Source organism: Pelophylax lessonae (assembly GCF_965119305.1).
Source record: "Pelophylax lessonae genome assembly, chromosome: 3".
NCBI classification, from domain to species: Eukaryota; Metazoa; Chordata; class Amphibia; order Anura; family Ranidae; genus Pelophylax; species Pelophylax lessonae.
The window spans coordinates 494,925,345-494,997,433 of NC_138770.1; positions in this window are offsets into that span (position 1 = coordinate 494,925,345).

Here is a 72,089-nt window from a genome sequence, read left to right on the forward strand (position 1 = left end):
CCCTGGTGAGCAAGTGGATCGCAGTTTGAACCCACCCCGTGTGAAAGGGACCGAAGTCCACAGCTTCCTCACAATGAATTAGTGCCATGTGCAGGCTGATTGGTAATGCAGAAGAGTGTAGAAATATTCAGATGGAATACTTGTACAGTTTAAGATAAAAAAAAAATCAAGTTTAGGGTTTACCACCACTTTAAACTCCTAGACTCTTCATCCTTAGTGTTGTAAGGGCAACTAAACTGTACTTGTGCAAAATTCTAATCTAATAGTTAGCCTCAACACTTTTTTGAATTTATTAGACTTTCAGGTACTCCGTAAGTGAATTAGAATGTATTTCATATAGTATAACTCACAGATGCAAATAGTTTTCAGGGGTGCAGTATCAGTAAGATAAGGGCTATAATGTCTCAGCCTGTGTAGTGGTACACAAAAATAAAACCATCTCTTGGGTGCAAAAACCTATGGGGAATTAGGAAAAGGTCAACATTCTGTACGCTTATTAAGATATGCTGATATGCTTGTGTAATAGAATAGTAAAGACAGCCAAATTCATGCTATATTTTTTAAATTCTTCAAAAATACATATGTAAATATTTGAATTCCAGTGTTTAACACAAAAGCATTTAAACTATTACCATTCATCATTTAAAAATTACAAATGTAGCACCCTACAAGTAGGTGCTAGGTAAATGTATAGTGGGACTTGTCTGCCTAACAGCAGGGCCATGATTGTTTTTTTTTGGTTAGGGTGTCATGGCTTCCAGGTGTGTCTGCTGAGAGGGGAGTCTCCACACTGGCTCTGAGAGACGCTTCTCATAGGGCAGAGGAGGAAACCCAATCAGGGACACATTCAGGCTTGTAACTACCCCAGAAGGCAGATTCTGCTGCAAGGGATTCTGGGAGTGGGTATAAGTCTGAGGGGAGTGCGTGACTCAGCGTCTTTGGCGGGAAGCAGAGTCCCGGGAGGGAGAGAATGGCTGTCTCTCCTCCTGTCTAAGGAAGTGGATGTCTCGGGGTGCTGTCTGAGAATCCAGAGGACGCTGAGTTGAGCTGCGGGGATCCGGTGTGCTGAGAACAAGCAGAGAGAAAGAGGGGTCCAGTCCAAGGAAAGCCTACACAGGTCGTGAGTACTGCAGATTGCCCCTGGGGGTCTGCCCAGTGTCAGAGGGGACCACTCCGGAGAAGGTTCTGGGGATCCAAGTGTCAGCTAGCTGTAAAGGGGGTGCCTGGTCAGAGGACCATGAAGTGTTAGAGGGGGTACCTAGGTTGAAGACCCTGAAGTGTAAAGGGGGCACCTGCAGTTTGGGCGCTGAAGAGTCAGTGTACAGTGTGGAGTGTACAGTTAAGAGTTGCATCAGCACAGGAATTTACAAAGAGCTACCTCAAGCCAGCGCAGGGCTGGAGGGAGCTGTTCAGTGAGCTAAAGCTAAAGCAGTGTCAGGAGTCAAGTATTCTAAAGTTCTGGATCTTCTGAGTAAAAGTCGAGTTTCCAGCACAGCTTTCAGTGTTACAGTATCCTCAAGCGTCAGGAAGCGCTGGCTGGCATTCAGCCGGCGTCAAGACAGCGCTAACGGGTATCTTTCTACAAGAGTCCCAAAATCGTACCTAGATGAGCCAGAGGAGTATCCCACTCATTCCCTTCTCCCATCCCCTAAAAAATACAATAAAACAACCAAACAAAGATGCCGGAGTTGTCAATATCTCAGTTATCACACCCAGGGTCGCAGTTCACACGGGCTGTAGAGGTAACTGGTAACAATGGCAGACCCACCTCAGGCCCAATGCCTGAAAAACCTGCTACACAAAGAATATAACAGAATATGTAAAAAGAAAATCAAGGCCGCAAAAAAAGTAAATGACAGGTTGCAAAAGAAAGTAGGACAAAACCCCAAAAAATCCGTCAAATATATGAATAGTAAAAAGGTCAGGTATGAGCATTTAGGTCTTTTACAAAATAATTCTGAGTTATTTACTGGGGGCAAATTTATTAAAACCTTCCTTCACTGGTTTTAGAGTTGTCCAAAATTAAACGGCAGGATGTAATAGATGTGATAAACTCTGCTTATAACACTGTGATAATTCCAGATCCCGTTCTAAGCCTATTACGGTATAGAAATCCCAACATTCTGGAAAATTATCAGGTACTGGCTGTTATAAGATCACTTTTTATGGCCTTTAAGTTATTAGGTTCTCGTTGGGTCTCACCCAGCCCTCCTACCCTGGGGGAATGGATCCAGGAAATGGATAAACATGTTATGTTTGAAAAATACACCTATGTTCAACTAAACGCATCATTGAAATTCGAAAAAATATGGAAAACATTAATAGATGCTCAATGCTCCAGCCTAAACCCATTTTAAGGAGAGGTAATGTTTGAAGAGCAGATTGGCCTGTTTTATTTAACTTTTTACACAGTGTATGGGTTGCCCTGAAATATTTCTGGAATTTATGGTATACTCTATAATGAAATAAATGTGTTGTTGTTATATCAGCTTAACTGATCAGTAAGGAAAGGAGAGAAGAAGGCTTTTTTTGGCAGTTTTTTGGCCATTGTAAAATGGAAAAAAAAATTGAAAAATAAAATCTGATTTAAAAAATCCCTTTGGGGCTTGGCTGCACGGGCATGTGAGCAGTCGCATCTCACTGAGCTCCCGCTGCTGATCCGGTAATCCACTTACTGCCCCGGCCGGCTATCTCTACCAGACCAACGGATTCCGCTTCCTGAGTCTCCCCTGCTCACAGAGATACCTTGCATGTGGCGATCCGGAGCCGCCATGACCAGGGGGAGCAAGCAGAAAGAAGGCAGTGGGACTGTCCCTGCCAGCTAAGATGGTGCCGGCCCTGGGACACCGCAGCATGCGTCCCGCAGGCTGGAGAAGAATAAAGACACTGGCACCAAACCTAAATCAACTCGCCCTGGGGGCAAGGACTGTACAGGGGACATACTTCTGTATATCAAGCGGCTCTGCGACATTCCGGGAACCGGCGCTGCTGATTCTGCACACCCTGCTGACACACAGGTGCCTGGGGACATGACATGCGGACTTAGGGACGCAGGGATCCCTGAGCAGCCTGCTCTGGATTTGGAGTCAGAGGGGGATACATATATGGATGATCAGCCCACCCTAGGCCAAATCTTACAAGCTGTGCATAGATGTACTGCCTCAGTGAATAGTGAGAGACAGGCTGGGGGGTCTCACTGAGGAGGTTGCTCTCCTCAGACCGGACTTACAAAAAATCCGCGAGCGCACCACGGCCGCAGAGAGTCGCATTTGCGACCTGGAGGACCAAGTCCCTGCGCTGATTACGGAATCCAGAGCTACAGCAAGGCAAGCACAAGCAAATAAGGGTAAAACGGATGACATTGAGAATCGCCTGCAGCGTAATAATGTCCGCATAGTGGGGCTACCAAAGAAAGTGGAGGGACGAGACCCCACTGACTTGGCTGTGCGAGACTTTTGGGTGGGACTCCTTCTCCCCCTTGTTCGCGGTGGAGAGGGCACACTGGGTCCCTACAAGGGCCCTGCCTGGCAATGCCCCCTGGCCAATGCTTGCAAAAATATTACACTATCGGGATAGGGAGAACATTTTTCGGCTGGCCAGAGAAAAGGCTGAAATTAGATTCAACGGAGCCAGAGTGTCCTTTTATGAGAAAAATAGAGAAAGGAAACAGATAGGCTGTAACCTAAGGTATGGTTGCAAAAAGGGGATGCTCATACCTGATGAATTCAAAATATTAATCTTTATTGTAGAAAAACGGTACAAAATATACACATGGTGCACCTCCCAAATATTGGAGGATCAGACACATAAAAAACTGTTGGAAATGACAGTAAAAATACACAAAAACAAACAAACACACGCTACAGGCCACACCACCACGGTCAGAACCATATTATATAGGGCTTCATTTCAGCGTTTAACAGTATATAGTCCTAACAGACCATGTAATACTGCCACAAACGTGGAAATGTTGCCGGCATGCCACAGCAAGCTGCAACTCAGGGAGTGGGCACCATGTTGCAGAGTACCCACATCATGTAAGCAAAATCACATATGTGATATAATGTTATCACATCAATTCATATCAGAACTTTGACCTTGTGGGTAATAGCGCACAACACTCTAATATTGATTGGTACCAGGCTAATGTAGATTCACTGCAATTTGTCACCAATGCACATCAGAACAAGTCCCTTATTGGGTGAAAATGCATATATCACATATCACAAATAGCCCACATCATGTGAAGAAAAATCGCATATATAGTGATATCACATCAATTCATATCAAATCTTGACCTCTAAAGTTAATGCATACAGCACTCTTAAATTAATTGGTACCAAACTAATGTGGATTAACTGCAGTTTTTCCCCATGCACATCAAGACAAGTCCCTTGTAGGATAATAGAAACAGCCAAAGTACTCAGTCACTTGGATGGTGGAGCTAATCTGAAGCTGAAACTGATGTCTCATAAACAATCATGGCAATGTAATATGTGGATATTTAGGAAGAACATCCTGTGCTTGTGAACCGCATTGAGTGCGGAAGGGAGAGGAACAAATAGCTCTGTAGGAACTCCTGATCACTGGGGGTCTTTAATGACACTATTCAAGTTGCTGGAGTATCACCACTAATGACCAGTCAAGTCCATCCATAAACCCAGACTGGGCTATACAGGAAAATAGGCTATGTGAGCCAATGTAATATCAAGTGGATCAACCTCATATAGACTCGGTTAAGAGAGCGGGGAGAGACGCTGCATGCCGTGGCAGCGGGGGCTCTCACCAGGTGAGTACCCTGCGGTATATAGCATACTAGGCCGCACTCAAGTAAGGTAGATGTAGTGAATTCAGGCACTGTGCTTACCGCATTGTCAGGGTAATACATCACAGATAGAAACCTGGTGGTCACGACCCAAATTCTCTATCCCCTTGGCTTTCCAGAAAAACCTCCTCCGGTAGTGTTACCTCGAGGTCTTTGGCATATGAAGTTTATTTCCCCCTCAGCGTGTCCGCTACGTCAAAGAGCCTCGACTTGAATAGGTCAACACCGTGCTATGCTTCCGCTTCCGTGTAGCGGACAGCGTCAGCCTGAGGTCATCAGACAAGCATCAGACAGGCACAAGTGTATGGAGGGTTCCCCGTGGTGGGTGGGCGGCAGCGCGTGACCTCAATGCGTTTCGCATGCGTGACGCACGCTTCTTCAGGACGTCATTGTGTGGGCGGAGGATTCTTTTAAAGGTATTCCCTGATTAGTAATTGAATACTGCTGGTATAAAAATGTGAATAACCCAAACCGCTCCTGACAGAGCGCCATCTAGTGTATGTCTTGAAACATTTAAAAAACATATATCTTGCATGCCACTTATCTATCACTATAAAAATATATAAAAAGAGAAGTGATTGTTAAACATATAAAGCATAAACCCTCTATTAAAGTCAGAATACATATACAGGCTATAGTAATAGACAACAGTCAAAGGACTATATATAAACCAAGTGCTGCATTCCGGGAAACTCCCAGGGAGGCATTATCAATTCAATAAGGACAGCTACATTGAAATAGAGGCATATCAACAGACTGGATAAAGGATTAGTGATTGCTTTAATCACATACTACCCATACCATCAATAAAAAATATATATATATATATATATATGTTATTTCTCTGCTTGTCCATATAGAGAGAACCCACACAATAAGGGAGAGATCCTGAAAAAACTGAACTCTACTACCACAGTATCACCAGATGTTAATAGTTATATATCAATATCAACTAAGGATAAAAATCCCAGATATATTGTACCGGTGTAGACTGCCTTTTTAATAATATTTCCCTGGACGCGCCACCCTGGGGACTCAAGAGGGTCCCAGAGGTAGCGAATCCTGGGGTAAACCGTGATATGATTCTCAAGATAGACTTGTAACCCGGTCCAGGAGGAAAGAAGGTCCAGTCAGACACTCCATTACACCCTTAGGGTGATACCTTTAGGAATAAGTTAATTCCGTCTAGTTCTATCAACGAATTGAATTACAGAGAGTGATCATAAGATTTACTACTAAGATATATTAAGGGGTCTCACATACAGATCCAAAAGGGATGACTAAATTGTGGAAAGGATTTTAGGGCTTGAGGAACACTTTTAGACTCATTTCCGTATTGAGGCCTTGGGGTGTCAATGTCTGTAAACGGAAGATCAATGCTTTTTCTTCCATAAGTAGTACTTTGTCATAATCTCCCCTCCTTGCTGATATATTTAGGGCCCAAAAACCCTTGACCTTAAGCCCTCTTGGATCTCCCTGATGCTTCTCTGCAAAAAGTGTCCTTTTACCCTGACTTTTCGGCTGAGGTCCAGAAGCAAAGAGCAAAATTTATTGATGTCAAACAACGTCTTCGCCGCCTTGGCCTGATATATGCCATGTTGTACCCCGCTCGCTTGTGTGTCTTGGCTGAAGGAAGGGCACAATTTTTTGACACGGCCACGGATGCGGCAAATTGGCTAGATATTCACGAGCCCTCTCTCCGCCGCAGGCACCAAGAAGACCCTGTAGAGTGAGGGGGAGCGACGGAACAACCGGTACTTATTGTTTCCAGGCTTACTACCCTATGGATGTGATCCCAAGTGGGGGTTAATATTGGCCCGGCCAGGGACGTTTACAGTTGTGCGTTTGGACAGCAAAGCTCCAATCATCATGTGTATAACTGGGCTTTAAAGGGGTTTCATCATACCTCTGATGTGGTTCACCATACTTTCTATGCACAGTTGTGCTTTCTTTGGCGGGCGGCCACTACTGAACTGTTCGGCCATTGCCGGGTTCACCGGGACTGGGCTGCCCGCTCGCTTTCAGGTTTGTGACAGGGCGCCGTTGTGCCTTGTTCTGTTGAGAATTAGCACCTTTGTTCACATATTTGCTTTTGAGAGAAATCCACCCACGTTCAACTTCTTGGACTACCTACTTGACCTTGCCTCACCACTATTCCTCTCCTTTATATGTACCTGTTTCTGCTCTGGTGCCCGCGGTTGGAGCCAAAGGGCTGGAGCCACTCAATTTTTATCTCCCTTGCCATGGCTGGAGTGCTAGTAGTTTTATGGAACGTCCGAGGCCTCGGGTGCCCATTGAAGCGAGCCATGGTTGCAAAACAACTGAAGAGATACCATCCAGCCGTCATAGGCCTACAAGAGACACACCTGCAGAGGGACACTGTGGGTTGTTTGAGGTATTCTTGGGTGGGCTGGCGGTACCACTCCACCCACTGAACATATTCCAGGGGAGTCAGTGTTCTGATTCACAGGTCGTTGGCTTTTCAGGATTTGGGAGTGAAGGTCGATCCAGAGGGGAGGTTTGTCTTTTTGCACTGTATGCTGTTTCAGGTTACTTGTATACTGGCGGTGGTCTACATTCCACCCCGTTCTCTTCTGCAGTTCTAAGAGAATTACTGAAATTTACGATGGACAAAATAGGTATCCCGTTGTTTGTTATTGGAGACTTTAATGGTATACTGGACCCTGCCAGGGATAGGCATCCACCCTCCCCCTCCTCCGTTGCTGCAAGGGGCACGGCCCTCTCTCACTTCTTGGAGGAGGTGGACTGGTCTGAGGTTTGGCGCCTGAAACACCCTGACTTGGTTCAGTTTTCATGCTTCTCGAAGACATATCTCTCCCTGTCTCGAATTGACCTCTGTGTGTGTAATAGGGCTGCCCTCCCCATTATGGAGGAGACAGACTATGCCTTACGAGGAATCTCGGATCATCCCCATTAGTGGTCAGGCTTGCGGTGAGCCCCCAGGTGGTCTTAAATAAGGCCCCATGGAGGTTAAACGCATTTTGTCTTAAATTATTCCCGCAGAATAATGGTATATCTGCGGCCATTGCAGAATTTTTTGAGATGCACGACCGCTCCGGGGATGTGTAATCGGGAGGTGGGACGCTTTCAAATGCTTTCTTTGGGGGGTATTGATAGCTAATATCAGGAAGGTCCAAATGAGCTCTAAACAATTTGAGGAACACCTGGCACGCAGTGCACAGAGGTTGGAGGAAGAATATATAGTTGATCCTAATGATGATAAGAGGGCTGCCTGGCTGTCTGCACAATCGGTGTGGGTGGGGGAAGTCCGTTCCAAGGCAGACAAGAAAAGGTTCTTTACAAAGACCACGTTTTATGAAGAGGGGGAGCGGACGGGTCGCCTACTGTCATGCTTAGTGGGGGCGCGCCCTTCGGTTCCCCCCATCGGGGCCCTCAAGTTGCCAACCGACCGCTTGGTAAATAAGCTTGTCAGATTTTACCCTGACCTTTATTCCTCGAGGGCCACGTATAACCAGAGGGAATTGCAGGAGTACTTGAGTGCCATCTCTCTTCCAAAACTCACGGACGAACAGAGGGACGGGCTGGAGGCTCCCCTCACTGAGGAGGAGCTGCTGGAGGCACTGACTCTCTTTCCGGGAGCTAAAGCACCCGGGGATGATGGTCTCCCCACTGAAGTCTACCAACACTTCTCGGGGCTGCTAATGCCGAAGTTGCTGGAGGTGTTTCGGACTGCTAGGGAGGCTGGCACTCTACCAGAATACATGTCCAGGGTGAGCATTGTGCTCTTGCTTAAGCCAGAGAAACCACCTACGGACCCGAGATCATACAGACCCATCTCACTGCTCCAGGCGGATGTCAAACTCCTGCCTAAAGTTTTGGCACGGCGGGTGAATTTGGTAAAAATTCACATTATCCATGAGGACCAGGCGGGATTTATGCCCAATCGTTCCACAGCCCTTAATCTTTGTCGACTATTTGTCGCAATTCAAACGCCTTCTGATAACATGGGAGAGAGAGCGTTACTGGTTGCTGGACACCAATAAAGCGTTCGACAGCGTGGAATGGGGTTATTTCTGGGCGGTGATGGAGGCCTTCGGATTTGGTCCAGTATTTATGTCCTGGGTGCGGTTGTTGTACCATCAGCCACGGGCATCTATACGGGAGGGGGGTAGGATCTCCGCTAGTTTCAGCCTTGGTAGAGGAACGCGGCAGGGATGCCCGCTTTCGCCGCTCCTGTTCGCCATTGCCATCGAACCCCTTGCGACGCGTATCAGAGACCGGAATTCAATTGTGGGTTTCAGGTATGGGCCCCTTCAGGACAAAATCCTACTCTACGCAGATGACATGCTTCTGACGCTGGGAGACACGGGTGACTCCCTGCGGGAGGTCATGTCTGAGATTACCGAGTTCGGGAGGTTTTCGGGTCTCACCATCAACTGGTTCAAATCGGCACTGTTACAATTGGATAAGGACGCCACCCAGTCCTTGGGTCCCCTCTGCCCGGTCCCTGTAGTCACTAAATTCAAATATCTAGGGGTGGTGGTTTCAGCGGACCCGACCCAATACAGTGTACTCAATATTAGTCTCCTCCTAACGAGATTTCGTGATAAAATCAGGATATGGAACAAACTTTGGCTTTCCCTGGCGGGGAGGGTGAATCTTTTTAAAATTATTTTAATGCCGCAACTGTTATACTTCCTACATAATTCCCCAATTGTCATTACATTGCAAACCTTTAGAATCGTGAATACCCTATTTCGGTCCCTGCTGTGGAAGGGAAAGGCGGCTAGGATCCACTTGGAACAACTGCAGAAGCCCAGGGAAGGGGGGGGCCTTGCCCTCCCTAACCCGTGGTTGTACTATCTGGCCTCCCAACTGCAACACTTAGTGGGCGCGGTTTCGGGGACACGGGTCGGCACAGCGATGGTGGTTATGCAGGGATTTACGGGCGCAATCTGGATACCAGAGGGATTGGAGGCTCAGATGTTCACCAAACCCAACAGGCTATACCCGACGTATCGTGTCCTTCAAAAAGTGTGGGACAAGACCAAACAATTGCAACAGGTGACGGGATATACCAAATTTAGCCCGATCTGGGGCAATTGCACCTACCCAGAATTGTGTAAGTTAACGCAGGCTAGTAGATGGCGCTCGTTGGGGGTAACTCATCTGACGCATATCTTGCGCGGAGGAGTCTTACTACCTTTTGAGCTGCTACAGGACCGTTTTTCCTTACCTAACACTATGAAGTTTTATTACTTCCAACTACAGCATGCGGTGCAGGCTCAGACTGCCACAGGGCAGCTGCACCTGTCACCTGCTCCTATTTTCTCCCTTATGCAACAGTTCACTGACACTAAAGGGTTCATATCCAGTTGCTATACCTCCCTATTGAGCACATTTTTAGAAAAATACCCTGGCAGGGCTTGCGACCAGTGGAGCACTGATGTGGGGGAGATCCCGGGCGAGCAGTGGGAGGAGGCCTTGGAGTCGGTCCGTAGATGCTTCTTGAATGTATTGCATCAAGATTCTCAATTTTACATCCTACTTAGAGTCCGCCATACTCCTCTGAAACTACATTCCATGGGCCCCCGGGATGACGACCTCTGTGGTCGGTGCCGGAGGGAGGTAGGGGACTTGATTCACCTGATGTGGCGCTGCCCGAAGCTGCATAGATACTGGTCCGTGGTGCGCTCTTCTATTAATAGAGCCCTGGGGGTGGACATCCCTGGGGACCCTAAACACTGCATTTTGAGCATACTAGACCAAATAGTGGAAGACAGATTCCTAAGAGAGGCTGCCTCTCACGCTCTGTTCCAGGCCCGCCTACTTATCCTGCGACACTAGATAGCACCAGACCCTCCTACTTACAGGATGTGGCTGGAGCAGATGGGGGGCACTCTCCGTATGGAAAAGGTTATATACCAACACAGGGGCTCACCACAAAAGTTTTCTAAAATATGGGGTGTCTGGCTGAATTGCCCGGTAATGGCCCCTAATGACCTCATTATGGATCTTTTGCTATCTTAATTCTATGTAGTTCGTGTGGGGTTGTTGCAGTTTTGCTACCCAACGGAGATTTCTCTACATATATGGTATTGTTGGTGCTGTGCGAATTGAATTACGAAGGTATCTGTTGAACTTGATACGAACAATGCTTTGTGTGGGGTTGGGGAATGGTGATTCATTTCTTTGTCATGCCACTTGTAAAATGTTTCAATGTTTATTGTGGTGGTGTGTGATTCTCTCAATAAAACTTTTTTCTGATTTAAAAAAAAAAAAACAAAAAAACCCTTTCTTCAACTCAACAAGTTCTGGTTCATTTATGTTGTGCAACAGTCATCCCACCACAGGTATCACTGTGGCTGAATTTTCATGTGGTAGACTTGCAGAGCTCTTGCTGTGGAATCGCCACTGCAACTTTGCTCTTGCTAGAGACTTTGCCATGCAAATTTGCTACAAATTGGAGGTGTCAACTAGAACTTATGCTTCAACTGTTCTGAAAGTGTACAATTTGCCAGTGAAAATGTACAGCAAGTTAACAGACTTACAATTCAACACTGCCACAAATTTCTGGCAAGTTATTCTTGCTATCTGGGAAGGGAGCTCAAGCCCATAAAGTAGAACTTTACCTAAAAAGGGAAGTTCCACTGCCCCCTCCTCTACCACTATTGGATGTTTAATTTTTTTTTTTTTTTCCTGAACAGGTACCTTTTTCTGGCAGGTTCCCCCTCCAATTTTGCTCAGCTCACCTAGGTAAGCTGAGTAGAAGTTTGCCCCCTTTCCTGCCTGTCCATAACCTCCTAGGACCGTGATGGCGGACCTTGGCACCCCATATGTTTTGGAACTACATTTCCCATGATGCTTCACTACACTTCAGAGTACATGGGCATCATGGGAAATGTAGTTCCAAAACATCTGGGGTGCCAAGGTTCCCCACCACTGTCCTAGGACATGTTACAGGTCTTAGGAGACTGTGGGCCCATAGAAAAAAGTGCATGCGCAATGGGAAGTCAGCAGTGAGGCACAGGACACAGCCTGCTTCCCACATCCAGGATGGCAGCAACGGGGACTAGAAGATCAGCGCATAACCGGCCCGAGTGAGGACAGCACTGGATCCCTCGACAGTTAAGAGCATGTTTATTAACAGTCAGCAGCTACAGTATTTGTAGCTGCTGAGTTAAATTTTTTTCCAGAGTGAAGTTTCTCTTTACTGGGGATATATTGAAATGGCCCAATATGACCCACAATGGGTTAAAAACAGATATGGTCCAGAAACACTTAGACAAAAGAAAGGTGAATAAGGCATCTGGGCCAGATGGCTTAAACCCACATGTCCTAAAAGAGTTGAGCTCTGTTATTTCTAAGACATCGGAGTCAATTCGCTAAGAGTTAAATAACAGCAAATAAAATGTGGCAAAATAGCTTTTGCGTTAAATCAGTTTTGAAAGTGCAATTCACTAAGAATTATGCCGTAAAGAACTACTGCAGTAAAGTTTTGATAATGAGGTAATTACCGCATATCTTCATGCAGTAATTTATCGCATTGAACTGGTTCCTAAAGAGCTGGCCGAGAAGCCGGCTGATGTGTCCCCTTCCCAAAGCATAATAGGCCCTTCAGGTCAGGTATGGATTTTAAGGGAACCCCACACCAAAATTAAAAAAACAAAAACTAAATCTATACCAGATCCTTATCTGAGCATGCAGGTCAGAAAAGGGAGGGGACGACCGAGCACCCCCCCCCCCCTCCTGAACCATGCCAGGCTACATGCCCTCAACATGGGGGGTGCTTTTGGGCAGGGGGTTCTGCCATCCATCCCAAAGCACCTTGTCCCTGTGTTGATGGGGACAAGGGCCTCTTCCCCACAACCCTGGGCTTTGGTTGGGAGGGCCTGTGGGCTGGGGGTTTATAGGAATCTGGAAGCCCCTTTTAACAAGGGGGGCCCAAAATCCCAGCCCCCCCCATGTGAATGAGTATGGGGTTCCTTGTACCCCTACTCATTCGCCAAAAAGTGGAAGTAGATCCAACATTTAGGACAGCCGCCGAACCGCAGGACCCGAAAAAGAAGAGAAAAAAAACCCTCCAGCCCCAACAAAGACTACTGACGACTGCCTGCTCCTGTCTGACCGTTCTTAAATAGCTAAGGCCTGGGAGGCCTCGCCCACTTGTGACATCACAAACCAGGAGCATGTTGGGGCGGTGACATCACAAGGGGTGGGGCCACCCACGGATGTCACCAGGTGACTCCTCCCTTTAGCTATTTAAGAACAAGCAGTCGGCGGGAGCTTTTATCGGGCCATAGGTTTTATTTTATTTTGTTCTTTTGAGGGTCCAGTGGTGTGGCAAGCATCGTGATTGACGTTGGATCTACTTTGGGGGAATCTTTTTTTTTTTTTTTACAGGAATTGTTAAATGGGGCTTCCATAAGTCCCCTGCCTGCAGATCCCCACAACCACAGCCCAGGGCTATTGGGCAGAGCCCTTGTCCCCTTTAATTTAGGGACTAGGTGCTTTGGGGTGGGGGCACTCGCTCATCCCCACCCTTTCCTGACCATACGATAATTTATGCAAATGAGTCACATGAACGTGTTATTGCATGCGGTAAACGATAGTGAATTGACCCCATTGTTTCTAACTTTTAGAGACTCTTTAACCACTTCCCACCAATCGATGTACCTGTACTTCGGCTCAGAGAAGTGGTTGTACTGGGATGATGCCTGCAGCCGCAGGCATCATCCCAGTACCGTTCTTTAGAGCCAGCGGTCGGCTTTCAGAAGATCACAGCCGAAGCGGCTCGAGAGCTGCTCGCCCGTTATCCCAGCAAGTGGAAGGGGACGTTCTCCCCCTTCCGCCGCCTTCCGCGACTCTGCCCGGGTCCCCTGTCCCACTGGGAGACCCGAGCAACCAGCACGCACTTCCGCCGGCTTGTTAGAATCCCAAACAAAGCTGGATATGGCTTTGTTCGGGTCTCCGATATATTAACCCAGAAGCAGCGTCATGACGCCACTTCCGGTTTACTCAGTGGCTCACGGTGCCGAGTTTATAAAACTGAAGTGCAGTGGAGGCGTCTGGGGTCTTTTAGACTTTTTTTTTTTTTTTTTAGAAACAGTGCTAAAAATTAAAAATAAAATAAAATAAAATAAATCGGAAAAAATAAAAAAAAATTTAAAGCGCCTAAATGCATGTGTAGGTCGCACCCGCAAATAAAATAAAAAAAGTGTTCAAACCACACATGTGAGGTATTGCCGTGATCGCTAGAGCGAGAGCAATAATTAAAAAAAAAGACCTTCACTGTAACTCTAAACTGGTAAAAAATATTAAAGCGTGGCCTATGGACATTTTTAAGTACCGTAGTTTGTCGCCATTCCACGAGTGTGTGCAATTTTAAACCATAACATGTTAGTTACAGTATCTAGTTTCTCGGCGTGACATCATCTTTTACAATATACAAAAAATTTGGGCTAACTTTACTGTTTAGTTTTTTTTTAAACGCAGTGAAATTTATTTTTCTAAAAGATGGCGTTTGAAAGACCGCTGCCCAGATATCGCGTGAAAAAAAATATTGCAATGACCGCCATTTTTTTCTCCAGAGTCTTTGCTAATAAAATAAATATTATGTTTGGGGGTTCTAAGTAATTTTCTAGCTAAAAATACTGATTTTTAACTTGTAAACAACATGTGTCAGAAATAGGCTTGGTACTTAAAGCAGAGTTCAACCCAAAAGTGGAACTTCCCCTCTTTTGCTTCATCCCCCCTTCCGGCACCGTGCCACATTTGGCCCCTTTCAGGGGGGAGGGGGGAACAGGTACCTGTCTATGACAGGTAACCCTCCCCACTTCCGGGATACGGTGCAGCGGCGCACTTCCTCGGAAGTTTGGCCCCCTCCTCCTTCCCCTGCCGCCGAGCCAATAGAAATGTGCAGCGGGCTTCACGCATGCGCAGTAGGGACCCGCCCGTAAAGCTGCAAAGCTTCACTGCTGGGTTCCCTTACCGGCAATGGCGGCGGCAGCACCCGACAGCCGATGGAAACATTGGCTGCGGTGCCGACATTGCTGGACTCTAGGACAGGTAAGTGTCCTAATATTAAAAGTCAGCAGCTACAGTATGTGTAGCTGCTGACTTTTAATTTTTGGGGGAGTTGGAGGGGAAAGCAGAACTTCACTTTACGTGGTTAAAGTGATTGTAAAGTCTCTTTTATTTTCCTAAAAAAAACAACAAAAAGACAAACATGTTATTCTTACCTGCTCTATTGCAGTAGTTTTGCACAGAGCAGCCAGATCTTCCTCTTCTCGGGTCCCTCTTCTGTGATCCTAGCCCCTCCTTCCTGTTGAGTCCCCCCACAGCATGCAGCTTGCTATGGGGGCACCTGAGCTGAGTCAAAGCTCCCTGTGTCCATTCAGACAAAGAGCTCGAACTCAGCCCTGCCCCTTCTCGCCCCTGATTGGCTAGATTACTTTGATTGGCAACAGCCAATGGCTGTGTCTCAGCCAATCAGAAGGGAGAATCTCGGATGGCTGAGACAGTTGTGGACATTGCTGGACAGAGAGGGACCTCAGGTAAGTGTTAGGAGGGCTAAGGGGGCTGCTGCACACAGAAGGCTTTTTATCCTAATGCATAGAAAGCCTTAAGATAAAAAAACATTCTGCCTTTACAACTCCTTTAATAGCTGGCATAGTAAAAATGGATGCCTATTAGGAATGGGCTGTATGTTCGAGTCGAACGTACGTTCGCTTCGAACATCGGGTGTTCGTGTGTTCACTGAACACACAAACACCCAGGGCGCTCGGCGGGAAGTTCCCTCGCCAAAGAGCGCCCCATAATGCACTCCGTAGTCAGGTTGAAAGAAGACACAAGTCCATCTGGCTCAACCAATAAAAAACAAAAAAAATACTTTAAAGAAAATCCAACCATACAATCCCATATACACAATCCTAAACCCGCAGTTGATCCAGAAGGAAGGCAAAACAAAGTAGTGAGTGTACAGCTTGTATAACAGTGTAATTGCTGTCCCCTCAAAATAACTCAACAGACGGCCATTAATGTCTAAATCACTGGCAACAAAAGTGAGTACACGCCTAAGTGAAAATGTCCAAATTGGGCCTAAAGTGTAATTTTTTTGTGTTCTCTTGCACTCCTCCATAACGACATCACAGGGCTGGTGCGTGTTAGAGGCCATGCGCTCCTTGACCTTCCATTTGAGGATGCCCCACAGATGCTCAATAGGGTTTAGGTCTGGAGACATGCTTGGCTAGTCCATCACCTTTACTCTCAGCTTCTTTAGCAAGGCAGTAGTCGTCTAGGAGGTGTGTTAGAGGTCGTTATCATGTTGGAATACGGCCCTGCGGCCCAATCTCTGAAGGTAGGGGATCATGCTCTGCTTCAGTATGTCGAAGTACATGCTGGCATTCATGGTTCTCTCAATGAACTGTAGCTCCCCAGTGCCGGCAGCACTCATGCAGTCCCACCACCATGCTTGACTGTAGGCAACTTGGTTACCGCGACACACGCTTGACACCATCTGAACCAAAAAATTTTATCTTGGTCCCATCATTCCACCGGATAAGGTTTCAGTAATCCATGTCCTTAGTCTGCTTGTCTTCAGCAAACTGTTTTGTGGCTTTCTTGGGCATCATCTTTAGAAGAGGCTTCCTTCTGGGACGATAGCCATGTAGACCAATTTGATGCAGTGTGCGGCGTATTGTCTGAGCACTGACAGGCTGACCCCCCACCCCTACAACCTCTACAGCAATGCTGGCAGTACTCATACGTCTATTTCCCAACGACAACCTCTGGATATGACGCTGAGCACTTGCACTCAACTTCTTTGGTCGACCATGGCGAGGCCTGTTCTGAGTAGAACCTGTCCTGTTAAACCACTGTATGGTCTTGGCCACCATGCTGCAGCTCAGTTTCAGGGTCTTGGCAATCTTCTTATAGCCTAGGCCATCTTTATGTAGAGCAACAATTCTTTTTTTCAGATCCTCAGAGAGTTTTTCGCCATGAGGTGCCACGTTGAACTTCCAGTGACCAGTATGAGAGTGTGAGAGTGATTAACACCAAATTTAACACACCTGTTCTCCATTCACACCTGAGACCTTGTAACATTAATGAGTCACATGACACTGGGGAGGAAAAATGGCTAATTGGCCCCAGTTTGGACTATTTTCACTTAGGGGTGTACATTCTTTTGTTGCTAGTAGTTTAGACATGAATGGCTGTGTTTAGTTATTTTGATGGGACAGCATATTGACACTGTTATACAAGCTGTACACTAACTACTTCATTGTAGCAAAGTGTAATTTCTTCAGTGTTGTCACATGAAAAGATATAATAAAATATTTACAAAAATGTGAGGGGTGTACTCACTTTTGTGACTGCCCTGTGTCAGTAAACCTGTTCATATCCAATCCGGGGACAAAACCGGGGACAGACTTGGTCCAGGGACAGTGTCCCCAACCCAGGGACTGTCCCCGGAAACCGGGGATGTCTGGTCACCCTTAAGTTAGTGGATAGTGTGTTCAGTCAGCTTAGTGCAGTCAGTGTAGTGTACAGGCATACTCCACTTTTAAATAGTTCCCCAAGTTTGGTGTCCCTGTCACTTATGGTTCATGAACAGTGCCTTATTTACCATAGACGCCAATGTTAAAGATGAGGAGCAGTGCCATGTCAAGCACCTTGTCCCCATGTTGATGAGGACAAGGGCCTCTTTCCAACAACCCTGGGCTGTGGTTGCGGGGGTCTGCGAGTGGGGGGCTTATCGGTATCTGGAAGCTCCCTTTAACAAGGGGGCCCCCAGATCCCGCCCCCCCACTATGTGAATGGGTATCGGGTACATCGTACACATACCCATTTACCAAAAAAGTGTAAAAAAAATAAAAACCACAGAACACAGTCTTTGACAAGTCCTTTATTAAAAAGAGAAAAAATAGTGTCCCTCGATCTAAATCCATCTTCAATCGCGATGCCCGTCGGACCTGAAAAATTAAAATAAATAAAAAAAAGTTTCGCCTCTTAAAAAGGCTACCCGCTGTATGCCCGTTCTTTGGCTTTGACCGTTCTTATATAGGCAAGGGACGAGGCCACCCCCTTACATCACCCGGTGGCACTTCCCCCCTCTGATGTCACATGACATCATGTGACATCAGAAGGGGGAAGTGCCACCAGGTGACATAGCCAGGTGGCCCTGCCCCTTGCCTATAAATTACTGTCAAAGCTGAAGACTGGGCATACAGCGGGTAGCCTCTTAAGAGGCAAAGCGGTTTTTAATTTTTTCTATTTTTCATGTCCGGCAGGCATCGTGATTGACGATGGATTTACATCGAGGGACACTATTTTTTTTCTTTTTAATAAAGGACTTGTCAAAAGCTGTGTTCTGTTGTTTTTTTCTTTTCCTACACTTTTTTGGTGAAGGGGTAGGGGTATGATGTACCCGATACCCATTCACATAGGGGGGGGCACTAGGATCTGGGGGCCCTCTTGTTAATGGAGGCTTTCAGATTCTGATAAGCCCCCCACCCGCAGACCCCGTCAACCATAGCCCAGGGTTGTCAGGAAGAGGCCCTTGTCCCCATCAACATGGGGACAAGGGGCTTTGGGGTGGGGGGGCAGAGCCCCCTGCCCCAAAGAACAAACCCCCCATGTTAAGGGCATGTGGCCTGGTATGTTTTTTTAATTTTGGTGTGGAGTTCCCCTTAAAATCTACTTAAAATCTTTTTTTTTTTCTTTTTTTTATCTGTATTGTCGGGAGGCAGCAATATATTTCAGCCACGAGCAAGTTTAAATTACATTTTTTCCTTTAGAAATGTCAGTATTGCTACAGCAAGTACAGATGCGCCACTTTACAGCCACATTAAGGGGACCCCGAGGCACGGTATTTAAAGAATTTTTGATTTTTATTGTTTCAGATCCTCAGAGTTCATCATTAATAATCAATGCTCCTTTAAAAACTATTGTTTTAAAAAAAAATGTTTTGCATTGATACATGTCCCCAAGGGTAGTACCCTTATGGCAATAACTTGCATACACGCCTTTAAAATGAGGACTTTCGATTTTTCATGTTTTTGTCCTATAGACTTTATGTTCGCTAGAACTTTTCCCCTGTTACGTAGTTTGTGAGGTCGAAAAAAGACACCAGTCCATCCAGTTCAACCTATGATGTGTGTGTGTGTGTTTGCTGTTAACCATACATTGTATACCCCTGTATGTTGTGGTCTTTAAGGTGCCCATCTAATAGTTTTTTGAAACTATCAATGCTCCCTGCTGATACGACTGCTTGTGGAAGAGAATTCCACATCCTTACTGCTCTGACAGTGAAGAAACCCCCTACGTATTTTAAGGTTAAACTGTTTTTACTCAAGTTTTAGTGAGTGGCCACGTGTCTTATTGTATTGCCTTTCTCTGAATAGTTTGTTCCTTATGCTAGGGTCGCCAGTACAGTATTTGTACATTGATATCATATCCCCTCTCAATCTTCTCTTCTCCAGAGAGAATAAGTTCAGTGCTTGTAGTCTTTCCTCATAGCTGATGTCCTCCATTCCCCTAATTATTTTTGTTTCCCTTCTCTGGACTATCTCCAGTTCCAGCAAATCCTTCCTGAGGACCGGTGCCCAGAACTGGACAACATACTCCAGATGTGGCCAGACCAGAGTCTCGTAGAGTGGGAGAATAATCTCTTTATTTCTGGAGTGAATCCCCTTTTTTTATACATGCCAGTATTCTGTTGGCTTTGCTTGCAGCGGCTTGGCATTGCATGCCACTGCCAAGCCTGTTGTCTACCAGTACCCCCAAGTCTTTTTCCATCCTAGATTCACCCAGAGGTTTCCCCCCCAGTGAGTAGCTTGCTTTCGTATTTCTGACTCCCAAGTGCATTACTTTACATTTTTCAACATTAAACCTCATCTGCTATGTAGTTGCCCACCCCATTATTTTGTTCAGATCCGCGTGTAGGGTTTCCACATCCTGAATAGAAGATATTGGCATGCTTAGTTAAGTATCATCCACAAATACTGAGATTGTACTCGATATCCCCTCCTCTAGATAATTTATGAATAAATTAAACAGGATTGGCCCCAGGACAGAACCTTGGGGGACCCCACTTTCCACACCCGCCCAATCCGAGTACTCCCCATTAATCACCACCCTCTGTACTCTCCCCTGGAGCCAGTTCTCTATCCAGGTACTCCCCCTATGGTCCATACCTACCTTCCTTAGTTTGTACAGTAAGCGTTTGTGGGGAACAGTGTCAAAGGCCTTTGCAAAGTCCAGATACACCACATCCACAGGCTTACCTTTATCTAGGTGGCAGCTCACTTCATCGTAGAAGATTAATAGATTGGTTTGGCTAGAACGATTTTTGCATGAATCCATGCTGATTACTACTAATAATACCGTTTTTATTACTAAAGTCTTGTATGTGGTCCCTTAACATCCCCTCCAAAATCTTGCAGACTACTGATGTTAGGCTGACCGGACTATAGTTACCTGGGATATATCTCGGCCCTTTTTTAAATATTGGTACCAGGTTGGCTTTTTTCCAATCAGCTGGCACCATACACGTCTGTAGACTATCCTTAAAGATCAAGAATAATGGTCTGGCAATCACCTGGCTGAGCTCTTTAAGAACCCTCGGGTGCAAGTCATCCGGTCCCAGTGATTTATTTATGTTAAGTTTCTCTAGTTTAGTTCTAAGTCTATCTTCTGTTAGCGATGGCTGTACTTCCTGAGGTGTATTATTTAGTTTAGCCTTACAAGCTGGGTTAGTGTAGCCCCCCGATTCTTTTGTGAAGCGCCTTTTCGCTGTCCTCTGTGGCCATATTTCCTTTGTCGTCTTTTATGGGGCCAATGTGTTCTGGCCTCGCTTTCTTACTGTTTATATACTTAAAGAATTTCTTGGGGTTCTTTTTACTCTCTACCGCTATATGTCTCTTGTGTTCTATTTTAGCCGCCTTGATTTCGTCTTTACATTTCTTATTACACGCTTTGTAATGCTTGAATGCTGCCAATGACCCCTCAGTCTTGTATTTTTTGAAGGCCTTTTCTTTAGTCTTAATATGCATTTTTATGTTGGAGTTTAGCCACCCAGTGTTTAGTTTTGCTCTTTTAAATGTATTGCCCTTTGGAATGCACTGGCCAATACCTTTGTTTAGGTTGCTCTTGAAGCACTCCCATTTTTCCTCCGTGTTCCTTGTTTCCAGGGTTCTATCCAATTTGATATTTTCTAGCAGAGAGCGCAGTTTTGGGAAATTGGCTCTTTTAAAATTCAGTGTCCTTATATTACCCTTGTGTTTCCTATTACTATGATTAATACTGAAACAAATTGACCTATGGTCACTGTTTCCTAAATTGCCCCATATTTCTATATTTGTGATCAGGTCTGTATTGTTGGTAATCAGTAGGTCAAGCACTGCATTGTTTCTTGTCGGTGCGTTCACCATCTGACCTATAAAATTGTCCTGCAAAACATTTAGGAACTGCCGAGCCTTGGCTGAATGCGCGGTTCCTTCTGCCCAGTCTATATCTGGATAATTAAAGTCCCCCATTATAATGACATTTCCCATCCTTGTTGCCAATCCTATCTGTAAAAGGAGGTCCGCCTCCCCCTCCTCCCTCTGGTTGGGGGGCCTATAGCATACGCCCAATATTACCTTCCCTATAGTGCCTTCCCTTTTAAGTTCTACCCATAGGGATTCTGCCTCGTTTATAGCTCCATTATTAATATCATCCCTCATATTTACTTGTACACTGTTCTTAATATACAGACATACCCCTGGTGTTCTGGTGCGAACCGAACAGGGGGGTGTTCAGCCCATCCCTAGTGCCTATATTCAAAAAGGGTTTAAAATCTTTATTTTATTTTAACTTTATGGTCTGGAAGATACTTAAGAGTTTATTAAATAAAAGAGTTTTTGCTGGAAAATATTATTTTATGCAATAATCAGCATAGATTCACAAAAGGCAAAAGTTGTCAAACAAATCTGATTTCTTTTTATGATTAGATAAGCAAAAACGTAGTATACTTGGATTTTGCAAAAGCATTTGACTCAGTTTCCCACAGCGTTACCAAATACAAAACAAATTTTTTTTTTTTTTATTAAAGTGTTATACTTACCGTCCTGAACCTCCTCTTTTGGAGTTGCCCGCCGGCACTTCTCTTTTGTGTCTGCTGCCATAGCAATGGGGGCAAACAAGCTGGTCTAAATATCATGAATAGTGTAGCTCCATACCTTTTAACATTTATCATAATCTATGGTTCAAAAAATACAAACAATACATAAATGGAGGTTTAATCACATCTATATCAGTGTCCATAAAACTAAATTCATAAATATGTCAATCCGCAAATGATCTCCACAAATCTGTATGTGTGCCATACCAACATCTATTTCACTCTAGCCTCTCACCTTGCTGATATGACACCTGTGCTACCAGCAGGTCAAATCACGTTGTGTTTCCCTTTAAGGGAACTTGGTCTGTGGATCTCAGCTTCAGTGTCCCCTATATCGCGTACCAGCCTCCAAAACTCATAGTCAGAATAAGTAAAAGAACAGAACACAGAATCTAGTGCTCTCTGTATAGATTATATTTATTTAAAACAAGTGATTGCACTTACATTGATGGCACTTCAGCAATGCTAGCTATCGCTACATAAAAACACATGTATCGGTTTGCTGACATGCAAAGAGAGAGATCGCCATGGGTGATGTTATGCTCCAGGCTCCAGGAAAAACATGCTGGCTCGCTCCCGAGCCTGACTGTGTGTGTCCATTGATACACACAGCTCAGCCCCCCCCCCCCCTTCTGCTCACAGGATTTGACTGACAGAGGCAGGAGCCAATGGCTCCTGCTGTTTTCGGGCAAGCCTGTGAGAGAGAGGAAAGAAGTCCCGCAGATAAGCACAGCACTGGGTCAATACCAGACCTTAACCACTTCCCGCAAACTGACGTACCTATACGTCAGCTTGAAGAAGTGGTTGTAACGGGGTGATGCCTGCAGCTATAGGCATCAGCCCAGTACCATTTTTTAGAGCTGGTAGTCAGCTTTCTGGTGATAACAACCGACTTGGCCTTTATCACAGCAAGAGGGAGGGGACAACCCCTGCCTCCCTCCTCCTTCCGTTGCTCTGCCTGGGCTGGTTAGAGTTATAAAAGAACGAAGCTGGATTCGGCTTCGATTGGGTCTCCGATCAAGTAACCCAGAAGCGCTGTCACTTTCCGGTTTACTTGGCTGCTAATGGCGCCGATTTAAAAAAACGGACAGTATTCAAAAATTAGGATTTTGGAGTTTTGAATACTTTAAAGTGCATTGGAGGGATTTGGGATCTTTTGGACCCCAGATCCCTCCATAATGAGTACCTGTCACTGCCTATTACTGTCACAAAGGATGTTTACATTCCTTGTGACAGTAATAAAAGTGATCAGATTTTTTTTTTTTGTAAGGAACATAAAAATAAAAAATAAAATAGGTAGGAAAAAAAATGTCAAAGCACCCCCGTTCTCGTGAGCTCGCGCACCAAAGAAAATGCATACCTAAGTCGCACCCGCAAATGTAAACGGTGTTCAAATTATACATGTGAGGTATCGCCACGATCATCAGAGTGAGAGCAACAATTCTAGCAAAAGACCTCCTCTGTAACTCTAAACTAGTAACCGGTAAAACATTTTTGAGAGCGTCGCCTATGGAGATTTTAAGTACTGTAGTTTGTCGCCATTCCATGAGTGTGCGCAATTTTAAACAGTGACACATGTTGGGTATCTATTTATTCGGCTTAACATCATCTTTCACAATATACATAAAAATTGGGCTAACATTACTGTTTAGTTTGTTTTTAAAATTCAGTGAAGTGTACTTGCATGCAATGCCAAGCTGCTACAAGCAAAGCCATCAAATTATTTGCATGCATTAAAAAGGGGATTCACTCCAGAGATAAAATGATAATTCTCCTACTCTACAAGACTCTAGTCCAGCCGCATCTTCAGTATGCCATCCAATTCTGGGCACCAGTCCTCAAGAAGGATGTGCTTGCACTTGACAGAGTCCAGAGGGGGGCAGAGGACTAGAGGATCTCAGCTATGAGGAAAGGCTACAAGCATTGAACCTATTCTCTCTGGAGAGGAGACATTTGAGAGGGGATATGATGGCGATGTACAAATACTGTACTGGAGACCGTAGCGTAGGAAAAAAATTTTCCTCACAGACTTCCATGGCAGCATACGTTTGGGTAGCCCTTCCTTTGCTCCTACCCCATAAGGCCCCACTCCCATCATTTTTCAGGCTGAGCCAGAGGCCGCATTCCTGAGCCAGAGGCCGCATTCCTGGGGTCTCACGTGGGACAGCAGTGCGGATATTGGGAGCATCCTGTGGTGTCCAGAAGTTCCAGGATAGCTCCAGTAGTCACCACATGCCTGGCCTTGTCTGCTCTATGCAGGTCATAGCTGGAGGGAAGCAGTGTCTTCCTTACTGATACTGTTCCTGAATTGTCAGCCCTTCTGCGGGCCTCCTAAAGCTAGTATATGGAAAGCTATCTAATGGACACTTGCTATTAAGTGTCTCCAGATTTACATGTATTATGCACACCATAAACTGGGCCTTTGCTGCTCATGCCTTGGCTGGTAAAACCCTGTATGAATTTCCTGCCTTCTTTAGGCATGAGGTTGTCATGGGTAGTCAACAGGGCCGGTACAAGGGGGGGGCGAGGGAGAACGCGCCCTAGGCGCAGTGTTGAGGGGGGTGGGTTGGGAGTGTCAACTCTTCTTTTATTCCAGTGACAGGATTAAAGCGTTCCACCTGTGTCCCCGCCGGCCGGCGTGCCCACTACCTGTAAGGATTCTGTATGTACGTACGAGTCTAGCCCCGGCATTTTCCACATCTTCTGTCAGCGTCTGTGCCCGCCTCCCGGCCTGCCCACCTCGTGTAAGGCTTTAGTATTGATCTGCCCGTGTCTTGTCCAGGGATTTCCCTCGGCTTCTGTCCCCGCCGGCTGACCCGCCCACTCATTAGCTGGCCCGCTCACCCAGCACCTGTGACACTTTTCTAGCCTTTGTTCTACAGGTCTGATAGGAGATGGGCGGGCTGGGAGGCGGGGACAAAAGCAGATAGAAGATGCAGAAAATGCCGGGGCTAGAATCGTGCATATCTAAAAGTGCTGAATCCTTACAGGTGGTGGATGGGCTGGCCTGAGGGAACAGAATCTGACTGAAAATACCTTGCCTAAACCCAGAAAACATAGAGCAGTACAGGTACAGTGTCATTATGTACTGCTGTTTTCCACTAAGCACCATGTTTCCTGTAGCCAACTATTAGGGCTCGTTTACACATGCGGTTGGGGGCAGTAAAACATGCAGCTGAGTATCATTTTTATCCCCCCCCCGTTGCTCCTCTTTAAAGGAGAAGGTTAGCCAAGGCTATTTCAGCTATACTTCTCCTGGGGATCACAGGAGTGCATTTAGTCAGGCACTCCTGTGACCCATTTTCAGGCGACAGTGGGTTAAAGACGTATCGCATGACAGGAGAGGGAAAGACGTAACAGCCGCCTTCATTCCCAGTGGGTGCCACTCTGAGACTGAGGTGTGAACTGTACACATGGGGGTGGGGGGGGGATTGAGGGCGCAGTTTGCCATCTTTGTTGGGTGACCTTGTCCTGGCACTGCGCATTATGCACCTACATCTTGGGGGGGGGGCGCAGTTTGGCGTCTTCGCCCTTGGCGCTAGATGGCCTTGTCCCGGCACTGGTAGTCAAGACACTCTAAAGGAGTCTGTTACAACTCTCCCTGTGCAAGGATTCTCTACTCTGACAATGTCAAACTTTTCCTTGCTGGACCAGTCAACTGACCAATTTAACCATATTTAACTACTTGCTGACCGGGCCATGGCCGAATGACGACTACAGTGGGATCGGCTTATTCTGGGAGGGCGTACAATGACGTCCTCCCAGAATCGCGCTTCCCCCTGGGGCATGCACACGGAAGTGTCTGCGCATCACGGGTTGTGGTAGGGCCCTTTACCACATGGTAGGGCCCATTATGGAACGTGGTAGGGCCCTTTACCATGACAGCAGCTCTTTACCACGTGATCGTGCCATCCAATGATGGAGCGATCAGCTGGCAACAAACCGGCGTATGTCCGGTTCAGTTCTCTCCTTTCCTTGCACGCTGTACACAGCGATTGGTACAGCATGTGAGGAAAGGGGAGAGAGAATGCAGCTGCATTCATTCCCTGCCTGCTCCATGCCTCAGTTATGCCCATCTGTGCCACGTCCATGCCTCATCCATGCCCATCTATGTAAAGGAGGAAGGAAGTGATTGGCGCTGCCTGGTGGGGTGTTATGGGAATGTATACGTAGGGTACTATGCTTCTAGTAGGATATCCTATAGAAGCCTGTGTAATAATTTAATATTGGAATCTGTGTATAATCAACTAAAATCTGATAAATGACAGACCTGTAGATTGATAAATGACAGACCTAAGCGCGGAACCACACACACCCTTATACATGCCCATCTATGGCTCACCCATGCCACATCCATGCCACATCAGTGCTCATCCATGCCACATCCATGCCACGTCAGTGCTTATCCGTGCCACATCAATGCCCTGTCAGTGCTCATCCGTGCCACATCCATGCCACGTCAGTGCGCATCTGTGCCACATCCATGCCACGTCGGTGCACATCCGTGCCTCACCCATGCCACGTCAGTGCTCATCCGTGCCACATCTGTGCGACGTCAGGGCTCATCTGTGCAACATCACGGCTCAACAGTGCCTCGTCAATGCCAAGTCAGTGCTCACCCGTGCCACATCCATGCCACATCAGTGCTCAGCCATGCCACATCAGTGCTCATCCGTGCCATGTCCATGCCATGGTTCTCGGTACCTCAGATTCAATACACAAAAGGTAAAAGTAACAGCATATTTTATTTATACAAAAGAAATAAACAGCATTTCTGAACAAATCAGAAATACACAGACAACTTTAAAATACAAAAAAAAAAAAAACTATCAAAAGTTGATTTAGCAGTACAATGGTTCCACTAATACTTAATACACTCCAATAGGGAGGTCACAGGTAAAGTGTATCCTCACTGGACACATGCTCCTCTACATGCTTTGCGGTTGAAAACCGCTTATTCAGGGGGGACACCTTAAAATGGTATCTGGAATACAGTAACAAATTACAAATAGTATACAAGAAACAATATACAAAAAATCATATACAAATGTGAATATGTGACAATAACTATACGGGGGGAGGGGCACTGGTGCTTACCATGCATGACCAACGCACTTGATAAAAATAGTGGCTCCACCAATGCTCCCCCCAGCGGATGTGGGGGACTATTATGGGTGGGTGCATATAAGCTGCGTAGCAACTATAATTGGATAGATGAATATACCATAGGTTTGTATCTGCATAAAGATGTGTATATATATATATATATATATATATATATATACAAAGAAAAAGATGAAAGACGGAAGAGAAAGGGGGGGGAGGAAGGAGAGGAAGGGAAAGGAGAGAGAAGGAAGAGGGGTAGGGAGGGAATGGGGGGAAAAGGGAGAGGGAGGGAAAGGGGGAAGGAAGTAGAGGGGAGGATGGAAAAAGAGGGAAAAGATAACAGAATCGCACTCTCTTAAATGTTAATGTAGAACAAACCTGGGTACACGTAGCAATTCACCAACAGCCAGGGGGGTAAAGAAAAATATATATATGTGCAAAATTTTCCAGAGGTGCAGAGGGGAAATTACAATATCCCCATAGGTTAATGAACCAATAAAGTGTTGATCACAGGCGATTCATGATGATAAAGTATGTGCTCTTGCTCTAGAAGACCGAAAAAGTGGTAAAGCCCTGTCAGGCTTGTATAGATCCTGATAGACTATATGAACATAAAATTTATCTAGTCCAATATTAGCAGTACAAGTGAGGGAGAGCCATGAATCTCAGCTAAGTAATAGTAGAACTATCGTACTGCGAGACCAACTTTTGATAGTTTTCTTTTTTTTTTGTATTTTAAAGTTGTCTGTGTTTTTCTGATTTGTTCAGACATGCTTTTTTTTTATTTCTTTTGTATAAATAAAATATGTTGTTTCTTTTACCTTTGTGTATTGAGTCTGAGGTACAGAGAAAGTCCAATTTCCCTTTTTCCCCAAAAAAAAGTGCCTAATGTATAAACTGTCATAATCAAACCCACTGTTTGACACAATATAAAAAAATATACACAATACAATCGCTATGCAATCTACTGTAGAAATAATAATACGTACACAAGTGCACATAAACAATACAATTGCTGCGCATCCCAATGTAGAAATAATAATATTGAGCCCCCGTTCACATTAGGTCGCTCCGACTTCGGGGGCGACCTGTGAAGTCGCATCCAGCGCGACTTCGGCGCGACTTGCACTGACTTCACATAATGGAAGTCAATGCAAGTCGCCTCCAGGTCGCCCTGAAGTAGTACAGGACCCTTTTTCTAAGTCGGAGTGACTTGTGTCGCTCCTATTAGAGCGGCTCCTGTACTGCACAGTGGGAGCGACGGTGCACGACTTGTCAGGGTGACCAAGTCGCCTGACAAATCGTGCCAGTGTGAATGGACTCTTAAAGTGCACATAAACAACATTTACTGTGTGGAAAACATCAACAATTTCCACAGTGCAAAAAGTGTCCCACAAAAGATGCTTAGTGCAGTATGCTTACAATTTACAGTGGGATTACACTATCTGTTCTTGAGGGTCTTCACTGTCTTTCAAATTAGGCCTCATGCATACTGGACATTTTGCAAACTCTCCTGGAAGCCTTTCCTCCTGGCGGCAGCGTTTTGGCAGGAAAAAAAGCGTGACACTTGTTTAGCTTTAGACAAAATGTGTCTAAAGCTTTTACAAGCTTTTAGGCGTGTTTTACAGGTGTCAAGAGCTTGGGTGTTAATTAATTTCATTGGCCAGAATAATAATTTGTTCTGGCCATTGAAATGAATTAACACTCTAGCTCTAAACATGCCTAGTTTTTGTGCCAATACGATGCTGCTCTGGCAGTGGGTTTTTTCCCTGCCTCTAAAAGCCTGGGCACATAGGGCTAACATGCAGGGGGGTTTAGGGGCAGGAAAAAAACACCAGACGCCCCTAGAAGCGGCTGCAAAAATGTTCAGTATGCATGAGGACTTGATGATCATTGATTTGTTAGAGAGGAGAAGGAAAAGAGGACGATGTCAGATGGTATGGAGAGGAGGCTATTGCCTGGTTTATCAAAGGTTGGAAAATAACAGCAAAAAAGCACCTGGAGAAGGAGAACAAGCGCTGTTTGACCCACTTATTAGCTTAAGGGCGCTAAACACTTTGATGAGGGTTAAGTCACAGAGGGTGAAGTGCACTTGGGTGGATATAGCGCAGACTGGAAGAAACTAATCCAGCACTATTATTGAACATTTTGATAGTTGGACTTTTTTGTTGATTCACAATATGATGGAGGGAGGTGTGTTGTTGTAGAACAGGGTGGACGTTCACTTTATTTTATGCATGAGTGTGCACAATGTAAGTGGTTGATGTTTCATGAATATGCATAATAATGGGGGAGGTGTTTTAATGTACATGGTTGATTTACCATTTTAAAGAATTGCACACTATTGCATTTTTTGTTACTCATTACCAGCCTAACTTTTGTCATGCATATTTTATATATGATATGGCTCTGCGCTATTATTGATTGAGCTATCTTGAATATTCAGGAGAATACTGAGTGTTCAGCAGCTAAAACGGTGTTGGGTAGTTCAAAGGGAAAGGACACCCTCATGTTTGAGAATGGAGGAATGTCTATAATAGCTTGCTTATTTCTGAGACACAGACATCCCAGGCCATTGGGTTTAATCAGTAGTTTCAGTAGGTACGAAAGAGAGTTCAAAACTCTACCCAATGCTTTTTCTTCTCAAATCAGCGAAGGACAGTCAGATATGCAGAATGCTCTTGTGACAGACCCAGCTAGAACAGGGGCTTTTGGAGAGGGCTAGGGGCAAGCCTCCTACCCACTTATTATGGCCCATGGAGAAAGCAGATCATTCTATAATGATGGACAACTACAGTGCCTTGCGAAAGTATTCGGCCCCCTTGAACTTTGCGACCTTTTGCCACATTTCAGGCTTCAAACATAAAGATATAAAACTGTAATTTTTTGTGAAGAATCAACAACAAGTGGGACACAATCATGAAGTGGATCGAAATTTATTGGATATTTCAAACTTTGTTAACAAATAAAAAACTGAAAAATTGGGCGTGCAAAATTATTCAGCCCCCTTAAGTTAATACTTTGTAGCGCCATCTTTTGCTGCGATTACAGCTGTAAGTCGCTTGGGGTATGTCTCTATCAGTTTTGCACATCGAGAGAAATTTTTGCCCATTCCTCCTTGCAAAACAGCTCGAGCTCAGTGAGGTTGGATGGAGAGCGTTTGTGAACAGCAGTTTTCAGTTCTTTCCACAGATTCTCGATTGGATTCAGGTCTGGACTTTGACTTGGCCATTCTAACACCTGGATATGTTTATTTGTGAACCATTCCATTGTAGATTTTGCTTTATGTTTTGGATCATTGTCTTGTTGGAAGACAAATATCCATCCCAGTCTCAGGTCTTTTGCAGACTCCATCAGGTTTTCTTCCAGAATGGTCCTGTATTTGGCTCCATCCATCTTCCCATCAATTTTAACCATCTTCCCTGTCCCTGCTGAAGAAAAGCAGGCCCAAACCATGATGCTGCCACCACCATGTTTGACAGTGGGGATGGTGTGTTCAGGGTGATGAGCTGTGTTGCTTTTATGCCAAACATAACGTTTTGCATTGTTGCCAAAAGGTTTGATTTTGGTTTCATCTGATCAGAGCATCTTCTTCCACATGTTTGGTGTGTCTCCCAGGTGGCTTGTGGCAAACTTTAAACGACACTTTTTATGGATATCTTTAAGAAATGGCTTTCTTCTTGCCACTCTTCCATAAAGGCCATATTTGTGCAGTATACGACTGATTGTTGTCCTATGGACAGAGTCTCCCACCTCAGCTGTAGATCTCTGCAGTTCATCCAGAGTGATCATGGGCCTCTTGGCTGCATCTCTGATCAGTCTTCTCCTTGTATAAGCTGAAAGTTTAGAGGGACGGCCAGGTCTTCGTAGATTTGCAGTGGTCTGATACTCCTTCCATTTCAATATTATCGCTTGCACAGTGCTCCTTGGGATGTTTAAAGCTTGGGAAATCTTTTTGTATCCAAATCCGGCTTTAAAGTTCTCCACAACAGTATCTAGGACCTGCCTGGTGTGTTCCTTGTTCTTCATGATGCTCTCTGCGCTTTAAACGGACCTCTGAGACTATCACAGTGCAGGTGAATTTATACAGAGACTTGATTACACACAGGTGGATTCTATTTATCATCATTAGTCATTTAGGTCAACATTGGATCATTCAGAGATCCTGAGACCCCGTTCACACAGGGGCGACGCTACTTGCTGGGGCGACCTGTGAAGTCGCGGTGCACTCGGCGCGACATGCACGGACTTCATATCATTGAAGTCAATGCAGGTCGCCTCCAGGTCGTCCCAAAGTAGTACAGGACCCTTTTTCTAAGTCGGAGCGACTTGTGTCTTATTAGAACGGGTCCTGTGCTAATCAATGGCAGGCGACCCACCGCGACTTGTCAGGCGACCAAGTCGCCTGACAAGTCGCGCTAGTGTGAATGGGGACTCACTGAACTTCTGGAGAGAGTTTGCTGCACTGAAAGTAAAGGGGCTGAATAATTTTGCACGCCCAATTTTTCAGTTTTTTATTTGTTAAAGTTTGAAATATCTAATAAATTTCATTCCACTTCATGATTGTGTCCCACATGTTGTTGATTCTTCACAAAAAATTACAGTTTTATATCTTTATGTTTGAAGCCTGAAATGTGGCAAAAGGTCGCAAAGTTCAAGGGGGCCGAATACTTTCGCAAGGTACTGTATATATATATAACTAAATAGATCAGAGCAAAATGAAGGCAGAAAGAAAAAGGAAAGAGGGACAGAGGGACATTGTTCCAAATCAGGGACAGTCCTTCGAAATCAGAGACAGTTGGGAGCTATGAGATTACTAATAATTAATTTAAATCATTGATTTTGTTATCTGGAGTCCTCAACTTAGTTCTTTACTTTCTCAGTTCCATTTTCAATGTGCGTAGACTCCCCATTAACTGCATGCTCTGTTTTTAGGCTCCACTTCTGACAACAGGGACAGAAGTAATTTAGAATAGTGTGCATTAATACTTCTCTATGTAACAGACAGTTCTCATCATTTTTTAATTTGTTTAACAAATATACTGATATTTCTATCAGTATTGTCAAATAAGCACTTACACAACATTTACTAGCCATATCTTAAAGCGAAACTTCACCTTGAAGACCAGCAAAAAATTGGTTCGGATAAGGATGGCGCTGGACTCCTGGACAGGTGAGTGTCCTTTTATTAAAAGTCAGTAGCTACAGTATGTGTAGCTGCTGAGTTTTAATTTTTTTTCAGGCTGAAGAACTTTTTTAAAATGACAAGACAACACTGCAACTACAAGAAATTTAACAACGATACATTTATATAGTCAACACTAAGGATGAGGTTCGAGTTTGAGTTGAACATAAAAGTTAGACTCGAACATTGGCTGTTCGCTCGTTCGTCAAATGATGAACAAATGGGCTTGTTCACGGGAACTTTGAGTTCCCGCATTATCATGGACTCTGACCTCTGATTACAATAAATCACCTGCTGGCCAAGGGATTCAAACCTACAACCATCTCAATTGCAAGCCTGGTATTTTACCACCTACGCCACCGTCAAGCCTGCTTAGGCTGAACACACTCTCCCTCTGGTATGGATTTTAAGGGGAACCCCGCGCCAAAATAAAAAAACGGCATGGGGTTCCCCCTGAAATCCATACCAGACCCTTATCGGAGCACACAGCCTGGCTGGCCAGGATGGGGGTGGGGGCAAGTGACTGCACCTCCCTCCTGAACCATAGCAGGCCACATGCCCTCAACATGGTGGGGAGTGGGTGCTTTGGGGCAGGGGGGCTCTGCCAGGATGGGGGTGGGGGCGAGTGACTGCATCTCCCTCCTGAACCATAGCAGGCCACATGCCCTCAACATGGTGGGGAGTGGGTGCTTTGGGGCAGGGGGGCTCTGCCCCCCACCCCAAAGCACCTTGCCCTCATGTTGAGGGGGTTATTGGTCTCTTCCCCACAAGCCTGGCCTGTGGTTGTGGGGGTCTAAAGGGAAGGATGCTTATCGGAATCTGGAAGCCCCCTTTAAAAAGGGGGCCCCCAGATCCCGGCTCCGCCCCATGTGAATGGATATCGGGGACATCGTGACCCCTACCCATTCACCAAAAAAGAGTACAAAAAAAAGACAAAAGACAGTTTTGGACAAGTCCCTTAAAAAAATTAAAATAAAAAAATAGTGTCCTCCAATGATCAGAAACTCCTGCTTCTTCGGACGCTTCCCACACTAATGAGCTGTTTGAGTTTAACAGCTCTTTTATTGGGATCGGACGTCACGACCGACCCCAGAATGCACTGCTTAGGTGCAGTGAATAAATTACATGACATCAGTAATTTATTCACTGCACCTGAGCAGTGCATTGTGGGGCGGTTTGTGACATCAGATACCTATAAAAGAGCTGTCAAACTCAAACAGCTCATTAGCGCGGGAGGCGTCTTGAGAAGCAGGAGCTTCTTTCTTTTTTTTTGTTTTTTCTATTTTTCAGGTGGGCGGGCGACTGATCATTAGGGGACACTATTTTTTTATTTTTTTTAGTAAAGGACTTGTCCAAAACTGGCTTTTCTCTTTATTTTTATACACTTTTTTGGTGAATGGGTAGGGGTACAGAGTACCCAATATCCATTCACATGGGGGGCGGAATCTGGGGGCCCCCTGGTTAAAGGGGGCTTCCAGATTCCGATAAGCCTCCCCCCGCAGACCCCCACAACCACAGCCCAGGGTTGTGGGCAAGAGACCCCTGTCCCCATCAACATGGGGGCAAGGTGCTTTGGGGTGGGGGGGCAGAGACCCCCTGCCCCAAAGCACCCACCCCCCCCCCATGTTGAGGGCATGTGGCCTGGTATGGTTCAGCCAGGCTGTGTGCTCAAATAAGGGTCTGGTATGGATTTTAAGGGGAACCCCACGCCGTTTTTTTTCATTTTTTTTATCTGTATTGCCGGGAGGCGACAATACATTACAGCCGCGAGCAAGTTTAAATGACATTTTTTCCTTTAGAAATGTCAGTATTGCTGCAGCAGGCTACATACATCGTACAAATTCGCCACTTTACAGGCACATTAAGGGGTCCCCCCAGACATGATACTTAAAGTAATTTTTCATTTTTATTGTTTCACTTTAAGCATTATTAAAATCACTGCTCCTGTAAAAACAATTGTTTTAAAACATTTTTTTTTTGCATTGATCCATGTCCCCCAGGGCAGTACCCAGGTCCCCATACACTTTTTTGGGCCAATAACTTGCATTTAAGCCTTTAAAATTTGGACTTTCGGTTTTTCATGTTCATGTCCCATAGACTTTAATGGAGTTCGAATGTTCGCTAGAACATTTCCCCTGTTCGAGATGTTGAACATGTCGGCCATCCTGTCGGCACTGCGGGGGCTTCGTTTTTAGGTAAGTACTTTATAATGAGCTAGTATGCGATTTTTTCACATGTTTTTTAGCGGGTTTAGTTCCTCTTTAAAACAGAACTCCAGCCAAAAATGAAAAACAAAAAATGAATGGCCCAATAAAAGATCAAATAGAAAAAGCAGAATTTGCTTCAAATCTCACCTCCAATCCAGAGCTGACCCCCACAGTACTTCTTTTCAACCACAAGATGTCCTTAGTCTACCTGGTTGAATGACAAACAGCATCATTCAAACCATTTCTGCTGAGCCCAAACTACCATGGCCTGTGACTGGACAGTTATGCATAAGGCAGCACAGGGATGCGCTCATCTCTGTTACTCTGCTTTCTGCTCCAATCAGCATTATTCTTCACAGCACCCATTGGCACTGATTGGCTCCATGCATGCTTCTTCCTTTCCCACTCAGCTCTGTTGCATAGGTACTGTAAGAGGCGGATACTAGCTCAAATTCGGGTGCTTATATTGTTTGCATTAACAAAAAGTACATTAGAATACACAGCTGTATTAATGTGTGTCTTTTATACATCTGCCTAGAGTTGGACTTTAACCACTTGCAAACCGCTTACGACAAATATACTGCAGCAGTGTGGCTCTCCCAGGCAAACCAACGTACGTATACGTCGGTCACCTGGTGGCAGCTAGGGGGCACCCGCTCGTCAGCGCGGAAGCCGATGCAGCGGGCAGGCGGCTCTGATTGCCGCCTGACACCCGCGATCGTTCCCCGCTGAGAGAGAAGGACAGTCGGCTGTTGTAAACACAGCTGACCGTCCTTCTCCCTGAGATAATCGTAGAGCCCATGTGATCCTGCTATATAGGATCACATGTCTCTATGGTCATTTCAGAAGCCATGCCCCCACACAGTTAGAATCACTCCCCTAGGGTCACATTTAACCCCTTGATCACCCACAGGGTTAACCCCTTCCCTGCCAATGGCATTATTACAGTAACAGTACATATTTTAGCACTGATTTCTGTAGTAATGTCACTGGTACCCCTAAAAGTGTCAAAAAATGTCAGTTAGGGATCCGATCCGTCTGCCGCAATGTCGCAGTCCCGCAATAAAAATTGCAGATCGCCACCATTACTAGTAAAAAAAAAAAACAATAAACATGACATAAATCTTTCCCGTAGTTAGTAGACGCGATAACTTTTGTGCAAACCAATCAAAATACGCTTATTGCGATTTTTGTTTAACAAAAATATGTAGCAGAAAACAAATCGGCCTAAAATGTTAAAACATTTTGATTTTTAAATTTTTTTGGGGGGGAAAGGTCATAGCAGAATGTGAAAAATAGAAAAATAATGTTTTTTATTTTCAAAATTGTCGCAATTTTTTTGTTTATAGCGCAAAAAATAAAAATTGCAGAGGTGATCAAATACCATCAAAAGAAAGCTCTATTTATGTGAAAAAAAGGACGTAAATTTTGTTTGGGTACAGTGTCCCACGACCACGCAATTGTCCATTAAAGTAACGCAGTGCCAAATCGCAAAATAGGGCCTGGTCAGGAAGGGGGCAAATCCTTCCGGTCTTAAAGTGGTTAAAGTAAAACACTATGTAAATCACTATGTGAGTGTGACTTTAAAGTGAAGACTAACTATGTAAATCAGTATGTAAAACTCACATGTCACACCCTAATAATTATAACTTCAGTTTTCTTTCCTTGCCTAAATACCCCGTCTTCCTTCTTTGTCTCCCAAGTGGCTAGGGGACTACTAAAAATATAAAAAATTCTGAGCATGGGCATTTTCTATCCACATTTTTCTTTCCAAACTGAAGCTCATGTGACCATCTACTCATAATGATACTGAAAAGGACTTCCTCACAAAAGCTTGTATGCCCGTCAAACTACTTATAACCAACAAAAACTTGCACAACAAATATTATAATATTCTACATCGGACATTACTTCACTTGTTGGCAGAAACGTTTCAGTGAAGTGCTAGTAAACAATAAGACAGGTTCAATTAAACTCAGTTAGGTTTAAATGTAGTTCAGTTATGTTTATATTGACTAAGATAGATTTTTTATGAGCAGTGTTCAAGTTGATACTATAGCAAGGCCCAGGCCTAGTAATAAAAAAAAAAAAAAATTCTCTTCAAAGAGATCCTTCTGCGCTCAGCTTATCAACTATACTAAGCACCTGACACCTAATTTAATAGGACCAAAATATAAATGTAAAAAAATGTGAAACAAAGTGCGCTCAGAAGTAAACCCTATCCTAAAAACATGTGCCTAATAAGGTGTACATACAATAAATTTTTAAAAATATCTACAATACATAAAGTACAGTATACATTAAGAATATACACTATATTGTCAAAAGTATTAGGGCACCTGTCTTTACACGCACGTGAACTTTAATGGCATCCCAGTCTTAGTCTGTAGGGGTTCAATATTGAGTTGGCCACCCTTTGCAGCTATAACAGATTCAACTCTTCTGGGAAGGCTGTCCACAAGGTTTAGGAGTGTGTCTATGGGAAACGTTTGACCATTCTTCCAGAAGCACATTTGTGAGGTCAGACACTGATATTAGACGAGAAGGACTGGCAGTCTCCACTCTAATTCATCCCAAAGGTTTTCTATAGGGTTGAGGTCAGGACTCTGCACAGGCCAGTCAAGTTCCTCCACCACAAACTCGCTCATCCATGTCTTTATGAACCTTGCTTTGTGCACTGGTCCAAATCACTTGGTGGAGGGGGGATTATGGTGTGGGTTTTTCTTTTTAGGGGTTGGGCTTGGCCCCTTAGTTTCAGTGAAGGGAACTCTTAAGCCCTTATTTCCAGTGAAGGGAACTCTCAAATTTAGAATAGAAAGGAAAGGAAAAACATTTGTGTATAGATATATAAAAACATTATAAATGCTATTTTTCCCCCCTTTTTTTTTAATAAGGGATTACCATTACCTCTGTTCTCAGCTGTATAAGAGCTGGTGGAGGCGAAACAGCAGTACACTGATTTTCCCAGTGTATGGCTTTGCAGGGGGCGGTTGTCAGGACAAGTTTGATCATCAGAGAGCAGGCAGCACAGCACAGCTAGAGAACTGACCACAGACTGTTTAGCGTGGTCAGTTTTTAATAGAAAAGCAGGGGGACCGGCAGGAACACCAGAGATTTCACACAAAAGAGGCAACACAAAGAGAACAGGACATTTTTTCAAACAAGTACATGGTACAGCAGGAACATATCAGGAATATGAAATGTTAGGGTCCTTTCACATGGCCGCTCCGTGTGTCCGCAAATCATCCTATTTTTTTGCGGATGATTTGCGGACATAATGTAAGTCAATAGCATTGCGGATGTCAGCGGAATACCATCCGCTGACATCCGATTTGCCTCCTTTCAGTTCTGTTCCGTTTTTTGGAACGGAACAGAACCCTATTTTTTCATCCGTTCAAAAAACGGAAAGGAAGGAAAATCGGATGTCAGCGGTGTCATCCGCTGACATCCGCAATGCCATAGACTTACCTTAGGTCTGCATATCATCCGCAAACGGATGGGATGATATGAAGACACACGGAGCCGATGACACAAATGTCATCCACTCCGTGAAAAAAAAAAAAAGCACCAGAGCGGAGAAGAAATCCAGAGCGGCCGCGTGAAAGAAGCCTTAGGTTTACATAATTCTTGACCTTGCCACATGTCCAAATCATATGTAATAAATCATTATTTGCTTTTGACACTTGTAGGCGTGTCTCTTTTATGTATTTGAATAAAACAAAGTGGTGTGTAATAGATTCTGTGAAAATATCATTGTTACATTAGTTTATCTCTAGCTAAAATGGTTGTATCAAAATATGAGTTGAAGAATTCCAGCCAGTCTTGATTATAAATATTAGGGATATCCTTATTACATTGCACTTTTATCTTAGACATTTTGGAGGATTTGTCCCCCAAAAGGGTTCCATAAAAAACAGAGAATAATTGGGTGTGAATTGGTTGAAATTAATACTCTCTAACTTAAGGCTTGTACACACTATAAGAAAATCGTGCGAGAATTTTCATTCAAAGAACTTTCGTACAATTTTCGTATAGTGTGTACACAACTTTCGACAGTTAATTCTGACTTTTTGTACAAAAATTCCTGAAGGAACCCACTCCAAAATTTTTCTCGTATTGGAAACAGCATGAACAATTTTCGTTTAATGTGTACTGTTTTCATACGATTTTCCTACAAGAAAAATCAGAAAAGAAAGACTGTGCATGATCTTAAACAATAAACAAAAAAAAAAGGCTTTGACGTACGAGAATTTTCGTACGAATTATCGTTCATTGGTTTCAATTTGCTGTGAAACAACAAGTAAAATCAGACGATTATCTTATAGTGTGTACCCTACTTTAGAGTTTTGAAAATGTACTCCATGTAGCCCTAAGTGGGCTTCGGTTGCGTGCCTGAGCTGGAGATACTTGAAATTTCATACATCAGGGATACCGAATTCTTGCTTCAAGACAAAAAAAAAAAAAAAGACTTATCAGATGTGAGTACATCTGATGTTCACGGTTGTATAAAGATTTGTTGCGCTCAAAATACATTGTAAATAAATGATGATCAACAAACTGTGTGCTGTGTGTTAGTACGCGTACATCCTGATCAAATATTGGGGTGCCAACATTGCCGGATCCCTCTACAGGTATTAAAAGTCAGCAGCTACAGTATTTGTTTTTTGTATTAATTTTTTTGGTGGGGGGGGTGGAGCTCCTCTTTAATGATAATCTGGAAGTTCACATTCGCACACTAATACTTGGTGTACATCTTTGATTCATTGGTCTTGATCACATCTCTGGCATGCTGCTAGTGGGAGTGGTTATTTTGGGCTGGCCTATAGTTTTTTGATCGCCAGTGTCCAATCCTCCTGTAGGTGGTAGTATACAGTAACTTGAAGTTGAAAGACCTCCTGTGTTCTTCAGTGGACAAGAAAGAAAGGAATGATAGTTGTATCTTTGTTAATAAAGTCAGCCTCTCATAAAGAGTTTGGGATGTGCTAGGGAACTTTATCTGTGATTATGTAAAAACATGAACCTTGTGCCTCCTCTACCCCAAGGGCTTTTATTAACATGGATAGTTAACCTTTAATATGCATGGTTTATCTGAACGCAGATTAGCTAATTTAGGAAGCTGTAATGCATGCACAAAACCCTGCTGACAGTCATGAGGAATTCACGTCAATGAGAGAATGAAATGAAATAGTACAGCCAAAAACCATTTCACTTACTTTACTCTATTATTCACCCATTTTTCTTACCCAAAACTAAAATGCAATCATAATTGGCTGCTCTGATATAATTATAAGAAATATATAAAGTATAATATAAAGAATCATTTTCATGATTTTCAATCAAATAATTTTATTTATTAATGTTTCTTTTCTGTGGATTTGAAAAGGAAATTAAAGCGGTTGTTCACTCTGGAAAAAATAAATTAAAAGTCAGCAGCTACAGGATTTACCCGTCCAGGGATCCAGCGACATCCTCACCAGGGCTAGTTCTTTACTAGCCTTCGGGTTCCCGGAACCAGAATCCTAACTGTGGGAAGCCCTCTCTGCTGTTTTTGGCTTCATAGCCAGCTGCCCACTATGTATGTGCGGGCCAGGCAGCACTGTGTGAATGGTCTCACACTTTTTGGGACCTGTGACGTGTCCCAGAAGACTGCGTGGAGGGAAGGGGGGGGTGGGGTGTTAGAAGAACTTGGGAGAAATGGGAGTGGTTATCTGTCAAAACTAGGTACCTGCTCTCCACTCACCCCCAAACAAAATGATATGTCAACTATGTAAGAGGAGGTAGGGACAGTGGCAGCCAGTGCGTTGGGGGCGCAAGGGCGCCGCCCCCCCCTATCCATGCGTCCGGCCCCCTAATCTACATCTACATGCGGAGCGCCGGACGCATGGAGTTCAATGGGGCTTTTTTTTTTTAGTCACCTTATTAGAGCCAGAGGCTCTAATAGGCTTCAGGAAAGGGTGGACCCGGGGCTCAGAGCAGTGCGCCCCGAGCCCACCCATTGTGTGACAATAAAAATTCGCTATTGTCACACGGATCCTCCTGCTGGCCAATCAGGAAGCGGGTCCGATACGCGCTTCCTGATTGGCCGAAAGGCAAAACCCATGCCATTGGCTGGGGAGGAGACGGGAGCCTGGAGGACTGAGGACTCGCCGCCACGCCGGGTAACGGAAGAGAAGCCACGAGCCGCCGCTGCCCGGCAGGCAGCAGCAGAGGCGGAGATCACGCGTGGAGTGGAGCAGAGTGGGGTAAAGGAGGGGGTGGCCCCCAGTTCCCCCCCCCCTCGTGCTGTGCCGGTGATTGAGCTGCTCAGGAGGGGGGAGGGATCGGGGAATATAAAGGCCAGGGAGCAGGAGCTGAGACTGCAGAGCCTGAGTACCAGCGAAGGGTGCAGAGCCCCTCCATCCACTGAGACCTGCAGAGCCCCACTGACCCCCTCTACAGATCTGAGCAGAGCCCCACTCACCCCCCTCTACAGATCTGTGCAGAGCCCCATTGACTCCCACCACTGAGCTGTGCAGAGCCCCTCTGACCCCATCTACTGAGCTCTGCAGAGCCCAGCTCACCCCAACTACTGAGCTTTGCAGACCCCCATTGAACCCATCTACAGAACTCTGCAGACCTTCACAGACCCCAACTACAGAACTCTGCAGACCCCCCCATCCCTCTGCCTGTCTCTGGACATCAAACTGAGCAAGCTGCAGAAGCCCGAATGGTCCAGCTGAACCCCCCAGCATCCCTCCCCATCCAGGCGCCGGGCAGAACCATGCTGTACGGACTGAGCCAACCTCTAACCCCTGGGAACAGGTAGGCGATTCTTCTATTGTGTTGTAATATTAGAGTTGTCAAAGTTTTGTTGTGTTGCTGCCTGGACCACATGAATGATTCTCATGTCAGCCTGCACCTCCCACTGCCTATCCCACCCAGGGCCGGCGCAACCACCAGGCGGACCAAGCGGCCGCTTGGGGCGGGCAGGTCCGCAGCCGGGGATGGGGCGGGAAAATTAACCTTTTTTTTTTTAAATACTTTATTATCCGGAGTTGCCGGCGCCCCGCTCCGGTGTGCTACTGTGTCCTGTCCCGGGTGTGTCCGGTCCCGGGTGTGTATTGTAGAACTCCGGGATCACACACAGCCCGCCCTGACATCACCACACACGCTTCCAAGTATTAAATGGAGGCTCCCGCCCACCGCGCCTCGCCATTGGACGAGCGGCCCGCCAGTCTGAAGTAACCGGGCAGCGATTGGCTAAGGCGGGAGTGACTGGGCGTCAGTGGTGAAGCAGAGTGTCTGACAAGCAAAGCAGGTAAACAGAGCAGGCTTGAGGGGTCCTGGGGGTGGCAGGGGGCCGGGACACTGGGCTGGAGGGTGGGTCGTATCATCTGTGACTGGGACATGTACACCTGTGTGCTGCAAATGGGACAGGGAGACCTCCTGGGTGTGTTTACACTGGGGGGGGGGGGGGGAACTAGAAGTCCCAGCATGTGCTGTACAAACAGTGCAGCCTGTGGTAGAACTACAGCTCCCAGCATTGCCTGCACGTTCATTGCAGCCTGTGATAGAGCTACAACTGTCAGCATGACCTGCTCCTCTATTGCATCCTGGGATAGGACTGCAAGTCCCAGCATGCCCTGTTCCTTTATTGTAGTCCGTGGCAGAACTACAAATCCCAGCATGAATTCTTCGCACTTTCATTGTAGCCTAGGCTTCTGGGCAGGGGTCGGCAAGGTGTCTGAGCGGTCCTTGCAGTGTCCACCGCGCCGGTGTAACGTGAGAATTACCTACCCCGTGAGAAAAACCTACCCCTCGTCACTTCCAGCCAGGAACAGCTGAGCAGCGCAGCAGTGCGCATGCTCACAGCCCCGGATACCTAATGGAAGAGTTGAGGAGCTGACTAGTGCGCATGCGCACTAGTATGAAATGATGACTGTGTCCATGAAAAAAACCTACCCACGCGGTGGATACATTAAAACAGCTGTGCTACAATACGAGTCATCTCCGCTCCTGTCCCTGTCACTTCCCTGATCTCGGCTAGTAAATATAAAAGCGGCTCCAGGCTCCGTGATCTATCTTTTCATACACCCGCCGCCGCTTTTATATTTACTAGCCGAGATCAGGGAAGAGACAGGGACAGGAGCGGAGATGACTCGTATTGCAGCCGAGTTGTTTTAATGTAACCGGTCGCGTTACACACACTGCCGTGCACCGGAAGTGACGAGGGGTAGGTTTTTCTCACGGGTAGGTAATTCTCACGGAACACCGGCCCGCAACTCACTCTGCGGTTGTCTCAGTCTCACTCTGCGGCTGTCTGCTGAAAATAATCTTGGCTCAGTCAATCCTTGATGCGATCGCTCGGGGGCGGAGCCTCAGGCCTCCTTTGGGTTGTCCACTCCCGCCTCCTTTTCGGATCTAGCTCTTGGCACCGCCTGCAAACTGGAGTAGTGGTGGAGACTGGAGAGAGACCTGCGTGCGCGGCTGCGCAGTGATCTCTCTGTGACTGACTCTGGGCTGGCTGGGGGAGGGACTGAGAAGAAAAGGAGGACGGTAACAGTAGGCTGTGGTGGACTCACTGGACTGGAGGTCTGGGAACCCTGCTTGGCCTGCTTTAAGGGGGACTGTCACCCTGGCCTGCTGTAAGGGGGATCTATGGGGAACCTGGGATGGCTGACCTGCCTGCCATTGCCTGCTCTAAAGGGGTATTTATAAATATGGGGGACCCTCACCCTGGCCTAGGCCTGCTCTAATGGGGGATCTAGGGGATTGCCTGCTCTAAAGGGGTATTTATAAATATGGGGGACCCTCACCTTGGCCTAGGCCTGCTCTAAAGGGGGATCTAGGGGGTCCCCATAGATCCCTCTTTAGAGCAGGCCTAGGCCAGGGTGAGGGTCCCCATATTTAAAATCCCCTTTAGAGCAGGCAAGGGCAGGCAGGTCAGCCATCACAGGTTCCCCACAGATTCCCCTTTAGAGCAGGCCAGGGTGAGGTGAGGGTCCCCCATATTTATACATCCCCCTTTAGAGCAGGCAAGGGAGTCCCTTGCCTGCTCTAAATGGGATGTATCAATATGAGGGACCCTCCTCCTGGCCTGCTGTAAAGGGGGATCTATGGGGGACCTACCTGCACTAAAGGGGGAACTATGGGGGATGGTTGACCTGCCTGCCCTTGTTTGCTCTAAAAGGGGATCTATGGGGGACCTGCTTGCCCTTGCCTGCTCTAAAGGGTAATGTATAATTATGGGGCACCCTTGCCCTTGCCTGCTCTAAAGGGGGATCTATGGGGGACCTGCCTCCCTTGCCTGCTCTAAAGGGGGATGTATAAATATGTGGGACCCTCACCCTAGTCAGGCCTGCTCTAAAGGGGGACCTATGGGGGACCTACCTGCATTACAGCGGGATCTATGGGGACCTGCCTGCTCTAAAGGGGGATCTACAGGAGACCTGCCCTGGCCTGCACTAAAGGGGGATCTATGGGGGACCTGCCTGCACTAAAGTGGGGATTTATGGGGGGACCTGCCCTGGCCTGCACTAAAGGGGGATCTATGGGGGACCTGCCCTGGCCTGCTCTAAAGGGGATCTATGGGAGACCTGCCCTGGCCTGCACTGAAGGGGGATCTATGGGGGACCTGGGGACTGCCGTGTTGACGTATGTTTGCGTATTGCTACTTCATCCACGTCTACAAAGGACTTTGATGCTGCTGCTGCGACTCAATACAACAGAAAAATATAAGGTAAGAATTTTGAAAATATTTTAAACCGTTTATAACAGTATACCACAAGCAGTCTATATATATATCTTATTTTAAACTTATTTGTAATTGTAGAACTAGGCCAGAGAGTAGACGGAATGTTTTTTGATGGTTTTAATTTCAAATGTACCTTGGTGTCCTTCACTAAGGTCTGTACTTTGGAAAATGTCTGCCACAGCCTTGGTCCGTGCCTATCCCTGCTAATGCGCCGCATTAATCAAAAATTATTGAAAGGAACATTTTTGCAGGGGGGGGCGCGCCAAAATGGAGCTTCGCTTGTATAGGCAGAAATCCTTGCACCGGCCCTGATCCCACCCAATACTGGCCATACACTATACAATCTGATTGTTCAGTCTCACTGTAATGTGAGGACAGACCTAAACAGTCTATTTAATGTGTATCCTTGCGCTACATAGTTGATGGTAAACCTAAAAAATATTGTACAATCAGATTGTATAGTTTATGGTCAGCCTTATGCTGATATCCCTTAGCCACTATTATTCCTGCAACAGTTTTTCAATGCCTGTGGAACTACAAGTATGCCTTGCCAGTTGGGATCTGTAGTCCAAAAAACGTATACATGTCTGTCCTGCCATTATACTTCTTCTACATCATACCTAAAATTCTACCCCTTGCTGCTTGGTAGCTTACCATCATCATTAGCTTAGCATTTCACAATTATCAAAGATGCTTCTAGCAGCTTAGCCATAGACAGATGTCTCACCAAGAATGATGGGTGTTTAGGCATTTGCCCATCCTTGATGGCATCACTGCACCTCTAAGACCTGCCACCATATTCTTAGAGGATGGATAAATGTAGGGCACACGCTATCATGGTTTTGTTCCTCTTTCTCCATAGAGGAGGTAACAATTTGCATTCTCTTGCAGAGATTTTCCACCAAGTTGGGAATCTCACACCGAGCCCGACCAGTCCCGGAATGTCCGCAGCTCCCTCGGTTCAGCTCCCTCTCTATGCCGGACTTCACCGCACCGGGGTGATTGAGTCCATGGAGGAGGGCTGACCACTGAGGCTGCCCAGAGTCACCGGAGCGGAGGACGTTCTAGAAGAGACCGAACACTGTCAGCAAGGCTGAGGTAAGTGCACTGGTCTCGCGGGGTGACACACGCTTACGCTGGTCACTCTGCATTGAAAGGGGGCATGCTGGCATCTCTGCATTGAAAGGGGGCACAATGGCACCTCTGCATTGAAAGGGGGCACAATGGCATCTCTGCATTGAAAGGGGGCACAATGGCATCTCTGCATTGAAAGGGGGCATGCTGGCATCTCTGCATTGAAAGGAGGCACGATGGCATCTCTGCATTGAAAGGGGGCACTATGGCATCTCTGCATTGAAAGGGGGCACGATGGCATCTCTGCATTGAAAGGGGGCATGTGTGCACCCCCCCCCCCCCAAATTTTGAGCACCAGCCACCACTGGGTAGGGAGGAGGACTTAAAGCAGGACTTTTTTGGGTGAGGTTCTGCTTTAAGCCCCAAATACAGGTGTAACTTTGGGAGGACATGTGATCAATCAGTTTTTAAAGAAAGAAAACATATGGGATCTGCATTACTTTATTTAATACAGACCAGAAGCAAAGACTATTAGGTAATTGTTCCTGTGTTTTGGCTGTTTAACTTCTTAGCTGCCCATAACTTGTTTATCTAAATCATAATGACAGACAAGTCTCTGTCCTATTGGTATTATCTCACATGCACAGTGCCTGATAGCTAGGTCTGTCCTACTGTATGTATGTAGTGTATGTAAGGTAGTTAACCCAGCAACCACTTGTAGTAATTAGAGGCCGGTTGCATGTCAGATTAGAAACTACTCGGGAGGGACTAAAGCACAGTAGTAGATAGACTGACTCTGAGTTCAAGTGCCACACCATAGTTTCCTCGTGTGAGAAGTTGCATTCCAGGCTGTTTGGACAACAGTTGCAGGATCTCTCCATCACCAGTGATCTTTTCTTTAGGTATCCAATGCAAATATAGATGTCGCATCATGATCATCCTCAGGGGCCCTTCACTTTGCTGTAACATATATACAGTATACACGTGCACAATTCCACCAGGACAATAAAAACAATCAGAATTTCCCAGCTCACTTACCAGCTAGCCTGCAACAAAACTAAATTGGTCCTGTCTAACAATTCAAGTTAAAAACAAGGGGTTTAGTCACACACATTTGCAAACATATACTGTATGTAAGCCACAGTGGCCACATCAAGGCATTACAATTTACTGCTGTCCTACCTCTATAATTGTGAGAGTCTCCCAAATTGAAACACATATATAGCAGTTGGACAGAATAAGGGCAGTTTTGTTTGGAGGGATCCTACTCCACCTAAAAGGTATAGTAATGCACGGGACACTCAGCAAGGGCACAATGCCAGCTGAACGTATTCCGTGCGTTACTGCTATATACAGAATGTGCTCTAATTTGGGAAACTCTCAAAATATAGAATTAGGACCACAATAAACTGCAGCTTACACATATGTTTGCAAATGTCTGCGACTAAACCCCTTGTTTTTAATGTGAACTGCTAGACAGGGCCAATTTGGTTTTGTTGCAGGCTAGCTAGTAAGTGATCTGGGAAATTTTTTTTTTTAATGTGTGTTGCCCTTCTATGTGCTTGCGTAGGTTTGGGTAGTTGCCATTTGTTTACAATTTCAATAGGACTCCTGCTGGGCACTTTGCCGATTAATACCCATTTGTGCATTGGATATATGTACTATGATTAATCTTTTCTTATTTAAAGTTTGTATTATTTCCATACTGGTGTGCATTTATATACTTATGGTTAAATAATGTTGTTATATGCGGGTTGGAAAAAGTTCTTCTGCTCCCAGAAAGGGAATACTCTCTGTTCAAAGAGGCCCTGTCCTAGGTGGAGGCAATGCCAACTTTATTATCAAACCTGCTCTTCCACTTAGTGAAGGTTTTGGCTCTCTCATTTACCTACAGGTTCAGTGCAATATCCAGTTTGGGAGGGTTATTTCTCATAACCTCCCAAAGAGGGCTACATATGCATTGTTTCATACATGTGCAGTGTATCATGCCTCTCTGTTACACAGTGTCTCATACCTCTAGTGTTTGCAGTACCTCACACCTCTCTACCATCACAAGTCTACTACATGCAATGCTTTATGCCTCTCTACTAGACACACTGCCATACACTTCTTTCTATATGCAGTTCCTTGCTCTGATCTCCTACATGCAGTACTCCACACTTCTTTACAACATGTTGTGTCTTACACCTCTACTAAATGCAGTTCCACAAGCCTCTCTGTTGTACATGCTGCCTCATGCCTCTCTTTTTAATGTAGTGCTTTATCCCTTTACTATGCACAGTAGCTTATGACTATTACATGCAGGGTCTAACAACTCAACTAAATGCTGTATCTCATGCTTCTCTAACACACAGCGTCTTGCGCCCCTACTACACATCATGCTTCATGCCTCTCTTTAGTACATGTAGACTTCTTTATTATACACAGCGCCTTGTACTTCTTTAGTTCATGTAGCATCCTACAGCAATTACACATGGTGCTTCATGCCTCTGTAGGCACTTGCACACAGTGCCTCATACATTTTTGTTGTATGTAGTATATTTTTGGCTCATATAAATGCAGTTTCTCTTGCCTAGTGCCACAGTGCTTCATGCCTCTCTACTACACACATGACGACTCACGACTACATTGCATGCGGTACCTTATGTATTTCTATTCTGTAAAATTCCCTATCGTGTTACATCAATACATGTTTTCTATGCGCTGTCATAGCGTCTGCATCCTGTGCTGACGTCAGACGCCGGCGGGGTGGGGGCTATATAAGGGACTTCCCGACACTGCGCTTGTCTGCTGGAACAGCGCAAGTTTTTTGCCCAGCCGCATAACGAATACAGGTATTTTCCCAAATAGAATATGTAAGAGGGAAGGGAGGCTATGTTGAGTTTATGGGATACCAAGGTAGGGAACAAATGATTATTATTATTAATTTTTTTTTTTTTTATATAATTTCCTTTACCTGTATAGACTGGTAGCTTTTGAAGGTTCAGTGAACTCTGGCCATTCTGACTGATGTACATTTAGGGACTGGTAAAGGTTAAATGCCCGAGTGAAGCACTGCCTTTTAAAGGCTATGCAATATTGGTTGCAGGCTCTCCATTATCTTCATATTTGGGCATTTGTAAGTAAAACCAGAGAAACTATAGTGTGACAGCTTTGGGAGTTGATTTGGTATAAGTAGTTAAGGGCCTTACTTTGACACGTTGGCATTGTAAATGCAGGTTTAACCCTTAGTTTGTTGAGACCTTCTACCTCCTCTGCGGGAGACCTGTTATATGGGCCCCTTAGTCTGGCTTGGGCAGGGGCCCCCTGTGATAGACTTACCTTCATCATTCAATAGTTTCTAGAGCTCTATGCCACCACAGGTATGGAGACACTTCTAAATCTTTACATGATTGATCAAGTGTAGTCATTTTGATTGCTTTTTCATTATTCAGTACTCATTGTATTTCTTATTTGCTTATCAGTAAAAATTCTTCGAAACCAGTTGGAAACAAAAGTGCAGTGAACGATGCTCCCTTTTTACATTAAATATCTGTTTGTACAACAATGCTTTTATATATTTTTTGAGAAATAAATGTTTATATTTTTATATACATGTATTTGCTACTTTGTGTCTGAGCACCTTAAAAGTCCCACACTCCATGTCTTTCCGTCTCTCTAGAATATTGGGATGTTGGTGCTCATATCTTTTTTAGTATTGGTCCCATCCACTAAAATCCACAAATTACATGAATACACATGGTGCATCAAGGCTCTCCATTACTCAAAAGGTCTCATGTCTCTACATAATGTGCCACATATTTTTCTGTTACACTCCCATAATTTTCACATTAACCGCCCTATACCTTTCTTGAGCCAAGCAGGCAGAGGTCCAGAGAGGTTGTGAACCCTACGCTTTCCCTCCTCGTCAGGAACCTTTTCCCATGGCTATTACTGTCCCGAGCAAATGGGGTACCTTTCTCTGCGCTACCCATTTGTATAAAGCTTGCCAAACCCAGGGGCCAGGGTCTTAAATAGACTTTGCACAACTAAGATGTCCGCAAGAGTCACATAGGTGGTCAGCATCCAATCAGATCTCTGCCCTAGTGCCTCAGGAAACCATAGAGGAACCAGGTTCCTCAGGACTTCCTTTCCCTTAGCATTGCCAGCAGACTGCACCTGCCAACAGCCTGCCAAGAAAAAAACAGCTGTCAGAACATTGTGAAGTACCTTTATCCACATGGAGGACCCAGCTGCATGTGTGTTATGCTTTTTCTATTTATTTTTTCTATTTTTCATGCTGGCCATGAAATGAGCCCATTACATGGGTTAAGGGGTTTAGGATGGCGGGAGGCAGGGTTTATGATCATTTGACCCCCCTGATTAGCTGTCACAGTGTCACATGATCAGAAAGTTCCTGATCGCAAGTAGCGATCGGGAGCTTCCCATTAGCCACCGGTAACTGTGTCAGGAGTGCGCTCTCAGCACAGCTGTATTTGCACTAATGCATGCAAATATGCAGCCGCTCGGTGCCAAGGCCCACCCGCCGAGGGGCTGCATATTTACGTGCGGCCGGCGCCAAGAGGGTAATTACAGCCATTCAAAATCAGGCCTGTTGCTCTGCCCCAAAGGGCCATTCTGTATGGTATAGCTGTGCAGGGCCGGCCCTACCATGGGTTCCGGTGGGACCATGGGACCCAGGCGGCACTTAGAGAGGGGCGGCCCCCGGCCGCCTCTTCTCTTCTTCGGCTATTGTAAAAAAAAAAAAGGTCCGCGGCTGGCCTGACATGCACACTGTGCATGCACCGCTGCCGCTCGGGAAAGCCTGCAAACGTTTGGCTATTTCCGGGAATAGCCGAACAATGTACAAGTTTTCCCGAGCGGCGGCGGCGGCGCATGCGCAGTGTGCATGTCAGGCCGGCCGCGGCTAGAACCGCCTGAAGGAGGCCACTGTCATGTTTAGACATTTTGACCTCTATTAATATGAGTCATCATGCCGCCTCTGCTGTCATCTGCCCCGGGGACATCTGGCCAAACACCATCTGCTACCACCTGTCCAGGGCTGGGTGAGCCTGAGACTGAGCTTCCAGAATGTTTCCACATGTACCAACCATGAGCAATAAGAACTACAGCATGTACAGTGTCCATTTCACAACCCACATGTGTTACCAGTGTCTGAAGGAGGGCCGGCACCACAGCCAAGAAGTCAAGGCTCTGGGGTCCATGCGGAAGCTGCAAAAGGTGAGGGGGGGGGGACACTTAAGGAGGGGGGGAAGGCAGGGGCATAGGTAAGCTCCATAAGGTGGGATGCACAAGGGCAGGGAGGGGCACAAGGTGGGGATGGAGGTGTAGCTGCACAAGATCAGGGAAAGGGGGAGGTACAAAACTTTGGGGGAGAAGCTGCACAAGGTGAGGGTGGGTAGAGAAGGACACCATGAGGGGGGTACACAACGAGGGGGGGGGGGGATTAAGAAGCTGTACAAGATCAAGACGAAGGGAGGAGAGTAGGATAAGGTGGGGGGTATCAGGGGGTGCACAAAATGGAGGGGGAGAGGAGGACAAGGTGGGGTGTATTAGGGAGTGCACAAGATGAGGGGCAGAGGAGGACACGGTGGGGAATAATAGGGATGCACAAGATTAGAGGGAGAGGAGGACAAGGTGGGGGGGGGGGTTATCAGGGAGTTCTCAAGCTGAGGGGGAGAGGAGAACAAGGTTTGGAGGTATCAGAGAGTGCACAAGATGATGGGGAGAGGAGGAAAAGGTGGGGGGTATCAGGGGGTGCACAAAATGAGCATTCTCTTGCACCATGCCCGCAGCCCCGCATTCTCCTGCACCCTGCCCACAGCCCTGCATTCTCATGCACCATGCCCGCAGCCCTGCATTGATTCTCCTGTACCATGCCCGCAGCCCTGCATTCTCCTGTACCATGCCCGCAGCACTGCATTCTCCTGTACCACTGCATTCTCCTGTACCATGCCCACAGCCCACAGAATGTTTCCACATGTACCAACCATGAGCAATAAGAACTACAGCATGTACAGTGTCCATTTCACAACCCACATGTGTTACCAGTGTCTGAAGGAGGGCCGGCACCACAGCCAAGAAGTCAAGGCTCTGGGGTCAATGCGGAAGCTGCAAAAGGTGAGGGGGGGGACACTTAAGGAGGGGGGGGGAAGCAGGGGCATAGGTAAGCTCCATAAGGTGGGATGCACAAGGGCAGGGAGGGGCACAAGGTGGGGATGGAGGTGTAGCTGCACAAGATCAGGGAAAGGGGGAGGTACAAAACTTTGGGGGAGAAGCTGCACAAGGTGAGGGTGGGTAGAGAAGGACACCATGAGGGGGGTGCCCAACGAGGGGGGGGGGAATTAAGAAGCTGTACAAGATCAAGACGAAGGGGGGAGAGTAGGATAAGGTGGGGCGTATCAGGGGGTGCACAAAATGGAGGGGGAGAGGAGGACAAGGTGGGGTGTATTAGGGAGTGCACAAGATGAGGGGCAGAGGAGGACACGGTGGGGAATAATAGGGATGCACAAGATTAGAGGGAGAGGAGGACAAGGTGGGGGGGGGGGGTTATCAGGGGGTTCTCAAGATGAGGGGGAGAGGAGAACAAGGTTTGGAGGTATCAGAGAGTGCACAAGATGATGGGGAGAGGAGGAAAAAGGTGGGGGGTATCAGGGGGTGCACAAAATGAGCATTCTCTTGCACCATGCCCCCAGCCCCGCATTCTCCTGCACCCTGCCCACAGCCCTGCATTCTCATGCACCATGCCCGCAACCCTGCATTGATTCTCCTGTACCATGCCCGCAGCCCTGCATTCTCCTGTACCATGCCCGCAGCACTGCATTCTCCTGTACCATGCCCACAGCCCTGCATTCTCCTGTACCATGCCCACAGCCCCGCATTCTCCTGTACCATGCCCGCAGCCCCGCATTCTCCTGTACCATGCCCGCAGCCCCGCATTCTCCTGTACCATGCCCGCAGCCCTGCATTCTCCTGTACCATGCCTACAGCCCTGCATTCTTCTGTACCATGCCCGCAGCCCTGCAGGGCACTGTGGCACTATAGACAGTAGAAAGCCTGGTGCGCTCATCTCCCCAGTGTCTATTGCTCTGTCCTGCTCCTGCTGTCACTCCGTACACACTCACACCCCTCTGACTGCTTTCATAGTCCTATAGAATGTGGGGGCCTCTTGGAGGGCGTGAATTTTTTTTTTGGGGGGGGGGCAGCATTTAATTATCGGACCCAGGAAGCACAATGTCTTGGGCCAGCCCTGTAGCTGTGCAAATCATAGTAGTGGATAAATAGAAAAGCAACTCCTTTGGCAGTTAAAACAGCTCCTCTGCGTGTATTTCAGCTGTGTATTAGTTCTTTGCCTGGGGTTAAAGGTTTAGTCACCAGAATCCAGTGTATCAGCATTATCCCTACAATAATCAATCAGTCTCCAGCCCGTGTGTAATCATCCCGCCAGTGATCTGCCCATAGAAAAATGTTTATATGTGTTTGGATATATCCCTCAATACCGCTGCAGGCACTCTATGTGTTCCGACATGTGACAAACAAATGCAAATATATTCCACACAGTGCCGCACAGTATAAATATGAACTAAGTAAACTAAATAAAACTAGAACCCATCAAGTGACTCTTCTTATCCTGTGTACCTCAAACGAATAGGAAATGACCTACTTTTAACAATAGGGATCCTATAGCCAAAACAAACATCAAAATAAATTAAATAAAGGCTCCATTCATACCGGAGCGTATCATTTTCAGGCGTTTTTTTGGGCTTTTTTCAGGCGTTTTTTGCAGGTGTTTGGAGGCAGGCATTGACATCTAACAAAACCGCTTGTAATCTGCCAAAAGAGAAGTTCATGTACTTTTTTGAGCTTCAGGCATTTTGCTTCAGGCAACAAAACACGCATATGTGAACAGGGGCCATTGAAATGAATAGGATTTTGCTTGTTGGGCATTTTGAGACTTTAGAGATGAGCGTTTATGAGCTGAAAAATGCTTAGGTGTGAACAGGGCCAAAAAGTTATTTATCCCCTTGTGCCGGGATCATTGTGTCCCTCTCTAAAAGTGTGCCAAATCCACCTCTTTACCTATGAAATACACTCACCGGCCACTTTATTAGGTACATCTTGCTAATACTGGGTTTGACCCCCTTTTGCCTTCAGAACCGCTCTAATTCTTCATGGCATAGATTCAACAAGGTGTTGCAAACATTCCTCAGAGATTTTGGTCCATATTGACATGATAACATCACGCAGTTGCTGCAGTTTTGTCGGCTGCACATCCATGATGCAAATCATCACGAGATCTAGTGACTGTGGAGGCCATTGGAGTACAGTGAACTCATTGTCATGTTCAAGAAACCAGTTTGAGATGATTTGAGCTTTGTGACATGGTGCATTATCCTGCTGGAAGTAGCCATCAGAAGATGGGTACGCTGTGGTCATGAATGGATGGACACATGGTCGGCAACAATACTCAGGTAGGCCGTGGAGTTTAAACAATGCTCAATTGGTACTAAAGGGCACAAAGTGTGCCAAGAAAATATCCCCCACACCTTTACACCCCCACCACCACCAGCCTAAACCGTTGCTACAAGGCAGGATGGCCTTTTTTTTTTACGCCAAATTCTGACCCTACCATCTGAATGTCAGAGCTGAAATCGAGACTCATCAGACCAAGCAACATTTTTCCAATCTTCTATTTTCCAATTTTGGTGAGCCTGTGCGAATTGTAGCCTCAGTTTTCTGTTCTTAGCTGACAGGAGTCTTCTGCTGCTGTAGCCCTTCTGCTACACACGCATTGCTTTATGCCTCTCTACTAGACACACACACTGCCATACACTTCTTTCTATATGCAGTTCATTGCTCTGATCCCCTACATGCAGTACACCACATTTAGGGACAGCACCTCTACCCAATACCTTAATTTTTAATGCAGATATGACCCGGATTTGAAAAAATGTGTTATTTTCTTTCCTCTCATTTGAGATTCAAGAACTTGTGGAAGATGAATGGGCGAGACTGGACAAAAAGCTAAATGTTCACAATAGGGTCTCAAAGTTATATCCTTTCAGCTCAGACACGGAATTACGGGACACTACTCCAAGGTGGATGCTTCATTGCAAAGGCTGGCCCGCCATATTACGCTTCCGTTAGAAGACACGGTCTCTTTTAAAGATCCCATGGATTGCAGAGTTGACACGGATTTAAAAAGAATGTATACTCTGGAGGCAGCGGCATGTAGGCCAGCTATAGCACTCACTTCTGTGGCCGCAGCCCTCAGAGTTTGGGTGGCGGATTTAGAGACCGAATTTTCATAAGAAGTGGTCGGAATTGGAAATTCTTCTCCTTTGCAGCTTGTAAAAACAGCAGTGGATTTTCTGGCGGAAGCAGCAGTAGACCAAGTCAGAATGATGGCAAAGCTAATGAATGGCTCATTTCGTCATGGCTTATAAAGCTTTGTGGTTAAAGCATTGGTTGGCAGACAAGCACAGCCTTTGCTCGATCCCCTTGGATGGGAAAGTTCTATTCGGCAAAGCCGAAAGGAAGACAATGTCAGCCCTTTCATTTTCCCAAAAGGACCAAGGAGGGGTTCAGAGAGGCTAGTGCTTATAGAATGCGTAGACCATTCTTCCGGCAATGGAAAGGTGGTAGTTCATCTTTCCCGAAGGCTACCAAGCTTAATGTCCAACCAGCCAGCAAAAGCTTCAGACAAAGCCTTCTGAAGGTATCTCCACGCAGTCCCCTCAGGTAGAAGCAAGACTAGCACGTACAACAAAGTACGGGACGCCTGGATTTTGACCATCCGAAGCGGGTATCGTTTAGAATTCAGAAGAAGACCCCCCTTCAGCCATTTTTGTGGAGACCAGAGTTTCAACTTGTCTAAACAAGAGGCAATGTTTGTTAACATACGTAAAAGAATTATTAACGGCAAATGCCATTCTCCCACTTCCAAGACAAGAATGGGGGCAAGGAGTTTATTCCCCTTTATTTTTGGGAGCGAAAGCATTGGGAGGTTTCAGACTTAAATCTAAAATTTTTGAATTCCTTTATGAAAGTTCCAGCATTCCAGATGAAGTAATTGGAAATTATAATTTCTGTGGTGAAAGAAGGGGACTGGATGGCTTCCATCGACTTGGCAGATGCCTACCTGCACGTTCCTATAGATGCAGCTCACCATCGCTTCCTCCGGCTCGCCATAAAGGGCTTGCATTTCCAATTTCACTGTTTTCCATTAGGTCTCTGCATCGCTCCCAGAACATTTTTGAAGGTGTTGTTAGCTGTCATCGCATACATACTGCTAGGGTCGTCGAGGAGTCTCATTCTGGAACACGTGGCACTGACCTGCGAAACGCTCACTCTTTTTGGGTGGCTGATCAATTATCAAGAGTCAGATGTGCCCAACACAAGTGTTGGAGTATCTCGGGTTACAATTCGATACAATTCTAGGTCGAGTATTTCTTCCTGTAAGAAAGGTTCTGTAAATTCAGAATCGGATGAAAGAGGTGATGTCCAAGTCTCCGAGGGAGTGCATGAAGTATCTTGGCCTCCTGGCCTCCACAATCACAGTAGTCCCATGGGCCAGGTGGCAAAGAAGGAGGTTTCAGTACAATTTCCTTCTCCAATGGGATCACCAATCTTTAATCCAGGAGATCTACATTCCAGTCCCAATAGCTCATTCATTGGTCTGGTGGAGGGTCTCTCGCAATCTGTCCCAGGGAGTGCTGCTCGAGTCCCCAGAACCCGTAGTGGTAACAACAGATGTCAGTCTTATTTACCTGGAGCACATTGGGACAGCACATTCAGGGTCAATGGAAGTCGCTGCCTACAAGGAGTTCGAACAACTTGAGTTGGAAGCCGTTAGACGTGCTCTGCTAGCGTTCCAGCCTGTTTTACAAGGACAAGCAGTCAAAGTGCTTTCAGACAACAGGACCACTTCCTGTGGGTGGAAAAAAATCTCAGCTCTCTTAGGGCAGCTTATGTGCCAGGGGCCGAGAATGTTCTAGTGGAGAGACTGAAATTAATGGTGTGGAGATTAAAAGGAGGTCTTTGAAACATTTAGATGTTTCAGAAAATGTAATGGATACCCTGTTACAAGCCCGCAAGAAGACAACAAACAGAACATATCACAGAGTTTGGAAAACTTTCTTGTCACTTTCAGTTTCTAATATATTAGAGTTTCTGCAGTGTGGCCTAGACAAAGGCTTAGCCTACAATTCTTTGAAAGTCCAAGTCTCTGCCTTGTCAGCTATGTCAAATAGAAGGTGGGCTTTGGATCCGTTAGTGGTTCATTTTTTGAAGGCGGCCATGAAAATTTGGCCCCCAATGAAATCCTTCTTTCCCAAATGGAATTTGGCTTTAGTCTTGAAAGCTCTCTTGGCTTCTCATTTTGATCTGTCTACCTCATGTTCCTTATTTCATTTAATGTTGAAGATGTTTTTTTTTGCCAGCCATTGCCTCCGCTGGGAGAGTTTCCGAGTTGTAAGCTCTTTTAGCTAAAGTACCATATTGTTTACTTCTTCAAAACAGAATTGTACTCAGGCCAGACCCAAGATTTCTTCCAAAAGTGGCAACTTTGTTTCACATGAATCAGTTCTTCAAGCTTTTCCAAAGGATGGGTCAGAGTGGAAAAAAAATAGTTTTCTCTTTATCAACCTACTTGGAACGAGATAAAGAGTTTTAAAAACAAGAACAAATTTTTGTCTTCCCCAAAGGACCAAAAAAGGGCATGGCGGTCCCATCTAGAATGTCTTCTTGGATAGTCAAGACTATACAAATGGCGTACAAGTCATTGGGTCTTCCACCACCTTCGGAAGTCAAGGCGCATTCTACTAGAGGTATGGCTGTTTCCTGGGTGGCATATGCTAAAGTTTTGTGTGCAGAGCAGCAAGCTGGAGCGTGCCCAACACTTTTATCCGACATTATAGGGTGAATGTAACTCTTCCACCCACGGAGGCTTTTGGGTCTACTGTTATAACAGCGGCTGTGTGTTTTTTTTTTTTTTTGCTTATAAGTTTTTTCCATCCCTTCTTAGTTTTACTTGGTACGTCCCATGGTAGGCTGACATGGGGAAGTTCAGGAATTAGGAAAATTGTTCTTCTTTACTTACCGTAATTTTTCTTTCCTGGATCCTCCCCATGTCAGCCGGGGATTCCCTCCCTATTCCTGTCTCGAGGGGGGATATTTTGAACACTGGCTCAGGCAGACAGTGGCTCTTTATAGGCTAGAAAAAGGTTGTCCTGGAGGGGTCAGAGAGGGTGGAGCTGACCCATGGTAGGCTGACATGGGGAGGATCCAGGAAAAGAAAATTACAGTAACTAAAGAAGAACAATTTTCCTTATTTTCTCCATCCTCACTATAGTGTGAGTATGGGTGGGCCATTCTGCAGTGCCTTCTAATGTATTCTGACAGCTGCCACTGACAGTTATCAGAATACCTAAACAGTGACTGCTTCTGATTGGTACCGACAGTTACCCACGAAGCAAATTTCACTTGTGTTTGGCCAGCTTTACTCATTTTTGAAAAAGTGGCCTTAACCAGGCATAGTCATAAAGCAAAGGTCACAGGGTGTTGTGTAATCCGACCCCTCCTCTCTGTCCTTGCTTTATTTTTGGCTCCAAATAATTGGGCCAAAAGGAAGGCAAAAAGATAAGGGTGGAATAAGTAACAGAGCAACTAGCAACAGATCTAGCAAAAGCAACCACAGTAAGAATGTATTGCATAAGCTTGCCACACATCTGGTTTTGAAAAGAAAGTTTGTATATTTTTGCTGACTCCTGTAAGGTTCTTTTTTAAATATGCGGAATTACCAGTTTGGGCACTCTGCATTGCAACCCCACACTTTAGCTGCTGCCGGACTGCTAAAAAAAAAAAAAAAAATCAATGTTTATAGTTAACCCATTATTTTAAACCCTAATTACCCCTATTAACACAACCTTCCACTTCTGCTTTAACCACTTCAGTTCCGGAAGGTTTTACCCCCTTAATGACCAGGCCATTTTTTGTGATTTGGCACTGCGTTACTTTAGCGAAAAATTGCGTGGTCATGCGACTCTGTACCCAAATACAATTGATGTCCTTTTTTTCCCACAAATAGAGCTTTCTTTTGGGGGTATTTGATCACCTCTGCGGTTTTTAGATTTTGCGCTATAAACAAAAAAGAGTGACAATTTTTAAAAAAAAAGCACCATATTTTTTACTTTCTGCTATAAAACATTCTCCATAAAAAAAAAATAAAAAAATCAAATTGAATAACAATCAGTTTAGGCCAATTTGTATTCTGCTACATATTTTTGGTAAAAAAAAAATCCCAAAAAGCGTATTTTAATTGGTTTGTGCAAAAGTTATAGCGTTTACAAACTACGTGATAGATTTTTGGACTATTTTTATTTTATTGTTTTTATTAGTAATGGCGGCGATCAGCGATTTTTAGCGGGACTGCGACAGTGCGGCAGACAATTTGAACCCCTAACTACACTTTTTGGGGACCAGTGACATTAATACAGTAATCTGTGCTAAATAATATGCACTGTTACTGTATAAATGACACTGGCAGGGAAGGGGTTAACACTGGGGGTGATCGAAGGGGTTAATGTATGCCTGTTGGTGCTTACTCACTGTGGGGGGGGGGGGGTCTGTGACAGGCACAGGGAGATCCAGGTTTCAGCTTAGCTGAAACTCCTGATCTCTCCCTGCCTGTGTGACAGAAGACTCGCCTGCTTTGTTTCTCTGACGATCGTGGCCTGCCTCCCGCTGTGTCTAAACATGTAGATCTACTGTGCACGTAGATTTTGCACAGCCAAGCCGCCCTGCCGCAGTATATCTGCGGTGGGCAGTCGGCAACTGGTTAGGCCCCGTACACACAGGCCAAATGTTGGGCGACATCGGCTGATTCAGTAAAAACCGGCGGACATTCGGCCCGTGTCTAAAGCTGGATAAATACTTATTTTCTTTAGATTTTTTTTCCTTTAGGATTTACCAAAACCATATGTAGCAAGGTTTCCAGGCCTGTGGCCTGATGTGGGTCTGCCATTAGTACCGAAATCCTCTTCAGCCCATGTAAGCTGAGTCCCCAGGTGTGACAATTGAAACGGTGACAACCCCAGCATCTTTGTTTGTGGTTTTTATTATAAATTAAGGGGATGGGAGAAGGGAATGAGTGGGATACTCCTCTCGGCTTTAACTAATTACAATTGGGACTTTGATCCTGGAAAAATGCCCATTGGCGCTTCCTTGACGCTAGTCAGCACCAGCCAATGCTTACTGACTCAGAACACTCTGTAAAACAGAGGAAGTGTTGAATCCCCGACCTATAGTCCAGTAGATCCAAGACTGAGAACTGTAGAACTCCTGACACTGCTTCACTGTGTAAGTCTTTGAATACTTTTCCCCCGTCTGGCACAGCTTGAGGTAGTATTTTGTAGAACTCCAAATAGCTAACACTGTAACTGGCACACGCAACACATTTCAGGACCCAGACTGCAGGTGCCCCCTTTACTCCTTGAACTCTTCAGGGTCCACTGACTATTTACCCCCTTTACACTTCAGGGTCCTCAACCAAGGCACCCCCTTTACAGCTAGCTGACCCTGGATCCCCGAACCTCTTACGGAGTGGTCCCCTCTGACACTAGGCAGACCCCCAGGGGCAATCCGCAGTACTCACGACCTGTGTAGGCTTTCCTGGGACTGGATCCCTCTCTCTTCGCAGGCTCTCAGCACAACGGATCCCCCTCAGCTCATCTCAGCACTCTCTGGACTCTCAGGCGACACCCCGAGACATCCACCTTCTTCTGGGGTAGTTACAAGCTGGAATGTGTCCCCTGATTGGGCTTCCCACACTGCCCTATGAGAAGGCTCTCACAGGAGCCAGTGGGGATACTTCTCCCCTCAGCAGGCACATCTGGAAGCCCTGACACCCTGGTTAGATAAATCACAGCCCTGCTGTTAAGCAGACGGGTCCCACTATGGTTTTACCTAGCACCTATCTGTAGGGTGCTACACATATAATATGAGGTCAAACCTAAACACTTTCAATTTGTATGCAATCAGGCAGACCCTTGCACTACATAGTTGAAGGGAAATCTAAAGGAAATAGAACAGCAAAAGTTGTATAGTGTGTATCCTGCTTAAAGCGTAACTCCACTTTTGTTGAGAAAATAACATTCCCCTCTGGGTGATCTCTGCCTCTGCCTCTCTGCTGAGTGGGTCTAATGGGAGTGGTTTCATAATTATCCACCAGCTGTGCAGCTGCAGGGCACTAATGAGGAAATCCGCTGTGGCCTGAATCCCTTTAGATGTGTTCCTGTTGGGAGTATTTACTAAAAATTACAATTTTGTTGCAGGGGATGCCAGAAATCTGACTTGTATCTTAGGCAGACTTCTGGGAAAATTGGTGAGCCAATCACACAAGCAGAAAATTATGTTTCTGGGGTCCGTTCAGAGCTCATTCTTTGTACAGAACAACCCCAGGTAGTCATATTATATTGCATTTTCTGAAAATTACAGCAGCTGCAGATTGAAAAGTAAAGGTCATTTTTAATAACATTTATCTACAATATGACTTGTGTTGCAATTGTATACGCTATATTATATTTTCTTTGTTTGCTATTTTTTTCCCAACGAAAGTGGAATTACCCTTTAAGGCAGCCGGTCCAACAGAAGCTGGCCATTTGGAAAACCAGCAGCCAACCATCTCCCAATCCGCACTCTTAAAGTGGAGTTCCCCCCTAAAATGTAACTTCCGTCCATCTTCTTGCTTCGGGTCACCTGAAAAACAAATGGATAATCAAAATTTTTTTTTTTTTTACTTTCCTTGTTTTAGAAGATAATATACTCACCTTACTCCCTCTTCCTCCATCGATGGCCACGGCGATTCGTCATTTCCTGGCTTGCAATGATTCCTGGGAGCTGAACGTCATCGCTCCCAGGAATCAATGCGCCTGCACCGGCCCGACGTCAGTTCCGGTGCAGGTGCCGTCATACCTTGCTAAACAGCTTCTGGGCATGCCCAGAAGCTGTGCAGGGATGACGCTGAGGCACCGGAAGTGACGGCGGGGCCGGTGCAGTGCATCGTGGGACGGAAGAGGACGCAGAAGAGGATCGTGCTGGCTTCAAGCTGCCTACACCTGAGATGGCAGCGCTGGACAATACATTTTCAAGGTAAGTATTTCTTCTTGCAGGTAAGTGCAACCCGGGACAGTTCAGAGGCTATCCATTGTGGAATGCACTAGCCCTGACTGTCCCGGGGGTATTTTTATGTATTTTTTTTGGTTTTAGGTGGAACTAACCAATGGCTGAAAGCATCGACTGGAGTGTTTTGGTGAGGAGCAGGGGCGTACCGTGGGGTTGGCCAGAACGGCGCCCGCCAGGGGCGCAGGCCGAGGGGGGGGGGGGGCGGAAAAACACTGGCAGTGTAGTGTAGAAGCAGTGACTTACTGCTCCTCCCGGTCCTCCATTCAGCCTGTGCCCCCCGGGCCCCGCGGCTGGCGCCCCCCCGCTTCGCTCCAATCCCGGAAGCCGCCCGCCCGGAGCTCGCTGTCCACTGTCCAGACTGTCACTGTCTGTGACCGTGACACTGTGTGTGTCGGAGGCTTGGTGCTATGGGCGGGCTCCCCTCGTCACAGGGCTCCGCCCACATAACCTCGTCATGAGCAGGCTCCTAGCTCCAGGCTCAGCAGGCTGCCTGTGGTGGAGGATGAATGGGGAATGCTGCACTCTCTCCTGTGAGTGACGAAAGATTAGCTGGCTGGCTCCCAGGTACCATTAGAACTTAAAGAGTAGACCATACTATGTATATATATATATATATATATATATATATATATATATATATATAAATAAAATATATACAGGATGTGGTCTCTATACTGCACTATATATATGTAGAGGAGGCCACATTGTGTATATATATATATATATATATATATAGTGCATTATAGAGGAGGCCACATCCTGTATATATACAGTGGGTACGGAAAGTATTCAGACCCCCCTTAAATTTTTCACTCTTTGTTATATTGCAGCCATTTGCTAAAATCATTTAAGTTCATTCTTCTTCCTCATGAATGTACACATAGCACCCCATACTGACAGAAAAACACAGAATTGTTGACATTGTTGCAGATTTATTAAAAAAGAAAAACTGAAATATCACATGGTCCTAAGTATTCAGACCCTTTGCTCAGTATTTAGTAGAAGCCCCCTTTTGATCTAATACAGCCAGGAGTCTTTTTGGGAAAGATGCAACAAGTCTTTCACACCTGGATTTGGGGATCCTCTGCCATTCCTCCTTGCAGATCCTCTCCAGTTCTGTCAGGTTGGATGGTAAACGTTGGTGGACAGCCATTTTTAGGTCTCTCCAGAGATGCTCAATTGGGTTTAAGTCAGGGCTCTGGCTGGGCCATTCAAGAACAGTCACGGAGTTGTTGTGAAGCCACTCCTTCGTTATTTTAGCTGTGTGCTTAAGGTCATTGTCTTGTTGGAAGGTAAACCTTCGGCCCAGTCTGAGGTCCAGAGCACTCTGGAGAAGGTTTTTGTCCAGGATATCCCTGTACTTGGCCGCTTTCATCTTTCCCTCGATTGCAACCAGTCGTCCTGTCCCTGCAGCTGAAAAACACGCCCACAGCATGATGCTGCCACCACCATGCTTCACTGTTGGGACTGTATTGGACAGGTGATGAGCAGTGCCTGGTTTTCTCCACACATACCGCTTAGAATTAAGGCCAAAAAGTTCTATTTTGGTCTCATCAGACCAGAGAATCTTATTTCTCACCATCTTGGAGTCCTTCAGGTGTTTTTTTAGCAAACTCCATGCAGGCTTTCATGTGTCTTACACTGAGGAGAGGCTTCCGTCGGGCCACTCTGCCATAAAGCCCCGACTGGTGGAGGGCTGCAGTGATGGTTGACTTTCTACAACTTTCTCCCATCTCCTGACTGCATCTCTGGAGCTCAGCCCCAGTGATCTTTGGGTTCTTCTTTACCTCTCTCACCAAGGCTCTTCTCCCCCGATAGCTCAGTTTGGCCGGACGGCCAGCTCTAGGAAGGGTTCTGGTCATCCCAAACGTCTTCCATTTGAGGATTATGGAGGCCACTGTGCTCTTAGGAACCTTAAGTGCAGCAGAAATATTTTTGTAACCTTGGCCAGATCTGTGCCTTGCCACAATTCTGTCTCTGAGCTCTTCAGGCAGTTCCTTTGACCTCATGATTCTCATTTGCTCTGACATGCATTGTGATCTGGAAGGTCTTATATAGACAGGTGTGTGGCTTTCCTAATCAAGTCCAATCAGTATAATCAATCACAGCTGGACTCAAATGAAGGTGTAGAACCATCTCAAGGATGATCAGAAGAAATGGAAAGCACCTGAGTTAAATATATGAGTGTCACAGCAAAGGGTCTGAATACTTAGGACCATGTGATATTTCAGTTTTTCTTTTTTAATAAATCTGCAACAATGTCAACAATTCTGTGTTTTTCTGTCAGTATGGGGTGCTATGTGTACATTCATGAGGAAGAAGAATGAACTTAAATGATTTTAGCAAATGGCTGCAATATAACAAAGAGTGAAAAATTTAAGGGGGTCTTAATACTTTCCGTACCCACTGTATATAAAATATAATATATACACACACAGGATATGGCGTCCTCTATACTGCACTATATATATATATATATATATATATATATATATAGAGGATGTCATATCCTGTGTGTGTGTGTGTATATATATATATATATATATATATATATATATATATATAATATATACTATATACACACAGGATATGGCGTCCTCTATACTGCACTATATATGTGTGTATATATATATATATATATATATATATATATATATATATATATATATATATATATAGAGGATAGCATACCGTGTGTGTGTGTGTGTGTATATGTGTATATATATATATATGTATATATATATATATATATATATATTAGTGCAGTATAGAGGATGCCATATGTGTGTATATATATATTGCATTATAGAGGAGGCCACATCCTGTATATATATATATATATATATATATATATATATAATATATACACACAGGATATGGCATATGGCACTAAATATATATACACACACACACAGGATGTGGACTGGCCTCCTCTATACTGCACTCATATATATATTATATATTATCAGGGCCCATCAGTGCCGCCTCATTAGCACACATTATTGAAGGAGAACAATTACCTGTTTGCAAAATTTCACAACAAACTAAAAAATTTTTTAAATTTTTTGGTCTTTTTTTGTTCAGCAAAAAAATAAAAACCCCAGTAGTGATTAAATACCACCAAAAGAAAGCTCTATTTAGCCTAAGAGCCGGTTCACACTGAGGCGACTTGTCAGGCAACTTGGTCGCCTGACAAGTCGCCGTGGGTCGCCTGCCATAGATTAGCACAGGACCCGTTCTAATAGGAGCGACACAAGTCGCTCCGACTTAGAAAAAGGGTCCTGTACTACTTTGGGGTGACCTGGAGCGACCTGCATTGACTTCAGTGATATGAAGTCCGTGCATGTCGCTCCGAGGTCGCGGTGCGCGCTGTGCACCGCGACTTCACAGGTCGCCCCGGCAAGTCGGATCGCCTCAGTGTGAACCGGCTCTAAATCTCATCTGACTACTATGCTTATATGAAATATCTGTTTTTGAGTCAAAACAAAATGAAAAAGGACTGTATAACCTAAAATTATCTTTAATGGATACGCAGACGATTAAAAATTAATAGTAATTGACGTAAAAAGACAAACAACAGAATATCTAACTCTTTAATAATGGGGGGGGGGGGCGCCGATACAGCTTCTCGCCAAGGGCGCTGGAGACCCTAGGTACGCCTCTGGTGAGGAGGGCGTCCCCCTGCCAGGGAGGTGTTGTCCCCCTGTCAGAACACAAAAGAACAGCTGGAGAGATCACTGTACTAACATCAGATCATTACTTCAGCTGCTCCAACCGGAGCTGAGTCTTTTCGTTCAATCCAATAAAATTGTGGTGTGTACCAGGCTTTAGCCTAGGTTCACACTATGATCTGCATGTGAATCGCACAGGAATCGTATTTCTGTGCAATTCAGACATGATTCATTGTGGTGATATTTGAGCCTATTCATGTTGAATGTGCTGAAATTGCACAGGGTGGCACGAAAGAAGTGCAAGCACCTTTTTTGGAGCTTCACAGCAACTGCATCGCATGGTTGTTTTGTAGCTTGTAATCCAGTGCAGGCAAACCGCACTGCGATTGGGATGTGTTTAGTGTTGTTAACTTTGTATTGACACCTGCAGAGAATCGCAAACAGAATACCATTGCAATGCGGTGTGGGAAATGCACAAGGATGGCTGCGTTTCCTGCATGGCATATGTGTAAACTGGGGCTTAGGCTCCTTTCACACGCTCCGCTGTCCGGTGAGGACCGTTCTCTGCTCAGCCGGGATCAATCCACCGATCCCCGCTGAGCAGGCGGATGACAGTTCCCTCTCCGCACACAGTGTCAAAGCCCCACTACTCTCTATGGGGGAATCGGATGAGAAAGGACCGCCTGTCCGTTCTCATCTGATATGATCCGATTCCCTGGACGGTTGGAAAATAGGGTTTCCATCCGTCCGTATTTCACGGACAGGATCGGATTGGATAGCAGCAGGTGTCAGCGGACATGTCACCGCTGACATCTGCTGCCCCATAGGGATGGGATCAGGTCCGCCTTATTTCAAAAACATAATTGTAGCATAATTATAAGTGGGACAAATCAATAAATAAAATTGAATCTTTTGGAAGAAGAGATTAGAGATTTCTTAGTTACCAGACTGAATAAAAATGTGTTTATCCTAATGTTAATGATGTTAATTAAAACCAGTTTTATCATGCTCACATGGACATAATGACTAAAACACCTGAGCTTAACTAAGGCTGGCCATACACTATACAATTTTTTTGTTCAACTTTCCTTTAGATTTACCAAAACCATGTAATATAGGGTCAAACCTAAACACTTTCAATTTGTATGCAATCAGGCAGGCCCTTGCACTACATAGTTAAAGGTAAATCTAAAGGAAATTGAATAAGAAAATTGTATAGTGTATGGCCAGCCTTAGCCTATTGAGCCATGCCCACATTAGATAAGCCACTTTTCACCACCCTTTTTTCTAACACTTTTTATGTTTTAGACATTTTATTATTTTTAAGTTTGTTATTAGTCTGGTGAATTTAAAATGCTGCATCGAATATTTTGTATTTCATTTACACATTCAGCAGTTGATAAGCATGGTACTCCAGGGTTTCACGTAGCAGGTTTACTGCTGTGCTATGCATGCAGACTGAGTTATGCACGTAGGACGTTTTGGAAACTCTCCAAAAAGTTTTTCCTCCTGGCAGAAAAAAACGCCTGACACTCGAAAAAGTGTTTAATGCTTTAAGGCAGGCATGTCCAACCTGCGGCCCGAGGGCCGCATGCGGCCCAGAACTGCAGGCAATGCGGCCCACTGCCCCCTGACATTTTTTTTTTTTTGTTGGGGAGGAAGGAAGTCAGGTCGGGGGCACGGCCACAGCAGCTTCCAACTGTAGGCAGTGGCTGCCTCGGAGAGGAGGGGGGGGGCGCTTCTGACCCCTACCACCATGACCACTTCAAGTCACTGAAGTGGTCATGGTGGTTAGAGTGTTCCTTTATTATCTCTCAGAAGAAGTAAACCTCTGTATACTGATTCCATTTCATTTGATCATCCCCTAGTTGTGTTAAATTAGTACGGGGGGGGGGGGGGGGTGCGGGAAGGGCGCGGCGGCATTTTATTACTTATACCTTAACTATAGTATATATTCTATATGCGGCCCGAGAGAAGTTCTCTACACTCATTGTGGCCCAGAGAAGCCAAAAGGTTGGACACCCATGCTTTAAGGCATAATTAAGCGCATTTACAGTCAAGCTCCTGGGCGTTATTGCATTCAACTTTTGACAGAATAAAAATGTATTTTGGTCATTGAAATGAATTAGCGGTCAAGCACTAAACGTGCCTAGCACTAATGCGCATTAACATGCGTCAAGTCCTTTTTCTGCCAAAACATCTCTGCCCCTGGACGCACTAGCTCTGTTTTTTTTTTCCTGCCACTAAATGCTGCTAAAAGTATATGTGTGCATATCAGTGCCACGTAGCAGTGCCACGAATCAGTGTCCACCAGTGCCACGTAGCAGTGCCACGAATCATTGTCCACCAGTGCCACGTATCAGTGCCACGAATCAGTGTCCACCAGTGCTACGTATCAGTGCCACGTATCAGTGTCCACCAGTGCCACGTATCAGTGCCACGAATCAGTGACCACCAGTGCCACTCACACAGACCAGGCAGAGATAATAGTATATAGGAACTGTAGGCATGGCTGCAATGTGGGGAATGCCTGGCTAATTTTCCTTCTTCTTCCTGCAAAGTCGGATCACAAGTCGCTTCGAATAAGATAAGGATCCGACTTGGAGGCGACTCCCATTGAAGTCTATTTGGACAAGTCGGATACAAGTCGCCTCAAAGTAGTACAGGACACTTTTCTGAAGTCGGAGCGACTTCAGTAGTGCCAATTAAGACGGCTCTCATTGATTTACATGGGATTCGTTATGTCAAGCGACTTGGGGCGACTTGAGGGCACACAAGTCGCGGCAGTGTGAATGGACTCTAAAGATTATGACCTCTGTTTTTATAAACATACTGTATTGGGGATTTATTTAGCACACATTATGCTATTTTTAGTTTTATAGTATAGAAAGGATGAACGGAATTCACAATGATGAAGTCCTGAGGTTTTATATCTTTAACACATTTTGGGAATATTGGGTGGATCAGTAGCCTATGATATTGGAATAATATAACTAATTTAATTTTTTTTGGATGATCTTTTTTTGATGATCTTTATTATTGTCTGTTTAGGGAAGATTTTTTTGTGGATCTGAATTGCTGTTATTTTTGGGTAGATATATTTTTTGTTTAAGGCCCCTTTCAGACTTGTGCCACTTGTCCTGCGACTTGGGACTGCAGAGTCGCATGACAAGTCGTACCCGATGATTTCCAATGAGTACCATTCATATCTGTGTGACTTCAAAAGTAGTCCATGCACTACTTTAGTCTGACTTTGATGCCACTTGAGGTCAATAGACCTCAAGATTACACAGGCATTGCTTCAAGTTTCAGGAAAGAGACTTTCAGGTCGTACAAGTGTGAAAGGGGCCTAAAAAGTCCTTTTAGATAGCAATCATGAGTAACTGGGGATGAGGGACACCTGTGTGGTTACACCTTGTGTGAGTATTTAGTTGTAATCTTACATAGTTACATAATAGGTGAGGTTGAATAAAGACAATAGTCCATCTAGTTCAACCTGTGTAGGTGTGTGTGGCTGTAATCATCTCACATACCCCTGAATGTTCTGATCCTTGAGATGTAAGTCTAAGAGTCTTTTGAAAGCCACCATACTACCCGCAGAAACCACCTCTTGTGGTAGAGAATTCCACAATCTTGTAGCCCTAACAGTAAAGAACCCCCCACGTTGCCTGAGGTTAAAACGCTTCTCCTCTAATCGCATTGTATGCCCTCGAGTCCTCATGCAATCCCTTCGAATGAACAGCTTTTTTTCTAAGCTGGGATCCCCATTGAGATATTTATAAATTGCTATCATGTCCCCCCTCAGACGTCTCTTCTCCAGGGAGAATAAATCGAGCGATTGTAGACGCTCTTCATAGTCAAGGTCCTCCAATCCCCTAATTAGTTTAGTTGCCCTTCTCTGGACTCTCTCCAGCTCCAACACATCCCTCCTGAGGACTGGCGACCAGAACTGGACGGAATACACCAGATGCGGTCGGACCAGAGTTTTATAAAGTGGAAGGATTATAGTCTTATCTCTGGAATGCATCCCTTTCTTTATGCATGCTAATGTTCTGCTGGCTTTGGCAGCTGCCGCTTGACATTGCATGCTGTTGCCTAATCTATCATCAACCAAGACTCCCAGATCCTTCTCCATTTTTGATTCCCCCAAGGGTTCCCCTCCTAACGTGTATTGTGTTTTTATGTTTTTAGTCCCCAAGTGCAAAACCTTACACTTCTCCACGTTAAACCTCATTTGCCATGTCTTTGCCCACTCTGTAATTTTGTCCAGGTCATTCTGTAGGATATCTGCTTCATGTTGTGAAGTTATTGCCCTGGCCAATTTTGTGTCATCTGCAAAAACTGATATCGAACTACTGATCCCGACCTCAATGTTGTTTATGAATAAATTGAACAAGGTTGGTCCCAAGACTGAGCCTTGGGGGACCCCGCTTACCACCTCAGACCAGTCTGAGTATGCGATGTTTATTACTACCCTTTGGACACGCCTTTTAAGCCAGTTCCGTATCCAAGAGCAAACCCTGCTATCGATACCTGCAGACCTTATTTTATAAATTAAGCGCTTGTGGGGAACTGTATCAAACGCCTTAGCGAAATCCAAGTACACCACATCCACTGGTCTCCCCCTATCAAGCTCACAGCTCACCTCCTCGTAGAATGTTAAGAGATTGGTTTGACAAGAACGCCCATTTGTAAACCCGTGCTGATTACTGCTGATGATGTTGTTGTCTTTAGCAAACTCTACGATATAGTCCCTTATCATCCCCTCCAGAAGTTTACATACTACTGATGTCAAACTGACAGGCCTATAATTTCCCGGGATATGCCTCTGGCCTTTTTTGAATATTGGAATCACGTTAGCTTTCTTCCAATCCCCTGGTACATCTCCTGTCCTAATACTGTCAGCAAAGATCAGGAACAGTGGTCTCGATATAACTTTACTGAGTTCCTTGAGTACTCTCGGATGTACGCCATCCGGGCCTGGTGATTTGTTTGTGTTAAGTTTATCCAGCCTTTCCCTGATTTCACCCTCTGTTAGCCATAGTGGCAAGTCCTGTGTATTACTACTAGCCATACAGTCATGGTCAGTGTACCCCTCCGTTTCCTGTGTAAAGACTGACGAGAAAAAAGCATTCAGCATGGTTGCTTTTTCAGTGTCCTCTGTAACCATCCTCCCATCGTCGATAATTATGTGTGCAATATGCTCTGCCCTAGTTTTTTTGCTGTTGATATATTTAAAGAATTTCTTTGGGTTTTTTTTACTATCCTCCGCTATTTGTCTCTCAAAGATAAATTTTAGCCATCTTGATTTCTTGTTTACTTTTCTTATTTGCCTACTTGTATTGCTCGAAAGCCGATACTGTGCCCTCTGATTTATACTTCTCGAAGGCCAATTTTTTTCCCCTAATAAGTTTTTTGACGCTACGGTTTAGCCAGCCAGGTTTGGCTTTGTCTCTTCTAAATTTATTTCCCATAGGAATGCACTGCAAGATGCCTTTGCCTAATATGTTCCTAAAGCATTCCCATTTTTCCTCTGTGGTCAGGGATCCCAGGGTTTGGTCCCAGTTTACCCTTTCCATCAATGAGTACAATTTTGGAAAGTTTGCCCTTCTGAAGTTTAGGGTTCTTATGTTCCCCACTTGCCTTGTTATATTGTTATTTATACTAAATGTGATCATCCTGTGATCGCTAGAGCCCAGATTGTCCTGGACTCCTACCTGCGAGATTAGGTCTGGGTCATTAGTGATCAATAGATCCAGGACTGTGTTTTCTCTGGTAGGGGAATCCACCAACTGTGACATGTAATTATCCTGTAAGGTTTCCGTGAATAGACGGGCCTTCTGTGAGTGTGCAGTCCCCTCTTCCCAGTCAATGTCGGGATAATTGAATTCCCCCAATATGATGACTGATCCCAACTTTGCCACTTTACCCATTAGTGCTAAAAATTCCAACTCTACCTCCTCCCCTTGGTTAGGTGGCCTATAGCAAACCCCCACAATTACTTTCCCCTTTTCTCCTTCCTTATGGAGTTCAACCCACACAGATTCTAAATCCATGCTCATCCCATCCGTAATGTCACTCCTTTCTATCACCTTTATATTGTTTTTGACATAGAGACATACCCCTCCCCCTCTTTTTCCTACCCTGTCCTTCCGGTACACCGAATACCCTTGGATATTGGCCAGCCAGTCATGTGAGTGGTCGAACCAAGTTTCTGTTATTCCCACAAGGTCTATGTCCTCCTCATGTACTAACACTTCCAACTCATCCATTTTATTAGCTAGGCTCCTGGCATTAACATATACCCCTCTTAGTTTTACGGAAGTTAAGCGCAATTGGCGGTTATGTTTATTCCTGTTTGGTCTCAGATTTTCCCGCACAGACCTGCCAATTGACATTGTGGACCTACTGTCGCTGCTGACACTACAGCTGCCTTCTGTCCTCTGCTCCCTCCTGACTGACTCTACTTCTGAGCCCTCCCCCCGTCTCCTAGTTTAAAAGCCCCTCCAACTTGGTGGCCATCTTTCTCCCCAAAAGAGCTGTACCGTCCCCATTAAGGTGCAGCCCATCCTTACTAAAGAGCCGGTAGCTGACTGAGAAGTCAGCCCAGTTCTCCAGGAACCCAAACCCCTCCTTCCTACACCAGTTCCTCAGCCACTTGTTAAGTTCCCTAATCTCCTTCTGCCTCTCCTGTGTGGCTCGAGGTACAGGCAGTATTTCAGAGAAAACCACCTTGGAGGTCCTTTTCCTCAATCTATTACCTAAGTCCCTGAAATCGTTCTTAAGGATCCTCCACCTACCTTTAACTTTGTCATTAGTGCCCACATGTACCATGACCGCTGGGTCATCCCCAGCCCCACACAACAATCTGTCAGCCAGATCTGCGATATGCCGAACGCGGGCGCCCGGTAAACAACAAACTGTTCGGTTCACAAGATCTTTCTAACCTTTCCTGAGTTA